Source organism: Eutrigla gurnardus (genome assembly GCF_963514095.1).
Source record: "Eutrigla gurnardus genome assembly, chromosome: 3".
Taxonomy (NCBI): domain Eukaryota; kingdom Metazoa; phylum Chordata; class Actinopteri; order Perciformes; family Triglidae; genus Eutrigla; species Eutrigla gurnardus.
Genome location: NC_139917.1, coordinates 7,969,307 through 8,034,591, shown reverse-complemented (window position 1 = coordinate 8,034,591; position 65,285 = coordinate 7,969,307). Strand labels below are relative to the sequence as shown.

Below are 65,285 nucleotides of genomic sequence, written 5' to 3'. Positions count from 1 at the left end.
ACCTTCGTACACTCACACCGTCCAGCCGATGCCGTTCAGTAACATCCAGCGTTTACATGTAATGTGGGTAATCTACTTGAGCCACCTTGAGTTGACCAAAGACCCAGGTATGCTGCTTTATGTGGCCAGAAGTTTGTGGACATCCAAGCGTTAATCCAGGCTCCCACAAGATCCTGTTAAGTGGCTAACTCAACCAAGGAAAGTCTGCAAACTACTGGCACAAAGTTGGAAACACACCATTGTCTGGGTGACCTGGAAGTTAAGATGCATGCCACATAACTAAATATAACATTAGAAATTCAATAAGGACCCCATAAGGCTCGGACAATATCATTGTTCAACACCATATTGGCCTTGATACCGCATTGTTGAAGCGTGTGGAAAAACAGTAGCAACATTCCAGCATGTGTATGATTTTGTGTTATGGTGGTCAAAACAGTTCCAGACCAAAAATACTGTGTACTATTCATGCAGTGTATTTATTGTGGTTTTGTGTGTGAGAGAGAGGTTGGGTTTTCTCACTCATCAAGACAAAATTAGAATCTATTACACACACACACACACACACACACACACACACACACACACACACACACACACACACACACACACACAGTGTGGAGAATGCTGCGTTTGTGGAAAGTACAAGGTCAGAACTTGACAAGAAATGTCGCTACATCACAGTCAAACATGTAACTGATCTTATTTGTGTAACATAAGAGAGACACCGAGAAACTCAAAATAAAATCCAGGACCATGAACCACATCATGAATCCAGATCACCAGGAGCTCTTTGTTGTGGTGCGGTGGCCAAGTGGTAAGGCGTTGGTCTTGTAAACCAGCGATCATGTGTTCAACCCCCCTTCATACCTGCCAAACACCAGCTTACTCATATGATTGTTAATTGGACATCCAGGTTTTATGTGAGTTTCTATAATCTGGGCAATTTGGGCAATGTGAATCTTGTAAAGTACTTCTGGTATATTTAAACTAACATGTTTATAGTAATTTGTACAACTTTGTTGTAGCAGAGCTCAAGTAGGCCTACTCGTACTTAATTACAAACTTTAGATGCAGGAACTCTATGGGTATTTAAATTTGATGCTACTTTACACTTCTCCTCCACTACATTCAGATGGAAATTGTGTACTTTTCCTGCACTATATTCATCTAACACAGTAATTTCTACTGCTTTGTTGTAGCAGAGCTCAAGTACTCGTACCTAAGTACAAACTGTAGGTACTACATGGTTATTTCTATTTTATGCTACTGTACACTTCAACTCCACTACATCGTGTACTTTAACTAAACACTTTAAATACAAGTACAAGGTGTGTGAAGGCGTGGTGGCCAAGTGGTAAGGCGTTGGTCTCGTAAACCAAAGATCATGGGTTCGACCCCCGTCCATGCCTACACTGTAAGGACCTTGTGATGTCATACTGTCTCTTGTCACTGAGGACATCATGAATGTATGGCAGCCATGCTTCCTTCAGTCTGCCACAGGGCAGCTGTGGCTGCTATTGTAGTTTACCACCACCGGTATGACTGTTTGTGAATACCTGGAACCCTGTCGGAGCGCTTTGAGTCTCCTGAAAAAAGCGCCATAGAAATCCAATCCATTATTATTATTATTATCTATATATACACTACTGTTGCTTTACCCATAATGCAACGCTTGGGTGCATCATGTGACCATGCTGAATGAGCGTTGGTGACACCGAGGACCACTGGCCAAGCTGCATTACTTGATCTTATTTGTGTAAAATGAGAGAGGAAGAGAGAGAGACACCAGGAGATTCCAGGACCACAAACCACATCATGAATCCAGTTCACCAGCAGATCCAGTAAGTAACACGTTGCAAGTTCCTTGTGTCCTTGTGGTGAGTGTGACGGCTCGATGACGCTCACTTGTTGCAGGTGAATAGAGACCGTTTGCCTTGCCTCTTTGTGTGTCATTGTGCAGCGTTCTGGAGCACCGGCGGGCCGTTTTCATGTGAATCTCTGCGATCTGTGTCTCAGGTCTCTCCTGTCTATTGTGCAGCAACCAGGGCAGGGTAGCTGATCTGCTTATTGTGGGACCAGTTTGCTTTTCTTTACACCCGGTGAAAAGGCATGTTTCTGTATGTTATGTGTGTGTAAACTAAAAGCTCATGAAACCACCGTTAAAGGATCATTTCATTATTTATTTCATTTTTAACTATCAAAGGAATTGTTCAAAATGTTGCGAAATATACTAATTTCTGTCTTTTATAGAGAGCCAGATGAGAAGGTTGATCACACTCTTGTACCGCTGTGGACTCAGGCTCGTGGACTCGGCCTTGTGGACTCTGTCTCGCCGTGGTTCTCTGTGGGTAGTTTGAATCAGACTCACAGTATGTAGTGATACCACATATAGCCAGTAGAGGAGCTAGTGGACCAGGAGACTAATGTTAAACACCATAGAACTAAATGGGCTTCCTGCCAAAGCCTTAGGCCACGTTCAGACTATACAGGTCCATTGACTGATCTCGTTATCCCTGTATATATACAGGCACTGAATTACTAAAACACATAGCAGGACTCTTCTGGTTATAACGGTATCCACTGCACTATAATAACAAAGAAACCGGAAGTAGCCTGAATTAGCCAGCTAGCAGGAAGCAATTTCAATGGCTGCTCGTCCATGAACCAGACAAGCCTTCCCTCGTCTGGCAAAGGTCCGTCAACGGAGAGTCTGTACGCGCCCTTAGCCTTGGTATGAGTGTAGGTTATGTATTTCAGCTACCTGGACAGACGACAAAAAGAAAACTTGATACATTCGACAAAGAGCCAAATCATTCAACTCAGTGAATTAACCCGGTTCAAAGAACTGGCTTTTTAGACGGACTGTACTGATCACATCTCCAAATACAAGTTCAGGTACGGTATGTGTGGTGTAATAGCCAAGTGTTAAGCCGTTGGTCTTGTAAACCAAAGAACAATGGTTCATCTCCCATCCATAGAGACGAACCAGCTTGATACTGGTATGATCCTTGTGATCCATGTGACCCCCCTCCTCCGTGACCTCCACTGGCTCCCTGTTGCAGCACGCATCCAATTCAAGACGATGACACTGGCCTTCAGGGCCATCAATGGAACGGCAGCCATCTATCTTCAAACACTGGTCAAACCATATGCCCCGAAGCGAGCACTTCGCTCCTCTACTGCAGCTGGCCGGCTGGTACCACCATCGCTGAAATCAAACAAATGTCGCTCAGCAAAGTCCAGACTCTTCTCTGTTCTGGCGCCTCAGTGGTGGAACGAACTCCTGACCAATGTCAGGACAGCAGAGTAATTTGCCATCTTCCAAAAAAGGCTCAAGACTCACCTGTTCAGACTTCACCTCGACTCTACATAGCATGACCCACTAACACCCCCCTCCCCCCCAAAAAACCTATAGCACTCTGATCGTAGCACTGTTAAGCTCTTAAGGTACTACTTTACTCAGATGAGGACCTAACACTTGTTCTATTTTTAGCTCTTACTTTATCGGCAATGATACGTTGTGGTTTCTTTGTTTCCTTCTTTTGACAAATGTACTTATTGTACGTCGCTTTGGACAAAAGCGTCTGCTAAATGACCTAAATGTAAATGTAAATGTAATCCTTAACTGGACATCCACGTTGTATGTGTGTGTTCATTTTCAGTTGGATTTAGGTGTTTTGCTAATTGGACTTGAAACTAACAACTAACAAGGTTGTAGAAATTTCTACTACTTTGTTGTCGCAGAGCTCAATACTTGTACTTAGCTAAAAACTTTAGATACTTCATCTCCACTCCAGCCAGAGGGACACTGTGTACTTTTACTGCACTACTTTCACTACTTTCTGACAACTTGAAATACAACGTGAAGACTTTTCTTGTGGTGTGGTGGCCAAGTGGTAAGGCGTTGGTCTCGTAAACCAAAGATCATGGGTTCAACCCCCATCCATACCTGCCAAACACTAGCTTGATCCTGCTGATTCTGTTAACTGTATATCCAAGATGTGTGGAAACCTCTCTCACATGGCTTTTCTGTACAGCTGGTTTTGGATCTTGTGATTGTTGCAAGTACCTTTTCTGATATGTAGACTAACAACATTGTAGTCTTTTCTACTACTTTGTTGTAGCAGAGCTAAAGTACTCATACTTAAGCACAAACTTAACATACTTTACATGGATATTTTTATTTTATGCTACTGTACACGTCTACTCCACTACATCGTGTACTTTAACTGAACACTTTAAATGCAAGTACAAGGCGTGGTGGCCAAGTGGAAAGGCGTTGGTCTCGTAAACCAAAGATCATGGGTTCGACCCCCATCCATGCCTACACTGTAAGGAGCTTGTGATGTCAATAGGAAGTCCTGTTTACTGAACAAAAGCACTTACAGAGGCAGAGACTTTATGTTAATGTGACTATTGATGCTAAAGATTCACCGTACGTCTGATCTGACAAAATGTCAATGTTTACTTTTTGTTTCACCTGGTACACTAACAACTGTTTGACAAGACTCCTGTGTTTGTTTGACCCAGCCACCTCCCTGGGTGGAGTATCTATCTATGGCCAAATCCCAATGTTCCCCTTGCCTTAAACCCTGAACCCTCAGGGATTTAACTGACGTCACCTGGTAGATGGGTGAGTGTGAGAGGCTTGAAATGGTAGAAATACAAATGGGACATCACTCAGCTCGTCTCTTTACTGAACGTCTTTCAGCATCTTATTATCCCAGACCAGACGTACCTGTCAAGTCATTTATTTACTTGTTTCAGTTCAAACGGCTTCAATAAGCTAAATTAAAATAACAGGTTGATGATTAAACCAGGTGCGTGATGTTTGTTCCATATTCAATCTTTAATGTTAATGTTTCTGTGTAAATGTAATATTCCACACATGCGCCGTCCTCTTTCTTTACCTTTTTTTTTATTCCTCCGGGCTTCCCCTGGTAACCCCGTGTTTCACGTCGCAACGCTATGAACTGTGGGTAATTCCCTCAGACAAAGTCAGCATCGTTGCTAGCTTACAGAAAGTGGGCATAAAGGGCTCAAAAAGTCCGCAAGCGAGTCCTCATACACCTGACGATGTGACCGCGGGACAGACCTGAACCCTCAGACACTTAACTGGAACGCCCATCAAAGTCTGTGAGTGTGTGAGGTGGGATTTGGCCTATATATACTACATGTGTTGCTATACCCATAATGCAGCGGGTGTCACATGAACACGTTGAATGAGTGTCGGAGTCAGATGCCAAGGTCCACTGGCCTGGCTGCATTACTAGGTTGAAAGTTTCTGCACCAGAAAGCTTATAAAACCACAACTTTCACTTCCCTGCTTCCTTTTGTGTTTGCATTCAATAAATGATGTACAACATATTTAAAGGCGCTCATTTAAACTTTTGGTCAGAGTATCTGCTAAGGTAAGCAAATCATCTGCGGGCTGCAGCTTCATACTAATGAGATTGGGTTCTCATCTTTCATAAGAATGTGAATAAGCTTGTTTCTCCAACCAACCATTTCTTTAATATCTTTATACTCACCAGAGTAATTGCTGCCAGCGGCAACATGGCTGACCATGGTGAGCAGAGAAGGCCAACGTAAAATGTATCAACCCAAACATCCATGAAAGGTTACAGAGAGACTTCGTGGTTAAACTTGGACCTCCGTACTGCTGTCACACAGTTTTTCTCTGCAATCAGGTGGGTAACATTCCAGGTGTGCTCACTTTTTCTGTTTTACCAACATATAAAGCGGATTAGATCATCTGGATTAGAGGATCATGAGGCCAGTTACTTTGGTGGGTACAATATTATCACAATGTATAAGAGCAATGGCCTCGACTAGAAAAATAGATGCAATAAACCAGAATTATTCACTTTATCTTGGATACGGATGCAACATAGGATTTCCCATATATATTATTTTATCATATCATATCATTTATTAACAGTATTATAGATTGTTTCATCGTTTTTAAGCTAAGATCATTATTGTTTTTGTTGTTTCCCTCCAACATGACCAAACAGGGATTTGTTGATATAGAAATATCAACACTTTTACCTCCTAGTGAGCTGGGTATCTTTACTGGTGACGGTGTGAGAAAAGGTTCAACCATTAAAAGAACCATAAACATTTGAACAATCCTGCCCCTCCCATAAAATAAAGCAACCTTTATCTCTACAACTGATATCCAACTGGTTTGTGAATGATCCCTCCCTGCATTGTTCCATGACCCAACATGTTGCTTCAACAACAGAAAACAGCATGGTTGGTTGATGCATCAAAATCAACTCAAAGACTCTGAAAAGAAAGTGAAAGCTGTGGACAAAGTACTTTAAACATCTGTGCAATGTCATATAAGTCATAAGTCTTCTTGCTGGTTCATTGAAAGGAAATCTAACTATGTAGTTTTGTCACCTCAACCTAACTATGTAGTTTTTAGCGTTTCTGTTTTGTTTCCTCTGTTAATCTCGGCCCGTTCGGTCTGAGTCCGTGCCGTGATGTCGTATGGGAATGTGATTTTGAAGGAGACGGGGTTGCCAAGACACATCTTACATTACTGTGTAAATGTTTTTATAGAACCATCGGACCAGATGTTAAAGGACCCCACGGGGGTTGATGTCATGTTGATAGTTCACACTGCTGGTAGGTGATGCCACAATCTTTGAGATGCTCCTATTCATTGCATGTCAAAGTTATTATCCTGTCAGTGGTAATTAAGTAGTTAACACGGATGACTTTGAACAGCCGGCTCTGTATAAACATGCAACACTAAAGTGTGTTACTGTCACGGCCTTCACTGCGATGCATTTACTTTAGGACTCTGCAGGTGGATTTTCATACTGAGAGAAAGTGATGATTTAAAAACCAGGAGTAATCTAAAACCATTAGGTCAACTTTACTGTCATCAGTAAATTAACTTAAATATACAAAAACAGCAAACAATGAAATGACTGAAGTTAAATGTAATTGGGTACAATGCAAAAGACAAAAAAAACTGTTGATGATGACTGAAAACCAATCATCCATTGCTTCCACCTGTGATAATAAGAAACGATCCGTGAAACTTTTCCGCAAGGTCAACTGTGAACCTTGCGGCCTACCTTTAGGAGCCCAGATCTGACAAGTTAACATATATGTTATACTATATCACTGTTATAAGGAGTGTTATGTAAGCATTAAAGTGAAACGTATTGAGCAACACGTCCAACGGCTCCGGCCTCCTCCAAGCCTGGAGCTCAGCCGCTGTGTTGAAACGTTATTTCTCTGTGTGAGCACGTCTGACTCAATCTCAGTTTCCTACACATACACACACACACACACACACACACACACACACACACACACACACACACACACACACACACACACACAGTAGGGAACTGTGTGTGTGTGTGTGCTGTTGTTACTCTAAACAGAAATCCTGCTTCCTCACTTCTCTCTTCTGTCCTCAGTCTGTCAGTTGGCTGACAACGGTTGTTACTGTTCAGTACAGCTCTCTCCCTCTCTCCCTCTCTCTCTCTCTCTCTCTCTCTCTCTGTCTCTCACTGTCCATGTTTCCATGACAACTGGCTGTCACGAAGAGGCCGCACTCGCCACGCACCTGAGATCAGGAAGGAGGAAGTGTCTGGTCCCGCCCACGCCAAATTCTACAAAGAATCCAGGTAGGCAAACATAGAAACACACACACACACACACACACACATGCACACACACACACACACACACAGACAATGAGAAGGAGAGCTGGAGGTCCGGTTGTGTTGAAACTGCTCTACGTGATCAAACAAGTACAACTGTTGTAAATGAAAGAGAATAGAGAGTGTGTGTACGGAGGAGGAGGATAAGATCCACCGGTCGAGCCAGTCGGTGATCTTCCTACTGTTTTACTTTCATTTCAAGTTTATATCCCGTCCATGTCGTCTTCATGCCGGTCAGGGTTAGGGTTTAGGGGTTAGGGTTAAGGTTAGGGTACGAAGATGCCCACAGTCGAACAGGAGGAGAGAGTCGCTATTACTGAAATTACAGAGGGATCTGTCTAAGTCAGGGGAGTGAACTTTCGGACATAAAGACAGTGTGTAATCATGACATCAGGGCTGCATGCGTTTGTGAATGAGCAAAGCGGTTGGTGTGTGTGTGTGTGTGTGTGTGTGTGTGTGTGTGTGTGTGTGTGTGTGTGTGTGTGTGTGTGATCATCAGTAATGAGCATGCGGTGGATGGGAAACGATCATGTGGCGTGAGGTTTTCAACTAGGTGTGCAGGAAACTCCTTTAGAGGAATGCTGCTCTGGCTGAAAGGATTCAGGTTTGCGCACACACACACACACACACACACACACACACACACACACACACATGAACACACAGATTGGCCAGAGCAACAGGAGGATAGCATTTCCCATCTGGAATGATAGAAGGGAGGGAGGGAGGGAGGGAGGTGTGTTGGGGGTTTGGACAGTCAGATTCAGGTTTGGTGAGTTTTAGGAGGAGGCTGTGTGTACACCATACACATGATTGAAAGGGAGAGAGAGGGACGGGCAGAGATAGTGAGATGAAAAGAGACGGAAGAGGAGACTTTTCGAGGAAGTCGTAGGTGACGGACAGCGAGCCACCCCAACATGCAACGTTGGACTTGAGCGACGCCTCAGCTGTGGTGTGCTGTGAGTGCAGATATATGGTTTGTTGTGTGGAGGGGCTTTTTCTCCGAGGATCATTAGCGTGTTGGTGTTTGTGTTCAGAACTTTTCCCTTTCTTTTCCTCCCTCCCTGGTCTCCCCCCGCGTCCTCGCTTATGAGGAATGTGGGGCTTATGTCAGTGAGAGTCAGGTACAGACTCACTAATTACCGCTGCCATTCCTCCCTCCCTCCATTCCTCCCTCCATCTCTCCCTCCCTCCCTCCCTCCCTCCCTGTTTCCTTCAACTCCGCCACCTTCAGCGCTCCCTCTCTCTCTCTGCCTCTCCTCCACTACGAGACCTTGTGCGCTCCCTCCCCTCTCTCGTCTCCTGCTGTTGCGTCTACGCCGTCGTGACTGGAGCAGAGGAGAGGGCAAACTGAGAGGATCTGAGTCAGAATCCAAAAAAACACCAAAAGGAGAAGAGAAACTCTGACTTGTCCTCTCTCGCTGTCTCTCAGTGTGTGTGCTCGTCAGATTTGTCTCTTCTGATTTGTGCCTTGTGGGGACCTGTCATCCACGACAGGAGGCGTCTCGGCGAGCAAAGAGAGGCCGGAGACGAGCTGACGGACAGCACAGCGGAGGAGAGGAAGAGGAAGGGAAGATGAGAAAGTGACAAGCTGGATCATTGCTGTTCAACATCGGAAGAAGAGCCTACGACGACACCGTGACTACACGTCCCATCATCCCACAGGTTGGCTGGGAACTCGTCATGTGTCCCTTTTTCTTTCCCTTTTCTCTCCCTCGTTTCAATCTTGAAACAGTTCGGCTGCTTAACTTAAGGGACCACGGTGTGTTTTCTCATCTGGAGGAGTCACACACACGCACACACACACACACACACACACACACACACACACACACACACACACACACACACACACACACACACACACACACACACACACACACACACACACACACACACACACACACAGTGGGTATCTGGAAGGACATTTCTTCAGCTGGTCCAGTGTTCACACTGACCCAGCTGACTGCTTTAACCTTCACTACAAGGTTATGGGACAGGGACTCACTGTTTATTTGTTTGGGGATATGTGTGTGTGTGTGTGGGCGATCAGTTGCTGTCTTGTCGTGTGTGTGGCGTGTGTGTGTTTCAGAAACTGGTTGAGCAGGGCGCCTGTTAGCCTTGGGTGTCCTGTTGTTGTACAAACGTGATTTAGTTGCGAGCGTATACGAGTGGGATCGCACGTGAAGAGCACATATACGGTGCATTTATACAGTGTGCACTTATAGTTTTTGTGTGTAAAAAAAAGCAGCCGTGTTGAGGCTGAAACAAGAACTGAGAAATAGAATATGAACACAATAATTCATATAATGTGTAATTTGCTGAGTGGGAAATTTTAGTAGATGATGCTCAGAGCTTGGAGCTGTGAGAGAAAAGTTCCACTTTCACTGTTTTTCTGCGAATCACCGTGGAGACGGAGGACAGGGAGGTGCAGAGTGACACATGTAATACACTCCATTGTGTGTGTGTGTGTGTGTGTGTGTGTGTGTGTGCGTCCTCCCTCTAAACGGACGACCGGCTTCCTTGTGACTACTGAACGCTGCCACATGTTTAAGGTGTGTGAAAGGTGTGTGTGTTGTTGAAGTGCTCGTCAGACCTGATGAAGTGATGACACACGGTTTCTTCAAACTGCCTCATGCAAAACTAAAATTAAAAATAGATACCAGTTACATGGTTAGTTTAAAGTTATTCAAATGGACCTGTCTGTCTGTCTGTCTGTCTGTCTGTCTGTCTGTCTGTCTGTTCCTTAACAAAAGGGTTCAAGAGGTGAACCATTTTTCAGAATGATACTAATCTCTTAACCGACTGTATCACATTCCACTATTGCAAAAAGGGCCACACAGTCACAAAAGACAGGAATTCATATCTACACTTTGTTTTCCCCGAGTGTGACCTTAGTGGTATCTTGTTCGGGCCCACTCTAGTTCAGGAAGACAAAAAGGAGAAACAACGGGAAACAGGAAGAGAAATAAAAGATCTCCTTTGTTTTTTTAAAGTGATTTTCAACGGAAAATTATTATTCAGCAAACCTCAAATATAAGGAAGAGAAAAGGCTTAAACGACTTAGCACGTACACACATAGTAGGCTATATATTCGTGTCACATGACTGTCACATGATCACATGATGGGGAAGCAAGAGATTCAGTTGTGTGTGTGACAAAGCCATAAGCCTAATCCAGCAACACTAAAGCAGAAATCTAAAGCTGCAGAGCAACGAGAGAGAGAGAGAGAGAGAGAGAGAGAGAGAGAGAGAGAGAGAGAGAGAGAGAGCCTGTTAATACCATTGTGTTGTTTATGAAACACCTGTAACAAGATCTGATCACCCTCTCTCTCCTCTCTCCCTCTGGCTTTCTGTTTGTCACAAACACACATACCTGGAAAGCACAATGGCCACATTCTTCCTCCTCCGTCTCCCTCTTTAGCTCCCCTCTGATCGGGCCAATCACTGGGCAGCAGCGAGACGAGGTGGAAGTCGAAACAGGTGGAAATTAGGGTGTCACATGCAGGTGGAAAAAGGAAGGTTCAACGCACTAAAAACCAGCAGAAACTCTGCTCTGCAAGTCATTTAATATGTGGTGCTTGCTCCTCGGCTCACTAAGTCCTGTAGACGAGCAGAGAGACGTAACCAGGGTTCAGGGCTAGATGGAAGGTCAACAATGGATGCCACATAGAATAATTTGAGATGCAGACCAACACTGTGTCAAGTTGTTCTCGTCAAGTTGTCTAATTAGAAATAAATATAAATTCATTGATGAAACGATGAATTTAAATCACTTGTGGAAGTGTAGAAGAGCTATGAACAGTACGATGGAGAATTTAATGCAATGCTTTATTTTGTCAAAGCGGTTTAGCAACTTCATTTTGGGGTTGATACCATTTGTCACACAGACTGAGTGCTAAACGTAACCATTTTTAGCATTCAAAATGATCAAACTGGTCAAACATGCTTTCATACAGTCGGGTTAATTTGGTCCAAACCAACACATAGTTCTGGTCCGGTTCCTGTTCACACTGACTTTTTACAAATGAACCAAGAGGAGTTAAGAGGAAGTTGATTGGAGCGTTTTGGTGATTGTCATTCTGTGTCATCAGGACCCGGCTGGGGAATCAGTTACATTCAAATCATTAAGGAATAACTGGTTATGAGCATTGTGAGTATCATTGGATTGTGAATTGGCAGCATGTCATGATAAATAATGATAAACTGTACTGTACAAAAGCCTCCCAGATGTAAACGCTGGGGAGTGCATGGACATGAGGCATCTTACTGTGGGATTTCTGGCAACACCAGTTTTCCTTCACTAAAATGATGCCAAACTTTGGAGCAGTATTCAGTCTGCTTACCAATCAATCAGCAGGAGCATTCTAGTACCTTCACTAGCTTTAAAGCTACAAAGACCTTCAAGGGTCAGTTCCCCTAATTGTGTACAGTCTCGATCTCCATCAACTAATCCTAATAACTAACTAACTAATGTTATAAACTACTGAATTACTTAATATGTCTGGTAAATTTTTGTGGCTATTATAGACTTTGTTGTTGCTTTCAAATGACAAACATGACAGTTTTAAATACCTGTTTATGTTTAATGCAGCGTTTTTAATCTATGGCTATGGACGCTTTGGTTGTGTCTGGTTACTATGATACCTGCAGAAGTAAAAATGGCAGCGGTTGGTCTTATGTTTTGGTATTTTTGGTATTTGTCAAAATAACTACTGTATGTACAATTAGGTTTAGGCTACCTAAATGACCGTTAGGTTCACTTTGGGATTCATGATCTTGAACACTGGTTGAAAGTCCTGTGTTTTTGGGCCCATCCACCACCACACCAGCCCACCATGAGTATTTATTACCTCATCAACCGCTCTGATTACTGTATGGTCACATGGAGGCGCTCAACCTGTGTTTCCACCACGGAAAACTAACCCGATTGACTTTCCATTGGCGTTGTTTTCGGTTTGAGCAACAAACGACACCAACGGATGTAATTTTGTGAATATTTTGTGACCTGCCTGAGACTGTATATCGCGGTTATTGTGACGACTAAAAACGTCAACGTGGTGAAGTTGACCCAAAGAATGGGTGTCAAACTCAGACACACTGTTAACCAACAGCGACCTCCTGTCTTAGAGGTCTTGGGTCAGTATGACGGCTGCGCTGCCTCCTGACAGACATTAATAACACACCACAAGACCATGAGAGGTCCTCCTTTGGTGAGCAATCATAGGACGTTCTGAAAAGATGACCAATGCTGTCGGTTTCTGGTGAGGACAGTCTCTAAGTTGTTCAGGTTTTTTGAATTATTCCTGTTTTAATGTAATTTCTGGGAGACGTAGGAGTGGACCGACCTCACTCCAAACTTTATCATCGGGACTATTTGTTCAGCTGAAAGCAGTTCCAATTAAAACTGCGATCATCCAGAGGTAGAAATCACAGACAGATATTTCAAGAGCTGGACAAATGAAACCAAATCTCTCTGTGTGGATTGATACCACCAGACCGAAGTAGGAAATCAGGATTTTCTTTTATGAACAAAGTGAGCCGATGAGTCGAGACATTGTGCAACTGTCTCTCTTTTGAGAACGTGGCAGGACCGACGTTGAGTGTGTAAACAGGTGACATCCACTCACTGTGAGGGCTCCTCCTCCTCCCCCTCCTCCCCACTTTCTCTCTAACTCCCCCCCTGTTCAACCTTTGACCCCTGTGTAACCCCTCCACCCCCTCCTGTGTGGTGACACTGTTGAACCCTCCATCCTCTCCTCCCTCCTTCCCTCCTCTCTCCTTCAACCTGCTCGTACGCTAATGCTGTTAACATGCTTCATTTCACTGCTCGTTTCTGCTTCTCCTCTTTGCCTTCTTCAGCTGGATAGAGGTTTGATGTGAGGGTTCAAGTTACATAGCACATTGAAGTTTGTCTCAACAATACTTATATGCATATATATGCATATATATTTAAAGCATCATTGATTGCTGTAATTAGCTGTGAAGAGAATCCTAAAGGACAGGTTCACTGTCATTGCTTCATGATGTCGGTATGGACAGTTACAGGTTACAATCTAACAATCACAGTAGCTAATAGCTGTATTACTGTCAGGCCACATTCTACAGTCCTGGAAGACAAAACTAATGTGCCTTAAAGTCGCATTCTCTCTGCTGGCCATCAGGGGGCGACTCCTCTGGTTGCAAAAAGTAGTCCAACTGCATGGAAGTCTATGAGAAAATGAGCCTACTTCTCACTATATTTATTATCTCAATAAACATCGTAAACATGAGTTTATGGTCTCAGTTTCAAATCTTCTTCAATCCAGCATGATGTTCATTTAGTCAATAAATAGACCAGAAAGCAGGGGAGAATTTAGGGCTGGGCTTCTTTGGGATTGGCAGGTTGCTACCACGCTACCAATACAATTAGCGATTTTAACACTAAGCTGTAAAGTTGACTGAATTATGAAGCTAACGTCGTTAGCAGCTTCACACCAGAAACCAGATGGATCCAGATCCAGTAAGGCTGCTGCTCAAGGTGCCGTGCTGCAAACCTGTACCTTTTTTTGCCCGCATACACAAACATGCACAGAGCATCCAGTTGCCTCTTCTCTGCATACCTGTTACCACTCACAATGGGCTGGTTGTCCGGACAGCAGGCAAGTGTGTATGTCTGTGTGTATGTCTGTGTGTGTGCGTGTGTGTGTGTGTGTGTGTGTGTGGAAGTGAGTAGGTTTTGGGGGACAAGAAACTACCGGTACAACACTGCATCTCGTGATAAGATCCAAACACACACACACATGCCCCCCCCCACGGCCAGAATGGAATGTTCCATGGGCCGTGACTAACTGTGAACCCATTCACAAAACGGACACACACACACACACACACACACACACACACACACACACACAGTTAACACATCTTCACTCTGTAATGTTTGGTGAGTGGTTTCAGCAGGTGAACAGGTGGATTACACTGTGTTTTAGTTTCTCAGGATGGCGTTTTTTTGTCTTGTCATGTAGCTCCTGTTTCCAGTGACACTGTCCAGGAGTTTAGCTATTGTGTGTTATGGGATCTGTATTTAAGGGGGCGTTAGCTGGAACTAGCCACCGCTGAATTCCACCAGCTTTTCATTCAGCTCTTATCTGCCTCTTTTACATTCCCTTCTCACTTTCCTCGTCTCTATATCTTTGTATGCGTGTGTTTCGAGAACAATTCACCTTTCCAGGAAACGAGTGATGGTGAAAATTGCAGGTTTAAGATTACCAGAAGATAAAATAGAAGATAAAATGTCTTCTCATTTAGAGTACACACTCTTGGGTGTTGATGAAGGTGATGTTACAATTACAGTGTCTGACCAACCCAGTCTCACGGCAGATCGTCAAACAGTGACGAAGTTTTCATGTCGAAGACAATGCCAATGGAAAGTCAATTAGGATCCATTCTTTTCAAGCTGGTGACAAAGAATAAATATAGAAAAAGACCAGTTATAGAGGTAGATGGATCAAACAAACCAGGATTTTCATCCATGAGACACTGTCCCAAAGTGTTGCTGTTAAGTGATGCTTTCATGATGTTTTCCCGAAACTGAAACTAAGTATTTTGTTGTCTAACATTCATACAAACATACTTAACTTAAGCCCAACCATGATGGTTTTCCAAAGGCACGAAAGATACTTTCAATTGAACAACTTTAGTTTGAAAGTTGTGCTGAGTGACGAACAAAATGGAAAATGTGTGTCTATGAAATAGTTGACTGCCAAGCATTTTGTTTAAAACGGACACATTTAGATCAGGAAATATGAGGGATTTGTTTTTTTTGTTATGTTCGAGTGACAAAAGCAACAAAAGGAGTCATCGAATGTAGAGCTTAGTCCCACTGACCAAGCTGCACTATTTGAAGCAGTGATGTGAAAATGTGTGGGTAAACTGCATGTAGTAATATTTTGATATTATGCAATATATTGATATTATATTATGATATGAGACTAGATATCTGTTATAGCATCGATATCATCTTGCCCTGGTTTTAAAGGCTGCAGTAGAGTGAAGTGATGTTATTTTTGTAACAGACAGTTGTAGCTGTTTTGCCCATTTTGTCGACATTAAATGTGGAAATAGTTGGTCAGAAATATTGTGATATATGATTTTCTTCATATCACCACTTAAAATACACAGTATGGGTAATAACTTCAATGTCTACCTTTCTTTTCCAAATACGGGATTTACATATCATGGCTGATGTGTGGATTGAACAGAGTCAGGCTGACTGGACTGTTGAGCTTGTGTTCACCGACACCACGTAAGCAAATGTAACCAAAACAAAACTGTCACGGTGGAAGAATGTGGACCCAAATGTGGCCAAGGAGGCACACAGGTCAAATGAATCGAAAAGCAAAAGCTGGTAGAGAATAAAAAACAAAAAAAAAACAAAATCAACTAGGAACAACAATGAGGGAGAAGGCTAAGAAATACAGAGACAGGCTAAAGTCAGTATTTGATGAGGAATATTAAACACAGACACCAGGAAGGAACATGGACACAGGACTAAAACAGACGACCTGACTCCAGACAACAGGACACATGAGGGCAGGCTGGAAACTGATTGGTTTCCAAGGGAACACAGCAGATGAAGCAGGATTTGGGGTTCGCGAGGTAACGTCAGATGTAACTGGGTTTTCAGTCCTACCACGTTGGTTCACTTCCTCACAAGAAAACAAAGAAAGGCTGCTTTTAATATTCTGATATGCGTGATTTACACTGCAGCTGAAAGAATAAGGCTTAAACAAATCAATATAAATCAAACACCATCAGTTCAAGGGGATGAATGAAAATATGTACTATTTTATAGGAATACAGCCTTGTAACACATTCATTTAACGGAATACACAAACTATAATGAGATCTATTGTGCTCCAAATGGGGAAGTGGTATATTATAATATTAAATATTATAATACATTAATTTGCACACAGTAGGTTATTTTAGCCAGCTGTCCTTCCCACATTTGGCAGTTGAAAGCATTTACTCTGGAATATTGGTTTATGTCTTGTATTATAGTTTGCTTTTCATTTATAAAACATGCGGCTCTGCTGAGAGGACACGTTTGTTATTGGTCAGATGCTGCAAACCCTTTAATGTGAAGGTGCTCACAGCCAGATTGAGGAACCCTGGGTTGATTTACCGAGTTGATAACCACCGTCGTTGGCCGCATTGTGGTTGTTATGTTGTGCTGATATGTTGAACCCACTTCGAGCTGACAAGACTACCACAACACAGAAAAAGTAGGGTGAAGGACAAAGACAGGATGTCAGAAGTGGGAAAATAAACCAAAGAAAAACCCAACGTCATGACAAAAACTCAAATTACAATCATCATCTCAGATCCACTCAGATTCTGTTATTTCAACTGCATGCTGGTTGCACTGCATCACATGATAGCATAGCCAGTGGTTTTCCGGTGTTTGGAGAGAGGACAGTCACACATGTTGACGTTACAATGGTTACTGACCAGTTAATATGTGGCTTCAGTGCGGTTAGAAGCCATGAGGACGACTCTGTTTCGAGTCTTCTAGCTCCTTCAAGTCTTCCCACTAGCTCCCCTTCCTCGTCTGCTTGACCTTGGCGGTGATTGTAACACCTAAACACACAATGCCCCGGCGCTGCCATTGGTTAGTGACAAGCCACGTGACTGGAGTGTCAGCTGACCAAATTCTAGGCAAAAGGGGAAACTTCTTTCATCAGGAAGGAAGAGGGAAAAAAATGTAGGACTTTAATGTCGGATCCTTTGTGTGTGTGTGTGTGTGTGTGTGTGTGTGTGTGTGTGTGTGTGTGTGTGTGTGTGGAGGGCAGAAAGGCTCTTGTTTTGTGCTGAGTCATTTTTGTTAATCATATGTGGGACTCTGGGATTGGTTGGCGGTTGGATGAGGTGACCCTTTGAATGAGGAAGTGTTAAAACAGAACGGAGCCAGACTTTTCCCTGCAGTCGTACCGTCGGAGGATTCATCAAGAGAACATTTTACAGTCAATCCCCCCCCCACACACACACACAGTTTTTAAAACATTTTTTTTTTTTACCAATTTTAATACTTATTCAGCGTGATACTGACCTGGAAATATATTAATGTTTTGTTTGATGTCAGTAAGAGGTGCTTGTAAAAATGCCATAAAAGAGCAGGGCATTAATTCATCATATTCATGAATACATTTTTATTTCTTATTTATTTAGTATTAAATGTTTGTTACAGTTCATTTCCAAGCTGCGTGAGCAGGTTTAGTTTCAATTTCTTTTTTGTGGAAATGAGCTTGTGTTTCATTTCGTTTCTGCCTTTACTCACCACATTGCAAGACAAACCCTGCTGACATTGTTTCATGTTGTATTGGTTTTCATTCAGTCTCACTACTCTGTTTTTAATCACTAGTAGTTTTATGATGTTACATTTACAATAATACAAGTGCAGTGGAAGGACATTGGCATTTCTATTGCTGTTAGTTAGTGAAGAAAATACTTTATCTTTCACCGGCGACATTGTTTCATTCAGTGTTTATCTGTTAAAATTTGCCCAGTGATGTTTTAATGTTTGACTCGTAAACCTCACACGTTGTAAAAATGTAATTAATAGTTTTAGTCTCGCAGGACACTTTGTTTGTTGACGTTAAAGCAGCACGTTTCAGTGACCCACATCTTAATCATTTTTAAACAGATGTATTAGTTTGAAAGGCCACTGATACAAAGTGGAAACTGACACACAATAAGGTAATAATATGAATGTGTGTGAGATGCCAATATCAATATGGAAACCTAGAAGAACAAACATTTTAGAGCTTTGTATCGGCCAATGTTATTCTTTTCTTGCTAAACCAAGCATTGTGTAATGAAGATATTTGAACATTTTTATGATGAGACTACAGAAAATATAAAACAACAGTTTCAAACATCAGTAAAAATGTAAATGATTAAACTGTAAAAATATATACACACTGTTGCCCATAAAGTTGGAATATTTTATTTTCAGACACAATCCTCTGTTTCTTCCTATTGAAATGCATCAGTAATCACTTCTGACCAGGTGATTACATGATGTGTCCCACTTACCCAGGTGGAATTAATTCATGCATAACATTTGTTTGCCACTGAAAAAGACAAGATATTTGCAAAATATTCCAACTTTATGGGCAGCCCAGTATATATAAAAGTAAAAGTAGCAGCAGACACAAACACAGCAGACTCTTGTTCAGACTCTTCTCACCCCCATCCGTCTCAGTGACCGTTGTAAAGCTGTTTGTGTGCAGCTTCTTATAGTTGTGTGTGCGTTCGGATCAGACCAGTCGGGTGAGTTCTCCCATGTCTCGCCGTCTGTCTCTAACACTGAGCTGATGGCTATCTTCCCCACAGTCTGCCATCTTCAGTGCATGACTCGTGACTTCATCGTAAACGTATTGTTCTCGTTATCAAAACGTCCTTTACATTCTACCAACTGTTTCGTCTTTGTTTAATTTTTTGTCTTGCAACTTAAACATGTTCAGCTGTCTGAGGAAGTGGATCTCTCTATAGCATGTATAATAACTTTAATTTAACAGTAATGGTTGATTCCACATGATGAAATCGCAGATTTAGGTGTTCGTTGATCTATTTGTCAGCAACTTTAACTCCTGCTGTGGAACCCTGTAACTGGACTAGACGTATAAAGAGAAAAATGAATGACAATACACAGTTTTAATCATTTAAAATATGACTTCATTGGAAAAGTTGGCATTGTTGACAAATTAATTGTACATTTAAGTCAAGCTGAAATGCCTTTTTCCCTTAAAGATCACATCAATGTAAATCTGAAAAATGGAAAACTGTTGTAAAGGCCTCGAGTCCAATTATAATGAGTAAGTACTAGATTTATTTAGTGATGTCGAGCTGAAATTAACAGTTTTAGATCACGTCCCTGGCCATATGGTGCACCTGTTTAACAATATATGCTCAATATATGCTTTTATAGAGCTAGACAAGGTTGTGTGCTGATCTTTTCAGCGATTAAATCAAATCCCAACGTTATGTCCCGCCTGCACCCAGAAATACGTCCCCATGGGGCGGATAGAAACTCTGACAATGCTGTTTTATTTAGTGAAATGTACTAATGGTTGCTAGGTTTCCTTTTTGTTTTTAACTTATAAAGATGTTTTTGCTTATGTGATGCTATACAAATAAATCGTCACTAGACTAGATATGTGTGTGTGCGTGAGAGTGTGTTTATATGATACAGTGTACCGACTATAAAATCATTTTGGTCTTCGAGTCACGCTCTCCTCCACTTTTAAAGTGGGTTTATGGCAGCTTGTGGCCTTCACTCCAACCTTATTACACCCTGCTGGGGCAGAGAATACATTTCTGTAAACTTTGAACTGGCTATCTACGTACACTGTGCGTGTGTGTGTGTGTGTGTGTGTGTGTGTGTGTGTGTGTGTGTGTGTGTGTGTGCGTGTGTGTGTGTGTGTGTGTGTGTGTGTGTATGTGTGTGTGTGTGTGTGTGTTGCCAAAAAGGCGAGAATCAGTGATTGTATGTCCTTCATTAACAGAGTCATTGGTTAATGTGTCACTGTACAATGGCAACGCACACACACACACACACACACACACACACACACACACACAAGCTGGAGAACGGCATCCCGTCTGATAAGAGTATACGGGCCTTGTTCTCCCCTTTAGAGTTGTTTAAGGTTACGTACACTTCCACACATTGTCAACGTGTCTCCTTCCTATTCTCTCGACCCTTCTCTGTGTTTCTGGCAAATATGTCTGGAATGTGACAGTTTTAGGCCGGTTTGTATTCTCTTTATCGCCATTGTGTTTATCAGCAAAGTGACTTTCAGTTGATGCAAATGCCTGAAAAGGAGCACTTGTCAGCTGAAACTAAATCATGATATAATTGCCCTTATGAGACCTGGACCAGAAGTATGTAAGGATGTGTGTTGGGATTTAAGTCAAAGAAACATTTGCTATTGTAACAGTTGTCTGCGTTGTGTTGTTTAGTTGCAAGAAGGACCGACACTCTCGTAGCTTCAGGACCGAACTTTTATTGCCTGAACAATGATACGGAAATGACAGCTCATGGTCAAGCACAGCACTCATTCGGCACAGCTTTATGGAGGAAAATTAGCAAGTTAGCTTAGCCTTCGAGCTAAGGTCGCTAGTTATAAACATTAAACAAAATAAACCCTCTGTAACACATTTAGTTACATGTAAAACTGTCGCCAGCTTCCTGAACATAATATCATGATAACTGAATTATCACATTACATTGTTTACACAGTATTAGTAGGCTATAACGCTGTGCTTCGTGTAACAAACCTACCATGGGCTCAATCCTCGCATACTGGCACTGTGTTTACGTCACAGCCCATATTTATTTGCTGAGGAGAGCCCTGCTAACCAGTGAGCGTCCGTGATACATGAATAAAGATAAATATGATTGTCACTGTGGAAGTGGAATCAACACCAAAACTCTGTTACACTACCGTGCTGATAAAATACTACGATTACTCACTGGAGCATTCAAAGCAGTGATCACAGAAAAAACTGTTAAATTCATACGTCAACATCCTAAAAGGCCTCAGGCAGAGATTAGTTAAAGTCATCGCCTGTGATTGACTGTACCTCTCTGTACTGGTTGAACTGTTTTGTCTATATTGATCTGCAAAGCTCTTTTTTTTCTAAAATGCTTGAAGATAAACAAAAAAAAGGATGTATTTGCTTTGTTGAAACAAGTCTATAAAAGTGATCTCGAGTAGCCAAATACTGACAGCCAAAGTGACGAATCATGTAACTCTGATGCACTTTTGTTCATCTATTTATAGTTTTACTTTTGTTTCAACTGGGATGAAGTGTTGCCGCTTGCTCACACGCTCAAGGGATGGCAATGTCGGGCGAAGGCATGGGACGATATAAAAACTTCATGTCAAGACTATCCTGGCCAAATAAATTGCAATAATCATCAAGATCTTCTTAACATGAATGAATGTAAACACACTGGAATCACTTTACATTTGTAAAGAAACATATTTTTATCGCCAGCCCTGTGATAGTCCTACATAGTCCTCTACATGGTCCTCTACATAGTCCTCTACATAGTCCTCTACATTGTCCTCTACATGGTCCTCTACAAAGACCTCTACATAGTCCTCTACATAGTCCTCTACATGGTCCTCTACATAGTCCTCTATATATTCCTCTACATGGTCCTCTACATAGTCCTCTACATAGTCCTCTACATTGTCCTCTACATAGTCCTCTACATTGTCCTCTACATGGTCCTCTACATTGTCCTCTACATAGTCCTCTACATGGTCCTCTACAAAGGCCTCTACATGGTCCTCTACATGGTCCTCTACATAGTCCTCTACATAGTCCTCTACATGGTCCTCTACATGGTCCTCTACATAGTCCTCTACATGGTCCTCTACATAGTCCTCTACATGGTCCTCTACATGGTCCTCTACATAGTCCTCTACATGGTCCTCTACATAGTCCTCTACATTGTCCTCTACATAGTCCTCTACATGGTCCTCTACATGGTCCTCTACATAGTCCTCTACATTGTCCTCTACATGGTCTTCTACAAAGGCCTTTACATGGTCCTCTACATGGTCCTCTACATAGTCCTCTACATGGTCCTCTACATAGTCCTCTACATTGTACTCTACATAGTCCTCTTCATGGTCCTCTACATGGTCCTCTACATAGTCCTCTACATGGTCCTCTACATGGTCCTCTACATAGTCCTCTACATGGTCCTCTACATAGTCCTCTACATGGTCCTCTACATAGTCCTCTACATGGTCCTCTACATAGTCCTCTACATGGTCCTCTACATAGTCCTCTACATGGTCCTCTACATAGTCCTCTACATTGTCCTCTACATAGTCCTCTACATGGTCCTCTACATGGTCCTCTACATAGTCCTCTACATTGTCCTCTACATGGTCCTCTACAAAGGCCTTTACATGGTCCTCTACATGGTCCTCTACATAGTCCTCTACATGGTCCTCTACATAGTCCTCTACATTGTACTCTACATAGTCCTCTTCATGGTCCTCTACATGGTCCTCTACATAGTCCTCTACATGGTCCTCTACATGGTCCTCTACATAGTCCTCTACATGGTCCTCTACATAGTCCTCTACATTGTCCTCTACATAGTCCTCTACATGGTCCTCTACATAGTCCTCTACATGGTCATCTACATAGTCCTCTACATAGTCCTCTACATAGGCCTCTACATAGTCCTCTACACAGTCCTCTACACAGGCCTCTACATAGTCATCTACATAGTCCTCTACAAAGGCCTCTATATAGGCCTCTACATAGTTGTCCTCTACATAGTCCTCTACACAGTCCTCTACATAGTCCTCTACATGGTCCTCTACATAGGCCTCTATAGTCCATTACATTGCAGTTGATGACTTTGAACACAGCCATAGACTGAAAGTCTTGTTTCATCCTTCAGTGTTTGAATTCTGACTCAGATTATTATTATTTCTGGGCTGGTCCACTTTATTTCTGTAAATACATCTCCACTACACAAACATAAGACTATTTCCTGATTGTCAACCATCACCCTTCGTCACACCCTCTGCCCTTTTATCCCTTTTGTCTTATTCCTTATCAGCTGAGGGAGAGATTGAAGGAGGGGGAAGAAAAGGTGGGGGTTACCTGTACTGAGTGGCCCCACCTCTCTCTTCTGGCCATTGAGAATGAGTAAACACTAAACCACCTTTGCTCACCTCCACACTCAGACACTCAGACGCAGGCAGGCAAGGAGGTGTCTTACTGTGTGACTGCAAAGTGACTCCCAAAAGCTAAACACAGAGGCGTCTGTATCTTCTCAACCTACTCGACGATATCTACTCGCCTCAGTTTGGGATACAGGTACTGTGTTAACGTCCAATCTCACGTATCTTTTGTCTTTTTCTTCTTTTTATTTAAATCTGAAATCCGTTTGGTATCATGGTGATAGATCATAGGGCAGTAACGTTTTTGTTTGACGTAATGATCAAACCAAACCCTACAGCCTTCCATCTGGCATCCTGCTTCATGTGGACAAAGTTGCCAGACTCGTTTTGTCGCTTTATCAGAGCCAAAATGAACAGTCAACAAAGGCACTTAAACCAATCAGTGATTTAAATGGAGATCAAGATGTCCTTGAAACCAGTGGAACCAGTGGAGTGGCATGGCAGTTTGTGTGTGTGTGTGTGTTCAGTGTGGCGGATAAAAAAAAATGGCTACATGGAGATGCTGGTATTATTATAGAACATAGACTTCCGGGTTCTCTGTCATATAATAGGTGGACTTTAATCCTAGTGAGGTGAGCTGTTTGTTTGCTTTTTCATGACTCAGTCCATCTTTTTTTGCAACAGATCTTTGCTGCAATTAAAACAAAATGACCGTGTTGCCAGATAGAAATGTTATTTATGTGGCATGTTTCTGCAGTGGTGCCATGTAGGAGTCTGACACACGTAACTGTGTTTGTTAACAGGGTGGGTTGTTGTTGTTAAAAGTGTGTGAGAAGGTTAGCTCCAGTGTAAATGAGTGAGATTGTTAACTGTGCCAAATATTACTGTAAATATGCCTGTTTTCTCATATGTATGCACACACACACATATAAGTGACCACCAAAGCCTTTATCACGAGTGTGTGACACTGTCAACGTCAGTAGTAATTGTCTGAAACAATGTCTGCCATGGCCTTCAGAGGGCTAGCTGATTAGCCTGAGGAATGTGTTTGCCTAAGGAAGCAAAGCTAGCGCTAAAGCTAAAGCAGCTCTTCTGATTAGCAATGAGTGTGCTGCGCTGTGCGAGGGACACTTGAACTTTCTATCCTGTCATGCTATCCTGCCCTTCTGTTTATAATTAGTTCAGACAACGTCAGTCCTTATTATTGTTGAATGAAATGCGGCCTTTTGTGACATCGCTGAAAATCATAGTTTGAGTAAAACTGGTGTTTCAAGGCGGGGGGGTTGCTCTCAGAGTAAATGAACTGGAATCATCCCACCGTGGTGAAGTTGCGGTGGGCTAAAGGAGGTCACTTACGCACTCCGCCTGACCTGACATTTTTTAGGCCAGTTTCACTTGAAAGGGCTTTCTAGCTCTGAGGGAGGCCCGAACATTTGGTCCCCTCCTCTCTGTTCGTTAGCCTCCCTGGCTGCTCTCCATCTGGTCTAGTCCCCCCCCCCCCCCCCCTCTAAACACTCTCCCCCTCCCCCTCCCCCCCTCACCCTTCTCCCTCTCAGCTTGCCCTCCTCTCTTTGAGCTTGAGTGAACTACAGGAATGAAGGTGACAGGTACATGGATGGGAGGAGAGAAGCCCGGTACCCGATGGTCGGTGTGTTCAACTGAAAAATGAACAAAATTTTCGCCTCGCTTTGCTGACGCGAGTTTGACTGCGGGATCATTTTGTGTTTATTTGTGTTTATTAGAATTGGAGGGAGGGACTTACTTACGAGTAGACAGTGACATTGTTTCATCCATCATGGCTGAAATAACCACTAGTGCTGCTTTGTACATGTTGTGAAGTTCATAACATCACCCCGAGGTGCTCAGTGATTTTCACTGAGCTGTATTCACTGTACCAAGCAAAACACACGTCAGCTGGTTTACTACAGCTGGAAGAACCCCCCCCAAATAAAAATCTATTTGGCTGTGATTTTATTGCAATAAATGGATGAAAAAGGAGGCAGAATATGCAAATTTCGGTAGCGACCTCAGTCAGTTTTATATCATTTGACATGGTTAAATGAATACCTCACCCACAAAGTGATCACTTGTGCATTTGTTGATTTTAAGTTGAAATTGTGAAGACATCTTTTTTTTGCATGCCTCCATGATGAATGAAATAACAGTAAACCTTTAGTGAAGCTGCATGTGTTTGTGTTGGTCGTGCCGGACTGTGTGTTTGTGGTACTTGTAGTTCAGTGAAAAGCGACGCATCATCTGCTTAAAAACGGTAACGGAGAGATATGTTGGGCACCCACGATAACGCAGCTTCCCTCAAGGTGACTTCATGCTTCATCTTGCTCCATCCTGTCGTCGTCAGCATGCTGGCGGTTAAACTGGGTGAACCCCGGCGTGTGGAAATCATGTGTCCTGAAGGGTCAGCCACAGTTCTCACTTCTCTGCTGTCAAGTTCGCTGTTCAGCTCGGTTGTGGTCATTTACTGCAGCACAGATAACAAAAAGCACAGCAGGAGGCTGTTTTTTGTTGTATTTTGTTGCTGCAGGAAAACACTGCACTCGTCCATGTCGTATCACTATATAGAAATAAACAGCAGGACCTCTGGTCTTGTGAGACGCTACTCATTTACTTATATGGATGACTCATAAGAGAAAACAGTCGCAGGCTCTTCAGTCGAGATACTGATTACCAGCGCTGCTTTAGTCCTGCTTATTCACGGTTTTTGTGGCAGATATGAAAATATCAGCCTTTAAACGTTGAACTCGTGACAGAAAAGCCGACGTGACGTCTTTTATCACAATAAAAACGATAGATGAGCTGCACAATTCATTGAGCTCATTCAATTGTTTTGATTTAATATATTTTCTGTTGTTGATTTCAAAGCACATTTAAACAAATGTAAACATAAAAATAATATCAAATTAGTTCAGTTATGAATAAAATCAGTTTTCTTTAATGAAAAATGGGTGTTATGAAGTAAAGCTGCCGCAGTTGTGAACGGCCGACAAATGATGTAGTGATCTTACAATGATTAAGGGACAGAGACAGTAAATGCTTTTCCTCCACTCTGTGGGTTTTACTTGTGGGGTTCAACGGTTAACCGCTGACCTGGTGGACTGTGCGGACACCAGAACACCTGAAGCCGTTCAGGCGTGTCTGAGTCCTGATTGGCTCTCACTAATGATTGACAGTTAATATTTGACTTCTGAGCTGACAGGAAGACCTGATCGCTGATCCTGCTCCCCAACAATCTGCACTTTTCAATTATAATATTGCATTTAATTAAGTTCCAATATGAGGCTACTCATAGTTATTAAGTTACTCTTGTAGATATGTAAAAATGTTTAGCATTATTAACTTGTTTTAAATTCTAAAACTAAACTTTAATACTTAATACCTGTTTTTTATTTATTTAAATATATTTTTTGCTTTCTCGCTCGGTGTTTTCGATTTGAACACCCGTTGGTTTGAGCACTTTGAGCTGCATTGTGTGTTCTGAATGGTGCTATAAATACAGTTGATCTTCATTATTATGATTAGGATTTTTGCACACATGCCAAAATGACGCGAAGCGCCATGAAAACACACACACACACACCCACACACACACACACACCGTCACGTACATATTTTTACACACACGCCTTTACGGACACGCCTCTTTGCTATAATTCATGTTTAATTCACTCTGTCCCATGTCCTGGTCAAGGCTTTGACAGTTTTATAGCTGGCCGTTGATTAAAGGTGTAACAGTCTCTATCATTTCTGCTTTAATCTCTTCTTTTTTTGTCTATCCATCATTCGGTGCTCTTTATGCTAAGTAGACTTTCTTCTTGCCTGTTTGCTCAGTCGTTAAGGAGTGGGGCTGGTTTCAATAGCAGCTGAAACCCAGCATACTGCTGACCACACACTGTGACTTTCATCTCTCTCCCCCTCTCACCCCATCTGCTCCCTCACTCCCTCTTTTCTTGCTCTTTCCAGAGCATCGAGGGGAGTTTTAGACAGAAACTGTCTGTGGCTGTTTTCCTCTGCGTCGTCTCTCTATCTGCTCTCTTGACTGCCCAGGAAGGTGTGCGTTGTTTGCTTAAGTTAAGCTGTGCTAGGAACATGTTCACCGTTGTTATGTACAAAAACACACACACACACACACACACACACACGTACACACACACACGTACACACAGTTGTAGTCTTGTGCTGACATTACATAAATAAATCACTCTCGTGGCAACGTGTCAGAATTTCCAAATGTCCTCTCGGAGCAAGACAACAACATGAGGAAGTATTCAAACACCGGTTTCAACGTTTCCTGACGGGTTTTTTTTCTCTCTGATTTCTGCAACTGTAAGCAAAAAACCCTTAAAAACTAAGTTTCCCATCAGCCCTCTCTCCTCCCACCAACATAAAAAATAAATATTGCTCGTGACTGATACTATGAGATTGTTAATCGGCGCATACATGGCATTTAACTGTTGGAGCAGGTTGACATAGAGTTAGATTCCTCCCACAAGCTAAATCTGAGGGCTCATGAGATGATTATAGGAAGACACACAAATCTGTAATAATCTTTGGATTTTCTTTCCGAAACATTAAAAATACAAAAATTAAACCATACAGAAGGAGAGTTCCTCTTTGGCGGAACTACTAATGACCAGACATCAGACACGTGACAAGAGGCCACCGCAAATCAGAAGATCAGCTGTTCGATCTCCGGTCCCCATGTCAGTGTGTTTGGGCGAGATACCGAACCCCGATGTGTGAATGTGTGAATAAGTATTAGTAGCTTGCATGGCAGCCTCTGTGTGAATGTAACATGTGAGCATGGTGTAAAGAGATTTGAGTGGCCCGAGGACTAGAAAGCCAGTTCCATTTACTATCCATTTAAGTAACACATTTTCAATAAGAGGTCACACACAGGCAGCAACCTCCAGTTCTGAAAAGTGCCTTAAACCTGTATTCTCTCTGCTGACCATCAGGGGGCGACTCCTCTTGTTGAAAAAAGATTACATGAAAGTCAATTATGAGATGACCACTTCTCTCTTAATTTATTATCTCCGTAAACATTGTAAACAGATCAGATCCAGCCAACGCTCCTCCACAGTCAGGTCACTTCTGGTCACAGGTTACAAAAATGTAAAATCCCAAAAGAAACTATATCTGTCAGATAAATGTAGTGGAATAAAAATTACAATATTTCCTAATTACAATATTAGGGATAAAGCAACATAAAATGGAAATGCTCAAAAATCAACGTGTTAAAAGTTACATTAGTTGAGCAAATGCACGTAGTTACTTTCAATCACCAGTATGTGTTTCTGTATTTTACACATGAAGACTAAATTCTACAAAACTCACACACTCACATCAAGTAGTGGTTTAGCTCCGCCCTCACCAGCCCAGTGTGTGTGTGTGCGTGTAGAGGAGGCTGGCCTCTGTGCTCAGTGCCCTGCTGTACCTGTCTCTCATGGAGGTGGACTAACCCTCCCAGAGCAGGCGGCCAGGCAGCACTGTGAAGCAACAGGGGTAGCTATATCCTCCCATCTGACCGCTCTCTGCTTCTCCTTCCTCTTCTCTCTTCGTGATATCCTCCTCAAGATTTCTGCTTCGTTTCAGTCTCACTTCCCTCTCTGACCCTCTTTGGTTTTATCATAACTTCACCTTAAATGACATGCTTTTTTAACTCTGTCAACACTTACACTCTATGATATTTCAGCTTTAAGGCTTGAATGGCACTGTGCATGTCATGTGTTTGCAAGCACTGATGCTTCATTGATCCTGTTGTCAGGGGCTGCTGGGTAGTCTTGTCCACGTGTACGTTTTCTGAGGCGCACTGGATCAGTGTCACTCAGGATAGAACAGCAAACTAAGAGGCGCATTGTTCCTTACTGTTGAACACACGCTTGGGGTTTCTTTGCTGCATAATCTGCAATAAATTGGGAGCCAAAGAGAGTTTTTTGTGGGCTTACAAACTTCTGCAGATTTAATGTCAGGTCAGTGACTGGAAAAACAACATCGTCTTCCTTTTTCTAGCTGCGAGGCACTTTAATAATGCCATGCCGGATTTGCTTATTCCACGAAAAAAAGATGGAATTTGCCAGCAGCAGTCAATCTGTGTTTATGGTATGATACAGAGGAAGCCAGTAAAAGCCCTTTGTCTGCTCATAAAGCAATCCAGTCTCCAGTAACATGCTGTTAATACGTAGAGAATCAGGTGCTCCTATCAATCATGAACACAATGTAATGGACAATCTCCGCAGCAATAAGTGGAACACTTTAACCCGGGAGCTCGGCGCTGTTGCCCAATCAAATCCTCGCTCTTTAACTTCCTTGCAGGCCAGCCAGCTCTTCCTCTGAGTTCATAACCTTTGACCAGCTGGTGTCTGCTAGGTGATGGTTTACCTAACGGCTGCTAGCTCTTCCTGCGCTGCAACAATCAGGGTAGAAGAATCACACAGACGCTGTCGGAATTTTCTAAAATCCTAGTTTCATAATAACGGAGACGACAACAGTGAATCTTTACTCTCTCTGTAAGTAAAGGCTGTGATTTGTGTTCGTCACGGTTAATCATCTACCTGCTGCTGCCTCAGTTTCCTTACTCTCTCTCTCTCTCTCTCTCTCTCTCTCTCTCTCTCTCTCTCTCTCTCTCTCTCTCTCTCTCGCACACACGTACACACACACACACACACACACATGATTACATACATTCATATACGTTTTTTTCTGGATTTCCTCTTGCATGTTGTATGACCTCCTTACTGCTTTTGCTGCATTTTTAAAATCTTTTTAATTATCAAAGTATAGCAGACTATATTGAAGTGTATTTGTTGAGCAGTACCAGTTTCCCTTAAAGCGTATTCATATGGTATAATAATAAATAAGTGTGATTATGAGTATGCTGGTAATCTAATATAAATTCATTGCTTGACTATTACTAGTATATTTCAAGTATGCTCAAAGTGAAATTATGGTGCTATTGCTATGCTGTTGTATTCATGAAATGTAGTTCAAATACATATACAGCATGTATGAAATACAGAAGTGTGTTTATAGTGTACCTAAGTGTACTAAAAATAGTCCCATTCTAGTGCAGTCAAGTACACTAAACACACTTATACCACTTTTGTACAACTAAAGTATAATAAGTGCAAAAGCTGTTCCATTTGAACAATCTTTAAGTATATGTACTAGTCTGCGTACTAGTACACTTAAGTGTGCTGTAGCATACGAAAGTGTAGGGTTAAGAAGCACATGCAGTCACCATAAATAGTCTTAAAGTTATACAGTGAGTGTTGACCTTACAGTGTCGCACGGCGTCTTTTTTTATCACCAAGCAGAACTCCCAAAGTGAATATTGTCCTGCCTTTGTCGTCGGACTGGCGAGATAAGGCAGAGATAAGAGATGGAGTCATGTTAGCACTTCACACGATAGAAAGAGCAGAGGGAGGGCACGTCGAGCTGCGGCCGCACACAGAAAGCAACGCGGACACAAGTAATAAAAAAGCTTTTAATAATAAGAACCGCGTCCGTGCAGAGCAGACTCTAAATGTGTCTCTACAAACTGGATGTCATAATAACGTAATGCCTTTATATAATCTAATGTCATCTTGACTTAAGTCACCGTGCAACAACCAACAACTGTCTCAAGACAGAAGGAGGAAGCAACATCCTGCCCTCCCCCGCTCTCGGTTTTATTTTCCTCTTTATTTCGATCTCATTGCATTCTGTGTATATATCAGTAAATGGATGAATTCAGAGCTTGCTTCAACCAGACATATATTAACATTGGTATCGTGTGTCAAGCTGAGATTTGCATCATTGTCGATCCTCTGTGGACGAGGTGTGCGCTACTCTGCAGGTAATTCTAAGCCCTCCAGCCTTGGGCGAGTTAACAAGTGTACAGGTGTGTATGTGGGGGAGAGTGGGAGAGTGGGTCAAGTCAAATGAGTGTGTGTGTGTGTGTGTGTTACCATGGTTGCTTGGCTTAGTAGCGTTTTCCTTTTGTTGACTGCCTCACCTATTTCCATCAAAGTGTGGGCAATCTTGTGACGCACGCACACACTACCTGCCTAACTAGCAAGAGGTTGTTTTTAAATTTGGCCTTCTTGCTTAATAGTTTGCTTTGTAGTCTGCTGTAATTGACTGCCTTAGTGTTGTATGCAGCATGGAGATTTGGGGATTTAAAATTCAGTGGATTTTTCCTTTCTGAATGCCGGCAGTGTTGGAAAATAAGAGAGTAAGAGGTTTATGCTTGGGAAGCCGATTTCTGATTGTTCTCTGTTCCTCTTGTAGGGCTGCAGCCCTTAATGAAGTGGCACACACACATAAACACACAGAGAAAAGAGCAGCACCCACACACTGTGTAGCACCCATGATAAAGAGGTTGAAAGTCCAACCCCCTCTTGTGGTGAGTGTGCAACAGGTTCATGTGTGAAATAGATTAATGTGCAGAGCTTTCTGTCACAGCACAAGATATTTACACAAAATTCCTCATATAGCTTAACTCCCACTTGTCTAATTTACTGCTGACACACACACACACACACACACACTGAGTGAGTGAGCATGTGATCCAGTTGTACTCAGTGAACCTTGAGCTGGAGGTTTCAGGGTTTACAGCCCTCCATACTCACTGATAGGGGTCAGAGGTCGGAAGGGATCTTAGGAACTCAACAAAACAAGGCTGTAAAAGCACTGATAGGGAAGGGTGCCCTGGGGATTTATAGATGCTGTATTTTAATCGTTCTGTCCAAGTCATAATGTGCCTAGGTTAGTTTGTTAGCTCAGTAATCTCACATAAGATTGTTCCTGCAATAATCATTTTGTTTCAACAAGCAGCCATGTCATGTTTTTCTTGTCGGTCTGAATAGACGCATTGTGGTGGCAGAAAAACAGCAGGAACAAGTTGAAAGTGTCGTGTTGTGCCGTAGAAAGTCTCAATAGGAATGCAGAAAAAGATGATGTTAATTTTCTGCATGAATGAATGAATGAATGCATGAATGTAATATAATACCTGTGATATGACCTGTGATATTTACTTTACACTATGAGAACATTGTCAGGACTTCGCTCCATTACACAGAATCATTTGACAAATCTCAGTACTGAATGTCCTGGACATGATGGCAAAGTACAACATTTTAAGCAACAAGAGATTTGCTTAGCTCCAGTTTAGCTCCACCCACAAAATATGTCATCTTTGTTTACAAGCACAAAAGAGGTCTTCGATGCCATGTTTTTCTTATTTGCCTTCCTTCTTGTGTTTCTTTTCCCTCTTGAAAAGCAGTTGTGGGTGATAACTCACTGTAATCTTACAATCCTCGTCTCTCTTTTTTGCACTTTTTTAGGGCCCAGATCTGATTCGATGGTCTTGTCAGAATGACAGCCGAAGATCCTGCTTCCTCCTCTACCATGAGCAACAACGCTGCCCCCACAAAACCCACCCAACCTGCTGGTGCCTCCCATCACTCTCTTCATGGACAGATCAACATCCCTGAGGGAGTTGCAGGTGCTCCCAACGAGGCTGCACTGGTATCCCTGATGGAGCGCACTGGCTATAGCATGGTCCAGGAAAATGGTCAGCGTAAATATGGCCCTCCTCCTGGTTGGAGTGCTGCATCTCCACCAAGGGGATGTGAAATATTTGTGGGCAAGATCCCACGGGACGTTTATGAGGATGAATTGGTCCCCGTGTTTGAGTCTGTCGGACGCATCTATGAGATGCGGCTGATGATGGACTTTGATGGGAAGAACAGAGGGTACGCATTTGTGATGTACACAGAGAAACATGAGGCCAAGCGGGCTGTACGTGAGCTCAACAACTATGAGGTGCGACCCGGGCGACTGCTGGGGGTCTGCTCCTCTGTGGACAACTGCCGTCTTTTCATTGGCGGCATCCCCAAGACCAAAAAGCGTGAGGAGATCCTGGAGGAAGTCTCCAAGGTGACAGAAGGGGTTCTAGATGTGATAGTTTATGCCAGTGCTGCTGACAAGATGAAGAACAGAGGCTTTGCCTTTGTCGAGTATGAGTCGCACCGTGCAGCCGCCATGGCTCGCAGGAAGTTGATGCCTGGACGGATTCAGCTTTGGGGCCACCAGATCGCAGTGGACTGGGCTGAGCCGGAGATTGATGTGGACGAAGACGTTATGGAGACAGTGAAGATCCTCTATGTCAGGAATCTTATGATGGAGACCAGCGAGGAAACAATCAGACAGGTGGGAATTGATGACTACTAGAGGTTTTAGAATGCATGCTTTTACTGGGTAAAACATACTTAACAGGAAGAGGCCATACTGTTCTTAACAAATCACCCAATTTTGCTGTCAATCAGGTGTTCAGCCAGTGGAATCCTGGATGTGTAGAACGTGTGAAGAAAATCCGTGACTATGCCTTCGTCCACTTTACGTCCCGGGACGATGCTGTCATGGCCATGGACCACCTCAACGGCACAGAGGTGGAAGGGTCCTGCATCGAGGTGACACTCGCCAAGCCAGTTGATAAAGAGCAGTACTCGCGCCAGAAGGCCTCCAAGGGAGCTTCTGCCCCTGCAGAGCCTACTCCCCAGAACTATGTCTACCAGTGTGATCCCTACACATTGGCCTACTATGGTTATCCCTATAACACCCTCATTGGACCCAACAGGGACTACTTCGTCAAAGGTTAGAATTCATTCTTTCTGCTTTTGTATGAGTGATGGTCAGTTGCAAAAGTCACAGTGTTTCCATGGAAGCCATGCCATGTCGCTGGCAGCAGAAGCTCAATGGGCCAATGCACTGCTAAGATCTCATAATGATATGCAAAAGATGCTGTTGTAGGAACAATGGCCCATCAATGATTTTGAAATGGTCATGATGACTAAGATGATAATGATTTAATCTTTGACGAAAGTTTTAAAATCTTAACTTGATGAGGGTTTGTGGCTTTTAAATCAGAGACTTGTTGTTAAAAGCAAAGACAAAAGGTGATGGACCAATGAATGCTAATCCCATTAACTTTATGATTGATGAAATATGGTCTCTGGGTGGTAACAGGAAAATCTATTTGACTTTCAACAATCATTGTGTTTTGGTTTTCTCTCCAAAGGATCCCCAATGATACAGAACAATGGTAATCTCTCACATCCTTATTCCTGCTTATTCCTTCAATGAACAATGAGCTTTCTTGCCATGTGACAAACTATACGTTTTCTAACACCATCCTTTTCCTGCTGTGCTGTCACCTCCCATTTCATGCTGGTTTATATGCAGAGATCACAACAAAGCTAAGAATGTCTAGAAATACCATTTCACACTGCCACGAACTTGCATAACTGCATCTAATTTAAGCAGAGCAGTGATCAGGGAAAAGGCCAAACTGGATCCAAAGGACTCCCAAATCCAAGAGGTCAAACAGACATTATTGAAAATTTCAAGTTGGAACAACACTTCGCAAGCAGATTTTGTCTTTGAATTGAGCTGAAGGACTCTCCTTGCTACCCCAGTCCTGATATCTTGGGAGGAACTTTCAAAGAAGTTCTAAACCCGTAATAAATCTTGCCTTACATGTTGCCCTTCCCCAATTTTAGTAAGCAACTATAATAAGTTGCCCCAACAACCCAAGTCCTAAACCACAACCCCTGTCATCATATTACTTTAATTGTATTTTAAGCAGGTACTGTGAGAGGTCGTGGTCGTGCTGCTGCAGGTAACCGTACCCCTGGACCGCGGGGGTCGTACCTGGGGGGTTATTCTGCTGGCCGTGGCATCTACAGCCGCTACCATGAAGGCAAGGCCAAGCAGCCCGAAAAGCCCTATGAGCTGATGCCCAGTCTGGAGCTTGCTGCCTCCGTCAACCCAGTTGGCATCAAACCTGGCACAAGTCAGTGAGATAGATATATCCATCCATCCATATCCTTGCCCATCTCAAAGGCCTTTATTTAACCTTCCAGCTCATAATTTTCTGACTCTCTCCTGTGTGGTTTGAGGAACCTTTTGTAAATCAAGATTATGGTCGTTGCTGGATGGTCAGGCACAAAAGGACTTCCGTTCTCTTTCCAGTAAAGAATCATGAGGCACAATATCTGTCCTTTCTAGCACGACCAGAAAGTAACTGCTATGATTTGTTCCTCATTCTGTCCTTTTTCCTCCCATTTCAGAATGTTTTCTTACCTGGTGTTCAGACCAAAAACAGCATTGCTTTAAAAGAACAGAAGCAGGGAAAAATTTTGGGGGGCTGTGCAGATTGCACAGTGGTTGGATTTTACAACTCATTGCATTTTTCCTCTGTCATGACAAAACCAGTCTCATGGCAGATCCTGAAACAGTCATGAGACGCAATCGATTTACAGTATAGTTTTGTGTGGGGGACCAGATTTTTTTTTTTTAACTCAACACAGAAACAATTGAATTGAATGTCAATAAGGATGCTTTTTCGTTGTGTACACATAAATAAGACACGTTCAGGTGAATTATGCAACGGCCAGAGCTAGTGACGTACTATTAAATATTGAGAAAGACAACTTATTGCGGGAAAGTGGATGACTTTCAACCATGAAAGATCATTGTTCAAAACCGTGCATCCAAGTGAACCTTACGTTGGTTTATGTTACCTAAACCTTAGTGTTAGTTTTGTAGCGTTAACCTAACTGTGCATATTATTGAGGAATTTTAGCTGTGTTTTGGTCCCCCCTAATGCAGTGGTTTTATCGTTTCTTCACGCAATGCTGTTGAGTGTCTGAACATAGCCGTCGTTATGTGGGGCCCAGTTCTCCTTTTACATGTGCACTCAACTCCAATTTTTACTGAAAGGTGGCTGACCATATCTTGAATGTGAAACAATGTACCTCACAATGATTTGCTTCAAAATATGAAGTTATTTTTTAATGTCAACCCAATTAAGCTGCTTTAGCTTTGTTAGCATGACAACACCTTCAGTTAAGAATGGAGATGAAATACAAACTAAACGGACAAACTAAAGACTTTCTTTCCTACTGTGTCTTCTCTGTTGTTTTAATAATTTAAAGGATAATACCAGTGTTACAGTATGTAGGGCTGCAGCACATCTGCTGATGTAGTGGAAACCATGAGATAAAACAGATACTAAAACAGAAAGAAGGCTTCATGTTTATTTCGGTGGATCACCCAAATTCTAAATTTCATACTATAGAATAATGAAAGGTAGAAACTTCAACGAAAGAAAAATAAGAACACTGGTATTATTCTTTCATCTTCAAGTATCACTAAACACAAACGTAACTAAATCTACCAGATTGTTTCTTCAACATAACTTTTAATATAGAACAAGTCGTCATTAATATTAATGTCATGTATTTGGTACATTTTTTTAAGTTCTTGATGCTCCTTCTAGAACGATTTGACCCCAATCTGGAGCTCGGTTTTAGTCCGTGTGGAATCACAGGATCACCAGCAGATTGAAAAGACTTTTGTCCATCTGAAACAATGACGTGTGTGTGTGTGTGTGTGTGTGTGTGTGTGTGTGTGTGTGTGTGTGTGTGTGTGTGTGTGTGTGTGTGTGTGTGTGTGTGTGTGTGTGTGTGTGTGCGTGTGTGTGTGTCTTGGAGCATTGAGGTTAATCCATAGTTGAGCATCATAATCCGAATCACAACGCCAACTTGTGTAACTTATTATTTTTCCCTTCTTCACTGACTTGTTTCCTCCAACTTTCAATGGTTTATTGTTCACTCTTTTCATAGTTCACCTTCAGATCTCAAGTATGCTTGTTTCTGTTTGAGAACGGGTGCATGTTGGTGTTATTATTTCTTCTATTGTGAATGCAAAATAGCTTTCTGCCATACCCTGTTGTCTGCAGGTGTCCCGCCTGTTATCCAAGCTCTCATTCTCGTGTCTCTTTATGCACAGTGGCGTTGCCGACTCTGGGTGGGCAGTACCCCATGTTCAGCACGGCTCCTGCAGCCAAGCTGATGGAGGAGGGGAAGGTGCATGCAGTGGAGCACCTTATCAACCCTCTGGCCATGCAACACCCTGAACACACCACTGCTACTGCTGCTGCCACCGTCCTACCTTCGGTTTCTACCCCCCCACCCTTTCAGGTGTGCATTGTTGTATGCTTCACAGAATGTGATTCATCCTGATAAAGATGTCATACATCCTTGACAACAAAATATAGTCCCGATCGGACGATGTTTGCTTTGTACTTTGTATGTGACAGCTGTAACAATAGAGCGAGGAGGACGACTTGTTGGAGAAAATGCATATGGTGATAAAAGCTCAAAACACCAGCAAATGGTCGATCTGCTCCCACGAGTGGGCTTTTCTGTCTTTGTTATGATAGTCTGTCTGACAGACACGGCGTAAACAAGCTTCTCAATGTTCTCAATTGTCTACAGTGACGTCACTGGGGATTTTCTGAGAAGTTCAGAGATTTCTAACTTGAAGTGTGTGCTGACGCACAAAAAAGTCACCAACATCTCTGATGCTTGGTAGATGAGTACAATTAATGGTTTTAATAGAGCCCTCCTGTCCTGGGCCATGAACAAACCATGCCAGTCAGGATGCTTTCTTTTGCTCATCTGTAAAAATTAACAATCATTTTTCCTGTCATTTTCCTCAAACGAAAATGCCTTTTTAATCCTTTATGGTCACATCCCGGGTCATGTTGTGCACCTATTTAACCCTATATGTAGAAAAAGAGAAGCTGATTACAGAAGTCTGATGATCTCACTTCTTTCTAATTCCACACACCCAGATTTCATGTGTCAAATAAATGTAGTGGAGTAAATAGTTATGTTCCATTAAGTATTTGCTCTCTCGGAACATCATGTCAGATTTTTCAAGAGAACTCACAATCGAATGTATTCATTCAATGAAAGCACAATAAATGTACTTCGTACTTTAGAAAACCTTTTATTCAATATTGCTCTCGCCTTTTTTCTGGATTCCCAGGGCCGTCCTATCACTCCTGTCTATGCCATGGCCCACAACGTACAGCGTATCCCAACAGCAGGCGGCCTGTATGGAGCTGGATATGTCCCCATCACAAACTACGCTGCCAACACGGCCGCTCTGGCCGCTCTGCAGAAGAACGCGGCGGTGGCTGCTGCAGCATACGGGGGATATGCTGGCTACGCAGTGCCACAGGCCTTCCCCGCCACAGCCTTCCAGCTGCCCATCCACGATGTCTACCAGACATACTGATCCAGAGGGTCAGACCACGTCAACGTTACCCTGCCTGTGACTGAACCATCACCACTACGTCTGTCCCATCATACAGAAGTGCCACTTGAACTTGTGAACATCCAAAATCTCTAATGTTGTTTGAAGCAAATGTTTAGAAAAGAAACAGAGAAGAGATGACATGTCATATCTGTCCCGCCTACTGGCTTCAGTATATGCTGGACACATGGCAACCATATGACAGGCTTAATTATGCAGCATCACTGCTTAACACACACTGAGGACAGTCCACCTACTGAGGAAACTGTACTGTAGCTGCATGTGGTAACAAACATCTCCCAACAAAAAGCATTAACTCATAAGAGCAACCATCTCTCTGACCCCTGCCACCGTTTTGCTATGGCAACAGAAACACTGAAGGTACATTCAAGTATTTATGAAGAGAAGATAACTATTTAAGGCTTTATTCTTTGTAGGTTTCTCTTATTAGTGGAGTGATATTTGTGCTCTGAAGCAGGAAAGATAGACCATACACTGTCTGTTTTTTTAAACTGTACAAACATGGGGGTTAAAAGAAAGAAAAAGTTAATTGAATGAGTAAACAAACAACAGGAACTACTGACATGAGAGGATACCACTGAAGGCAAGTGTTTATGGAATATATTAATGTTTTCTTTAATTCTTATATAGTGTTTTATCCAATTCTACATTCTGTAGGTGACGCGTCCGTCCATGTTGGTTGAATGTGTAAGCTTCAGACATGCCTGTTTGGTACTTTATTTTTGGTTTATTTAGTTTATTTGTGTTTTGCTTGTTTTAAAATGAAGGTTTCTGAGTGTTTTCTGCTTATAATTAGTTTGCTTGTTTCTCCTCTTTAACTTTTGGAAACGTATATCTTGGTTGGTTTGAAAAAAAAGTTGCCAGCTAAATATTATTGTTGTGTCAGATTCCTTAGGGAACAAATACTAGAGAAAGAGAACTGGAACGCTTTTTTTTCAAGATAATTTATCTAGAAGCCTGATAGGCAGTGACACCATGTACATGGAGATGTTTCCCATCCTCAGAAACTGCGCTGACAGGGGACTGAACAGATGTTTTTTTTTTCTTTCTCATTTACGTTCGTCTTTATTATTGTGTTTTTTAATTGTTTGACTCTTGAAAGGTGAACAAATATCAACAGGAATGAGAGACAATTTTCTATGTGGACAAGAACTCAGCCACTTAAAGCGCTCCTGCATTTGCCAATGCTAACCAAAAAAACTTAAGGCTATACAATCCATCATCTGCATACTGTATGTGCTACCTTGTGCTTTTCACTGTGCCTTCAAAAAAACACAAAGAGGAAAGACTCATATCTGTGCATAGCACTGGAGTTTTCTCCATTCATATATCATGTTCTGGTGAGACAAATAGGTCCCAGTCTCAATGTGCTACATTTTTACCTTTAGGGGTCCAATCAGGGGACAACCTCTGGTTCTGAAAAGTGAAGCCAAAACTGAAGTGCCTTAAGCTTGTATTATTTCTGCTGGCCATTAGGGGGCGAAAAAATAAGCCTGATTGCATGGAAGTCTATGAGAAAATGAGCCTACTTCTCACTTGATTTATTATCTCAGTAAACACTGTAAACATGAGTTTATGGTCTAAATTGCTTGTTTAACATCGTCTTTAATCCAGCATGATGTTCATTTAGTAAATTATGGTCCATCTAGAGTCAAATAGACCATGAAACATGATGCCACCAATGCAGATAGCTACTAAGATGACTTCAACACTTAGCTGTAAAGTTGACCTTGAATTATGAAGCTAAATTTGTTAACAGCTTCACACCAGAGTCCAGAAGGATCCAGATCCAGTAATATTTCTGCTCGAGGTGCTGCTTTGCTGCTTGTGTTTGTCAGATCCAACCGTAGCTCCTCTGCAGTCCAAATATGGTCACTTTCATGGTTGCAAAAAGTTCAAAATGGTGACTGCCCAAATCCAAGATGGCGACAACCAAAATGCCTATGACTATGTCCAATTCTTATAAACAGTCTGTGGGTCCAAAAGCTCGTCACTGGGGCAGTGTGACAATAATGGATCTCAGTACTCCAGGACTCAAATGTGCCCTTGGAAGTGGTACATGTTTGACCTTAACATGGAACTGCCCCAGTCTCAAGCACTTTGTACCTTGTGATGGAAAATTTGTACTCAACATAAGAAACAGCCAAAAATATTGTTTTGTCATCTGTATTAACCTAAAAATCCATTACATCACTAAGCAATGATATTTTTTTTTAACTTTTGAACATTTAAATGATACATTTCATGGCAGTATTGCATTAAATTGATATCAAAATATGACAAAAAAAAAACAAAATGTTCTATCAATACAGAAATTTGGAATCATTTTTCCAGAATAGTGTAAAATGTGTCAATGCAACACAATATGATACACTCCAGCACAACTTTGAATAACAGCTTTTTAGTCTCTTCTACGTAACACTCCGTATGTCTGCCTTCTTTATTTCCCGTCCTCCAAACTGTGCTTGACTGAGGTGCACTTAAATGTATTTATAAAAGGCAAGAGATTATGACTTTCAGGTTAAGAGATATTAAATATGAGCATGAATTTAATTGTGAAAAGAAAAACACATGGATATTTTCTCAATCACTGTATGCGCGACAGCTTTTCCTTTCAGGTAAAGCTTAAAAACAACCATTGTGAATGTTTAGCAGGCACTTTTTAAAACTGCAGTGTGTTGAACGCAAGTGTAATGTTGAACTGGGAATAACTGGAGTGGTACCTCACAAGTGGCCATGCGTGTATATGCTACAACCCACAAATATGTCACGGATGCAAGCTGCTGACCATGAAGTCACACTCCACAACAGCCATCTTTATATAAGAGAATGCAAAACATTTGTATAGTGGCTTGTAATTTTGTTTAACAAGAATATTTTATTTGCTAATTTTCCATCATCTCGGCCGATTTTTTATTTCATTTTACACAGAAAAAACCTGATGAGTTTGACACTGTGCACGGCCCGAATCAAGACTAACTTTTATGTACAAGACGTCAAAAACATTCTGATACTTCTCTCTCCTTTGAAACTGGATTTGATGTAGTAAACAACCTGCTGATAACTGCTTTTATTATTTTCTTGTATAATGACAATAAGTCAGGATATATTTAATATATTATGCATTACGTGTTTTGTCTATGAAGTAAGAAGAAAAGGTATAATATATTCCAAAACATGTTTCTTTTCTTTATTTACACCTTGTTTAGGGATAAAAAGTCAAGAGTAACAAAAGTAGAGAAACAACTTTTTTTTTTGCCAAAATGTCCAATAGTTTTAAACCATTCAAGGTTAATGTGTTTTTGTTATGCGTCACATTCTGTTTGCTATTTTGTACTGCATTTGGTATTATGAGTGGGAACACAAAGGCCTCCTGGTTTGGCTACTTTTCATCAGTTCACTGGTCTGTTGCAGTGTGACGACCCATCAGAGCTTTGAGCTGTTGGTGTTGCACCTCCGCAAGCCAGATTTTTTGATTTGATTTGATAACAGCCATCCAAACTGCATAAGTTAAGATGACAGAGATCCCAGGTCCCTCTGTTTCTGCCTCCCACTCAAAATGCCTGCTTTACTTTCTATTTCCTGCATTTGTCCCACACTATGGCAGCAGTGTTGTGGACCTACATATGCCTAGTTTAACTTAGGTGCTACCATTTAAACTCTTCCTAGTGTGTGCCTTATTGCCAAGATGTGCCCTTTGCTATACCTTTGTAGACTTATGCAGACTGTTTTCTATCTGAAGGTTTGTTTAAAAAAAAAAACCGCTTGTTCTTTATTGTTATATTTATAGTGATAAAAGTAGATAAATAAAGCATTTTCAAAAAGGATGCAATGCTGTCATTCATTTTTTGGTCTACATATCTCCCTTTGTTCAAAGGCACAGAACCATGTCTGCTAGTTTTTGATTAACTGCATAACAGGGAAGCTCCAGACGCTTCTTGAAAAGTCTGCATGCAGAGGACTTTGACTCTGATCTCTGTGAATGGAAACCCATCGCTGACCTTATACATCAGCTGCTATTAAGCAATGGTGGAGAGGATAGAGGGCACAGTGTTTGGAGAATGTTTCATAAACTCCTCTGGCGGGTCAACTTTACTCTAGAAACATGTTGTACCCAGGTGAGGAGTTCAGGGAGGCATTCAAGAACATTAGTAGCCTTCATCATGCAGTACAATGTGTGCAGGGGGGCAATCAGGTACATGGAGTGCCTTTCAGCCAGTTGTTTTATAGCAGTAAAATGTGGTGAAAGGTTACAAGAAAAAAACAAAACAACCTTCTGAACTGTTGATACAGTATCGACGCTACTAATCTTATTTTTAAAGCAGCAACAGTTGGATACCAAGAAATAGATAGGGCGTGCACTTAGCTTCTCTGCTGATGTGTGCAAAGATCAACTTGCTATTTCACCCAATAAACTGTGGTGTTAACCATTCATGACTTGTTATAACAAGCATGTGATTCGGTAATAATCAGAGAATAGTGAAATACTTAATGTTCACTCAGTGGTCATGAAAATATCTAACTCATAAAGCATGACACATGGTTACTCCTCCACATAACAGTGCAGTAGAATAAGAAGACATATTGTTATTGGTATAAATATGAATAATTATACTAGTATTTAATGGCATCTGAACCTAATTTTGTGGTTTTGTTCTCCCCGTTAGCAGAGCATTCATGATCAGTGTATGTTTAATAAAAACCCTTTAGACAAGAGGCAATATTATCTCAAACCTACTGCCTTGATAAACACATCAACAGTACCTACTATTTTATCACACTGGCCAATGCCCAGAGAAGGATTTTAAAGCGACTTAAAAAAAACTTTAGTGTCAGATTGAAGTTATACATTTAGGACAATATTGCCATCTGGTGGTAAACGCACCTCATCAGATCAGCCTGCAGCAGAGCTGTACAGAGCAGGTTTTCACCGGCAGCCATGTTAGCTCCACAGTCATCAATGCAGGATATTGTAGGAAACATATCACATTTAGTATTTCTTGCCGTTAAAGTATGAATTCAACATATGCAGGAGGAAGACATTAATCATACAGTATTAAGTCGAATTTTGTAATTTATTCATCTATTTAGTACAGAAATTGAATATGTGTATGGAATAATGTGTGTTAAATTGATTTTGAATCTCAATAGACTATCCTGGATACATAAAGGTTAAAAAAACATAGTATAAACATAGTATATGTATAATATTTGTTGCATTTAAATACATGTCTAATCATATGCAGGATATTATATACCTATTCTGTACCCTAAAGTGATAAAAAGCACAAAATGTATTACAAATATCAATGTGTGATCAAACTTATACTACAGTTCCCATGATGCGCCGGCAGACAGCCGTGTACGCGATGCTTTTGCACGCCTGCTGCTTTCTTTATAGATGTATAAACAATGCAGCTAGACTGACTGGGTGTACAACCGGCAGAGGGAAATCCAGATGATTTGTACAGCTGCTAAAATGCCGTGCCGCTCCTGAATGTAACCTCAGTTTATATTTGGCTTAAAGGAGACGCAACAAAGCGCACAAAATGGTTGTGCACCAGGCCCGGGCGAAGAAGTAGGTTTACTATAGCTTTAAGAACGCGAAAATAGTGTCTGCTTCTTTAAAATGATATTGGTTTATAGCAGAATAGATAATTAAGAAAAGTTTTCAATTCCTAATCAATAAATATATGCATTCAATTTGCGACGAATCCAAGGCATTGAGAGAAAATGTCCCAGGGTCGGATAAAGGCCGCTTGCCATCAAAACAAACGTCTTTAAACCAGATGTTGTTCGTTGTTGCGCAAATTGCGACTAAACCTGCTTGACTTGGAAGTAGGCTGAAGTGTCGTCGCGGTGATGGAACCGGCGGGCGACCGAACCGGGGGTGAAAATAAAGGTGAAGAGTCGGCGGAGGACAAGGCCGCAGACGAGACCCCGGTCACTAGTGCGACCGGTACACCGCGCAGGGGGCTCAGGGAGCGCGGAGCGTGCCGCCCGAGGTCCGGCGTCTCCGCTTCATCAACAGACGTTAACGGAGCAGCATCGAGCACACTTAGCTCAGGACGGGTTTTAAGAGACCGGTCGACGAGGGCAGTACCGGCGTGGCTGAAGGACACAAAGAGCGACGAAGACGAACCGAGCCCGGACGCCGGGGCCAGTAAGCGGAGGAAAGTTTGCAACTCGAGGCGGAAGAAAAATTCTGACTGTGCGGGTTCTGCCGAGGCTGGAGGGGGGGTCGCAGGTGACAGCCTTCAAGGGACAGAGTACGTTTGAACGCTCATAGCTGACAGACAACCACATTTGGTGTTATAATGAGCCTTTCCAGTCTTGAAACGTGTGTTTATGTCTGCGGGGTCAGTCCCTGTCAGAAGAAGCACGCCTTCAGCACAGCTCGTCCCCCTTTCTGCAGCTCTGCCTGGGGAGGGTGGAGTAAAACTTACCTGGCTCTACAAATTGGCAAACTTTTTTTTATTCAGTTCAAATACTTTAAAATGCACTGCTATATTAGAAATATGATCAATTGATGAAATGTCAGATCTCAGTGTTTCTTCTTCCTTGCAGCTCAGAGGACCCCAATAAACCTGCTACAGACCCCCAAGGTAATCAGAGACATGTTGGAATAAATCTACATTTGCATCACCATGCTAGTGGATTGCAAACAGCTGGCTTGTTTGTGTGGTTGTGCTGCATGGCATACAGTACATTTGATGGCATGCTTCTGTTCCCTCAATCCAGCTCTCCCCTCCAGACGCCCCCCAGCCCAGACTCGTGCCAAGCCCCCGTCTGGCAGGGCCATCCGCGGCTCTGCCAAGCCTGTGTGTAAGACCGAACCTGGAATAGAGAATCCAGCTGGTGAGCAACCTGTTGACAGCGAGCTACAGTGGTTCAATGTGTGGGCTTGTAATTCACAAATCAGATTATACAGATGCGCTGAAGCTATTAAGTTGATATGGAAGGGTTGTGATTATGGATATTCAGTGTAACTAACGGGATCAGTGCTGTCTTTTGAGTTACACATCTGGGTGCAGTCCTCTCTTTGTCCCTCCCTTCTACTTCCGATAAATTACATAAACCAGGTTCATGCTTTTGTCCCTGGCATGAGCCAAGAATTTCATGTATTTTGCACCACAGTTTTTGTATAAAAGGCCCTCACTGCAGACATGCATTTTCAGACTTGACTGCCACAAATACTGATAAAAGCAAATAACTTAGATTAAGAAGTATAATAATGAATTGATTTGTAATATTAATGTCTCAGGATTTCAGAAAAAGACGAGAGAGCTGAAAAATATACATTTGAGTATACAATCTATTGCCAATTATATTGTTTACAGGATATTCAACCCTCTGACTGGATTGTATTTAGGTAATAACGTTTATCTATTAATATTTGAGAAGGGAAATTAGTTTACGGTTATTATATAGGATTACCATGTTTGTCTATAGCGTTCTTTCAGGAACATGTTGACTTCTTGCTTCTTCATAGAGTAGTTTGTTTGTAACCAACAACACGTTGAGTGTAAACCTGCTTATCCCGCACCACTGCGTCTGGGAGTATGGGCAGTCTTTAAAAGTCAAAGTTAAAAGACATTTTCATGCCTTTTCCTATTTTGAGTCACTTGAGCAAATGTGTACATGTATGTACAATTGAAGGTTCAAGAGGCTAAAGTCCTTTTGTTGCCTTTCCCAACTGTGTGGTGTCTTTCTTTCTCTGTGTGTCATGAAGCAGTGGAAGGAGAGGGAAAAGATGAAGACAACTTTGAAATGTGAGTATTGTCATCCCACTGGTTAAACATAATAGTGCTGCAGGAAAGAGTAACCCAGAAATGCCTGAAATTAGATCTGGGGTTAACTCAAGAGATGTTGATGTTTTGCTCACTCTTGTGAGTTTTTAAGCTTTTTACGTGTCTTATAATATGGGGCTAAATTAGACAGCAAGCTGTCAACAGGCATCAACTAGTCCGCCTTGACAGCCTCGTTGTGTATGCTTACTCTCATATGGCTGTGCTGTAGTTTGTTTATAGCCCAATATTAGCTTTGTACTTCTGGTGATTGCGTTTATGCTTCAAAGATCATAAGAGAGGTGTTCATTTGTGAATAATATCTTGCTGTACAAAATGGGCAAGTATAACAAACTTATATAAAGAGCTTATTTTTTGCAATAATCCCATGGAAAACAACGACCGTATGATGTCAGAGACCTCATCCACAGAGAGACGGCGAGTCCTAACAGCAAGCGTTACGTCGTGTTAACAAACCAGGAACAGCTGTTGATCCAGTTCAGACTGGAGACAGAACTATTAACATATGGATGAGTAGGACTTTTAAACAGAAAACACAAAAGTTTTATATTGTGATATTTACTGGATATTAGGTACAATACAGCCAACAGGCAAGTAGCAGGTAAACTGTGTGGTATGTTGGTGTTTTGATGGCTGCTGTGTTTCACACTTTTTGTCATCTCAGTGAAAAGAAAGGGGAGGGCAGCGGGGATGTTGCTGAACCAGTCTTGGATGATGAAGACCCTCCATTTGGAGATGACCCAAACGAGCTCAGCTACCGGCCACAGAGTCGGAGGTACACTTGTCTCACAGCGCATTGACATGACCCTGTGGAGACGGAAATTGGGGGATTCTGTTTCGAGTGATTTGTTGTTTTGGTTTCAGTGGCGCAGAGGAAGAAGAAGGTCTCAGCAGTGAGGAAGATCTTCCTTTTACAGACGACCTTAATGACCAGAGCTACGACCCGAAGGCTGAACGGTGTGTATATCAGTCTGACAAAATGAGTCATAGGCATCAGATTTATTACATTTTTGTTCAATGACTGGACAGTTCTGTGTTTTGTTTTTTTATGTTTAGGGAAGCCCCTAAACCAAAGCGCAGAGCGCCTCTGAGGCAGAAGGAGAAGAAAGAGAAGGCACTGAAGAAAGAAAAGGAAATTGCTGAGATTAAGATAGAAGGTTCAGACAACTTGGAGAGTTTGGAGGAGGAAGTAAAGCCAGAGGAAGAAGTCGTGGAGGACCCGGACGGACCCAGGAAGTAAGTGCAATATCAGTGGATCTGTGTCCAGTTATCAATAGGACGGATTCACATGTATGTCTTATGAGTGTATTGCATGTTAAGCCAATGCAAAGATGAAAGGATGGAGTCCTCAGGCAGCGCAAAAAAGGCGTAAATGAGGCACTTTTTTTTTATCGCTCAAATTGAGTATTTCAACGGTATTTTAAGTGCTAATGTAGCAGCTACATTAGCATAGCCTAGCTCTGATCGAACCCAACGCAATTCAGAAAACAAGCATTTCAAAAGTTATTTGCGTTTCGTCTTGCAGACAGACTTAAAGATGGGGTATGTAATCCTGTTCAGAAGCACTTTTTGTTATACTGGGTGAAATGTCCCGTCTAATTTCAGAGGGATCAGTACATTACGTCATCAGGAAAAGGAACGGAAATAAAGAGCTCTGTGGCCGCCATGGGACTGAGAAAACAAACAACCAATCTGTGCCCCTTGCACCGAAGGGCGCGGATTGGTCGGAGTAAAAAACCAATCCGATGCCTTCATGTCTAGTTCTGCACCCGCCCTCCCCGCCTAAGCGTGAGTGCACAGCCTTCACGCCTCGCTGATGCCGGAAGAATCAGCTTGGACGGACTCACTGACGGGAGGGGGGGGGGGGGGGGGGGGGGACTTAGAGGAGGCAGGAGGTGCTATTTTCAAATCTTGCTAGCTCTCCTGCTAGCTTTCCAACATTACATACCCCAGCTTTAAAAAACCATGACTTCTGACAGTTTTCTAATCGTCGTCATTATGTCGTTACTTAGATGTCATTTTTGATCTGTTCATTGTAATTAAATGTACAACAAGGTTGTTTGGTTTGGGTGCATACTGCCGTAGTAAACCAGGCCATATGTGGCTTGCTATTCACAGTGAATACAGCTTCACTCTGGGTGACGTTATTTTCCTTCTGTGTTAGGAGGGGCCGACGGAAAAAAGACGATAAAACCCCACGGCTGCCAAAGAGAAGGTGAGTTTGACGTCTGTTTTAGGTCATCATAATCCAAACTTTATTGCGACTGAATCATCCAAAAATAAAATGTACAGTAGTGATTGAAGTTTGACATAGTGAGCAACGAATGTGGATATGTGAGATATCAATGAGGATTCTGAGATCCATTTCAATTCTGGGTAAACTAAAAAATATGTTTCTAAAGAAATTTAACGTGTTTGGGAATAATTGCTGTAAACATGTGAAAAGACGTTCAGGATTCTTATTATTAATATTATTATAATGACATTAATCACAGCTGCATGCCCCACATAAAAACGGCCCCCTGCGAAACCGACATAAGGGTGCGTACGCCCTCACCCTGGCCGTGACTAATAAAGTTGAATGCTGTGGAGCTTCGTTCATAACGTTAATATTTGAAATATTATTAAGAACATTGTGTGCAGTAGTTCACCTTGTATTCCTCGCTCTCAAAGACACACCATGAGCAAAGCGTAATTATCTCAGTCCAAAAGTATCGCAAAAAGATAGATGTGATAACTTCCATAATTCACATGATTTTATCTGATGAAGTATCTGCTTTAATCCATATTTGTTGACGTTTAGCCTTTAAAAGACATGAACACAATTTTGGTTCAGTGAATGTCAGTCAGCCTGTTGAAGGCAGGTTAGCAGCCGCTGTCCAATGAGGAGCTGCTGACAGACGGGCAGCTAGTCAGAACCCAGCGATTGCGTCGGGAATAGGCAATCTATAAGCATGTGATAGCATGATGCAAGTTTAGAGAAGATCACCCAACTCAAGTACAATAACATTTGGATCGTCTCCATCCCCATTTAAATTATTATGGGGCTTAACAGGAAGTTAGAGGACTGATGATCTGTCCATTGAGCAGATGTGTTCCCAGCATTTCAGAGACTGGAACACTTTTTAATATTCTTTCATGATTATGAAACATCGTTTTACATACTTGCACATTTTTTTTAATGATTCACATTTGACCGGGTTGTTAATAACACGTTTTTGTGAGAACACACATTTTCTGTTTGCTTTTCCCAGATGTGAATACTTTGTTTCATCACTATGACATTGCGTTGTGATATGCTTCCCTCACACAGGAAGAAGCCGCCAGTGCAGTATGTCCGCTGTGAAATGGAAGGATGTGGCACCGTCCTGGCTCATCCTCGCTACCTACAGGTCTGTTTCAGCAACCACACCATCCTACCGAGGCTCCGTCTCTTACAGCTGCTGCACTTTAAGTATAGCAAATCTTTGCTATAGACCCGTTTACAGCTGATGTCATGAAAAATATGTATTCTTGTTGGCAACGGACGTGGCGTTCTGCCTCAGCCATTCAGACGAGTCACAAGCTTTGAGCATTGAATTAAATCTGTTACCGACATCAAAATGTCTGATTGTTTGAATGTCGATCCAAACGTTCATATCCAACCAAACATTTAACAGACTCGACTTCTCCAGAATCAAGACAGGATCACGACCGTTTCAGAGCAACAGGTGTTTCAGTTCATCAAGTCGCCGTGTTGACTGGTGACTTTCAGCCGAATGTGTTGCTGGTTGCTCGTATTCACTTACGTAAATGGTTGCTCACAGAGCCTTTAAGAGGACACCGACAAGTTCTGTTAGTGTTTTCAACAGCTGACGTCCCTACAAGCAACCTGAGAGTCACCAGTTAACACGGTCACTGGTTAAACCCAAACACCGGCTGCATCTATAAAGGGACTGCTTGTAGCAGCCATTTTTAAACTCAATAAAGTCAAAGCTCTGAGTCTCCATCCTGGAGTCCGACAGAGATAACGGAGTTGATCATCTCGTGACCTCGACGTTCGTAATGTCTTGCTGGTGTAACGTTACACAACAAATACATGTAGATATGTGGCCACTAAATAGTGGGCTACGTATTCTACCAACTTACTAATACTACAGAGATCTGGAAAGTCAATTTGTTTAGTTGATCGTTGGTGGTTGATGTTCTTTCATTGCTTGACAAGCTTTTGCTCTCCGCCGTACTTCCGTTGCCAAACTGTGAACACACTAACGTACGTCATCTTTTAAACTTTAATAGGGTCTTTAAACCATTGACACTAACACTTAGGCTATAAAGTGGTACTTGCCCAAATGCTCATGTTCATTAATTTATAAGCGAGTCATCCTCCAATCAGAAGATCTGGGGTTCAATTCCCTGCTCCTCCATTCCGCATGCCGAAGTGTCCTTGGGCAAGATACTGAACCCACAACTCCTCTGCCATCAGTGTATCATTAGTGTGAATGGGTAAATGTAGACTGAATATGGTGTCAAGCCCTTGAGCAGTCGAAAAGACTAGAAATGCATTTTGATTTCGTCCCATGCCTACTTCCAGCTCCTCCATCCTCCTCTGAATGTTGATCTGTTTTAACATGTTTCTTTTTCTTCTGCTCACCAGCACCATATAAAGTACCAGCACTTACTCAAGAAGAAGTACGTCTGTCCTCACCCTTCTTGTGGGAGGCTTTTCCGACTACAGAAGCAGCTTCTGCGTCATGCAAAGCACCACACAGGTACACCTGCAGCATATTCATAAAACGGGTTTGATCTGTGCCGACCACTTCTTGTTCTAATTGATGATGGAAGTCTGTGAAGAACGCATCTATATGTGACTCTTACTGTTCTAGACCAGAGGGACTACATCTGTGAGTTCTGTGCTCGTGCCTTCAAGAGCTCCCACAACCTGGCCGTGCACCGCATGATTCACACCGGAGAGAAACCCCTGCAGTTAGTACTTCTCCATTCAGTCATCACTCATTTGCTTTCTTCCTTCATGCATTTATATTTTACAAAAGCATGTGTTTTCATGCATTTTCTCCCGATTGTTGCCCGTAGGTGTGAAATCTGTGGCTTCACGTGTCGTCAGAAGGCATCTCTCAACTGGCACATGAAGAAGCACGATGCTGACGCCACCTACCAGTTTGCCTGCTCCATTTGTGGCAAGAAGTTTGAGAAGAAGGACTGTGTGGTGGCCCATAAAGCTAAGAGTCACCCAGAGGTGCTAATTGCTGAGGCTCTGGCAGCCAATGCTGGTGCCCTCATCACAACCCCTGCCTCCCTGCTGGAGCTGCCAGGAAACCCCATGCAAGCAGAGGTCACCAGCCTGGATGTGAGCCAAATGGGGCAGGGCGGGCATGTGGACCAGCTGAGCCATGAGGGTCAAGTTGCTCAGGTGTCCCAGATGGGTCATGTGACCCAACAAGTGAGTCACCAGGTGGTTTTACTGGGACAAGACCAGAGCCTTCACACCATCCAGGTGCCAGTGACGATTGCCCTGTCCCCAATCGACCCTCCTTCGCCAGCTGACCACCAGCAGCAGACTCATCTCCAGCTCCAGATGCCAGTCCAGTTTGTGCAGGCTGCTCAGCAGCCACAGCAGCCCCAGATCCAACAACTGACCCTCCACTCTGGCTCAGTGGTGACCCAGCACCAACCCCAGCTGCATCCTCTTCAGTCCTACTCCTCCCAGCAACAGAGCCAGGGACAGACACAAATCCTTCAGATGACCTTCCAGCCAGTCAGCCAGTCTCAGACCCACATTCAGCAGATTCCCATTTTAGCGACCTCTCAGCAGCTCCAGACCCTGAGCTCTCCTCTCTTGTCCCCGTCCCAGCCCCAGTCCCAGGACCCAGCCTCTACCAATGGGGACAACTTTATTCTGGACAATCCAGTGCTGTCGTCTCCCTCTCCGTCAGCCAGCTCCCTTGTGCAGACAGAAGTCATGGGGGAGGACGATGTGGTGTGGGAGCAGACGGGACACAGGGACGTTCTGTCGGACAGCACTGACAGACATCTGCAGCAGACCCTCATGTAAAACAAAGGATAGAGCGCACAAAACAGAAAATAGGCAGATTGTCATCAGTGACCTGATATATTGCATTTTGAGGGTAAATGTAGGATCACCAATATATTAGGTACTATTCACTCATTGTCACATTTGGTAGCTTTTTAGAATATCTTTATCAGGGAAAGATATGTATGTTTCTGTATGTGTAAGTTGTTGCCTTTGTACATAAGTCCTGTAAACTTAACTAGCCTTTTATGTGAGTGTTAAATTATGAGGTTATGTTGCAAAGTTGTTGCTATTATTCAATAATATAGCATACCTCTTAGTAATATGCAGCATACACCTAGTGTGTGGCGTAAAGGTTCCTAATGGAATAAATCAGCTCTATTTATATTATAAAATAAGACAAAATGCACATTAGGAAGCTACAATTAGACCCCAATATGTATGGGATGAGTTAATTCTGTTTAAATGAATAGGCAGCTATTTTTATTTCATTTAGTGTCCAGGTCTACTGTAGAGTCTTTATTTGGTGAGGTTAAAAGAAAAAGAAAACAGGAAAACTATGTTAATTGACAAAGTCAAACTTTCAAAACCTGAAAATAAATGGACAAAAAAAAAAAAACATGTTTAACAGTCATGTAAAGTCACAAAATATGCAGATTTCAGGTATTTTGTCATTAAACCTGTTGTTGAGCTTGGCCGTTGGTAGATAATGAAGGAATAATGACCCATATAATGTATATAATACTCACAAAAGTCCTTGGCCATTATAGGCAGCCAAAAGGTGACCTGAACCCATAAAATAACAGCAAGCATTCACTGAATTTAACTGCTGCACTCAAGTTTTTGCCAATAACCTTTGAAGTGTAATTTAATTTCACAAGCAAAGTTATGTAGAAACCTTGGAGCAGATGTGGATACTAAACCTGCACCTCACTGATTTGTGATTTTGTTTGTGTGGTAGAGCAAACACAACAACTCTTTTCTTTCTTTCTTTTAATAAGATGAAAATAAATGTCTTAACATTTATGCAAAAGTGTATTCACTGACAGTAATTAACACAGATAACACAAACCCAAGCATATAGTTGAGTTGGTTTGATGGGGTCAACCAATGGTAAGGCTGGCGGTTCGATCCCCAGCTGCTCCTGTTCACATGTAACAACCTCCTTGACCAAGAACCACAAAATGGTTCATTGTGTGGAATAAAGATGCAAACTGCTTTGGACAAACCTGTCTGCCAGATGTAATGTACCTGTATGCTTGAGTCACTAACATGCACAGTGCACACTACAACATATACACACTGAGAGAAACTATTGCTTTGATGATGACTCAGAAAACATCCTTCAGGACATATTGATCTGTTCTCTGTCCCTCTGCGTGACAAACCGCTTCATAGCTCGTTTAGGAGGAATCAAGGTGTTGCTCAGTCCAACCTTCCTCTTCTTAAATTGCTGCCTTCCCGACTCTTCCTCTTTTGCCCCCTGGTGGAGGTTCTGCGATCCTGCACCTGCATGGGACTCGGCTTGGTCCGACACGGGTGTTTCTTCACCCGCGGTCGGATGACCCTCGGCGTCGGTCTGGAGGTCACTGTCGTGAGCAAACTTGCATTTGATCCCAAACCTGCACCGCCCGTCTTTCCTGTATGACACGCACATCTTTCTGCCTCCTATGTGGGAGGGTTTGGCCTGCATTGTGAGGGGGACATGTTTCTGCAGGGCGCTGAGCTTCTGGTCTGCCTGAGCCTTGAAAGGGTTGGCGAACACACTGCTGTCGAAACAGGCGTGCAGAGAAGGTGGAGGTAGTTTGTTGGAGGGTAGGGGACCCGGGGAGGGAGCAGGCAGGCTGGGCTGGCAGCTGGCAGAAGACACCAGTTTGTGGGGATGTGATGGTGATGAAGAGGGCTCAGGGTCCTCTTCCTCTGGTTCCGAGTCACTGGAAGTTGAACCAGACTCCAGCAGAAAGTTGCGGGTAGTTTTGACAGCTGGCGCCTCGCCACTCATCTCCTTAACAGAACTTGAAGATAGAAAATGTGCAGAGAGACGGGGGCATTAACAGTCCATGTAGGCTAGTCATATTATCGACAATCATCTGACAGTTTTGTGCTACAGGTGTTTAACTGAATGCTCACCCAACTCCACCGTTATTATCCTCTACATTTCCGTCGCTGTCGGACTCCGAGGACACTCCGTAGCCAACCAGAGAGTTCATGATTTTAAAATCAGCCTAAGCTAGCTCGGTTAGCTTGGTGTCTATCTTTCAAGCACGCCGAAACTGTTCATGCTCAGCTAGAATCTCAAAGTAAACGGTTACATTCAATAAAATAATACAACAGGTAAAGATTCTATATATATTAAAACAATAATTTAAGGTGTAACGTTAGCTGCTGCCATTTAGCCGTTGCTAGGTGTTTACATTGTGCTGCCTGCACTGACACCTGCAGCACCGGCGTGGGATTGCATCCATAAATCATTGCCAGCCCACAAACTTCGACAGATGAACTCATAGTACCGAAAACACAAAATATTTTCTATGTACAGGGATGAGTGTAGTATAATCTATAGTTTTTATAATGTATGTAGAATATATTACTGGCTAACAGTAAAAGTACAGACCTTTGTTCAAAAAGACTGGTAAAAGTACAAGTACTGATTCAACTTCTTTACTCAAGTTAAAAAGTACAGGCTCTGAAGTGTACTCGAAATATAAAGTAAAAATAATCCCTTTTTAGGTGTTTTTAATAAAACATATTTTCCAAAATCCAGATTTGGTTGTTACAAGGATGTTATGAGTTACTTTTATTAAATTTTACATATCAGCTGGCTTTATTTATTATTATTGTTTAAAATGACTTGTTTTTTTCTATTTAACACTTTTTACATTTTCAGAAACTGGTTTAAAATCTTCGACATTAACATGTAGCCTCGACAACACGTAGGATATTAAGTCGGTTTAATGAACCCATTCACATCTGTAATGTGGAGCTTTAATGTGGCCATAAATGTTCGATATTTGTTTTGACAAGTTTAAAATATTTATTTTAAAGGTATCTGAATAATGTGAACATAACAGAGCACAGAATGTTGTAATTGACAAATAATAACAAGGAATATTTATGTGCATTCCGTATTTACACAGGCAGGAGGAGATTGTGTACCATGAAAAGTTCAGAGCTGCTAAAATGTTGATGAATGCTGAAACACGTAAATCACGTTTCATGAATGAGACCTGATGTGTGTGCTGTGTAGTTAGTTTGAAACAGTAACTGGTGCATAGCATAGCAACGGTAACCATATCAAAAAATGAAATGCGAAATTCCAATGTGTCAATAAGGGGTGTGGCACTTGAAATTCAAATGGACGCCACGGGCAAACTGTTTGAGATATTGACCTGAAACTTCAGATTCCCTGTCAGCAGCTGACATCAAAATGTCCTCTACAGGGAAAGGAAGGACTGAGAAGCTATTCTGTGAACGTGTGGTTTAAATCTTTAACCTGAAGGCTTCAGTGTCGCGTTTGGATGACATATTTTAATGGACATCCCCTCTTCATAAATGCGGTTCATGTTGAGGAAATAGCTATCTATGTTTTCTCTCTACAGTCTGTTTTCTAAGGACCTGTTGACTTCCTTTGTGTGAACCGACACAGACAGATATCTATGAAAACCGTAGCAGCTTTTGCATTCACCTAAAATAACAGGCAGATACGGAGAAAATAATATGCTCCGAGGCAGGAATCATGATATAACCGATAGAACTGTTAGGTCGGGCTGCACGGTGGTATAGTGTGAGCACTCTTGCCTCACAGCAAGAGGGTCCCGGGTTCAATTTCCACAGTCCAAAGACATGCAGGATGGGGATAGGTTGAAGTGTAAGACCGGCGAAAATGGACCCCATAGTCTTTTTCGCCATGAAAAAACATAAAATAAGCCATCCAGACATTTTTCAGTGATCACCCATGTATCGAGAAAGCCTCGAAAGACACTAACAGCCCCATAGCGCTAACACTGATTAGATTGGGGCGATGAGCCTAACGCATCCACAACGGCATATTCTAACCACTAATATTGCTCAAAATAGCACCAGTAGCATGATAAGGGTCCTTACACATAAAACTAAGCACCAACTAACCCCCCCCCCCGACCCTGAATACAGGATAAGCGGTAGACAATGGATGGATGGATGGATGGAACTGTGAGGTCAGTGAAGGCACATGGATATTCTTTGCTCTTTGCTGTCATATCTCAGCTTAAATGTTTGTACCTTTTTGAAGTGATTTATTGATTCATCATGTTGATGTGATATATTTCGGTAACTAGCTAATAAAAAGTGAAATCCCCCATAAAAGTATTTTTGACCAGCCTGCTTTTTATTTGTTTAGTATTATTACCATGTATTTGTTGTTAGTATTTAGTCAGGTATTATAATTAGGCAGTATTTTTGTGTGGTTGTCTATGCTAGAAAATTGCTTATTCGGATTAAATATTTGATAGTATTTTCTTTGCTAGTTATTTTAGTTAATACTTCACCCATTTGCATTAAGATTTGTATCGTTAGAAACCTGGTAGTATTTTTGAATGGTCGTGCATCATTCCCTCATTTTCCAAAGACAGGGGAGATCTCCGTATTTCTATTCTGAAAAAGAGTTTCCGATGTGCATCAGTGTCATCCATCGTCTGTCCACCACAGCTTCTATCTTCTCTTGGTTCCTTCAAAACCTGTTCAACAAAGATGCCCATCAGTCTCTGGATGTTACTGTTCAGTAGTCGGGTCCCAATTCAACGTGTCAAATTTGCTGAAGCCAAATGCATAAACAGAGAACCTGAGACCAGAACAGAGTTCAAAAAGGGGTTTTATTTTTCTCACAAAAGAAGAGTATGGTGCGAGCAGAATCCAGGGCGGTGGTGAGTATGTAGGTCCAGAGAGGTTTTCCAGGAAACACCGGCAGCGGTGCGGAGGCAGGAGGTTGACCAGGAGTGTTAGAGGTGAGATAATCTGGTGGAGTGAGAGCAAAGCATTACCGAATAGCTCAACAGATACAGGTAAGTTTTAGGCACAAACAGACTAACTGTAGTAGTGTCAGAGATCTGGCGTCGAGGTGGATTTGGAGCCCGGTAGATATAGGTGTGATAATTGCAGTCCAGCTGCACCTGACGCTCCCATATATGGTGGCCCGACAAGACAACGACAAAAAGAAAACACAAACCCCAAAAGAAAAACACGATGACATTAAAGCTGGGGTATGTAATGTTGGAAAGCTAGCAAGAGAGCTAGCAAGATTTAGAAATAGCACCTCCTCCTGCCTCCTCTAAGTTCCCCCCCTCCCGTCAATGAGTCCGTCCAAGCTGATTCTTCCGGCATCAGCGAGACGTGAAGGCTGTGCACTCGCGCTTAGGCGGGGAGGGCGGGTGCAGAACTAGACATGAAGGCATCTGATTGTTTTTTTACTCCGACCAATCCGCGCCCTTCGGTGCGAGGGGCGCAGATTGGTTGTTTGTTTTCTCAGTCCCACGGCGGCCACAGAGCTCTGTTTAATTCCGTTCCTTTTCCTGATGACATAATGTACTGATCCCTCTGAAATTAGACGGGCCATTTCACCCAGTATAACAAAAAGTGCTTCTGAACAGGATTACATACCCCATCTTTAACAAAAACACAAGAACAAACCTGTTGTGTTGTAAGAATGAAAAAGAAGCTAGCAGGCTAGCAGGCAAGCTAATTAGAATAGAATAGAATGCCTTTATTTGTCACTATACAAGTACAATGAGATTAAAAGCATCTCCTTTCAGTGCATACAAACATAATACCTAATATAAAGAAGAACACATAGGCGAAAATCCCATTTCATAGTTTCGGAGATCAAGTCTTTATTGTACTGAAGGCCTATCTGGTGTACCACCAAAGAGCCACCAAAAGAAAAACACAACTGGGCAATTGCTCTGTCACTAGTTTAGCCACTTTTTTAGAGTTTAACGCGTTTTTAAACTCGTCGGTGATGCAAGAAGTCACGTGACGTCTTAATCTCCATTGCTGTGTCATATGAACCTGTGGTTTAATCTGCAGCTGCGTTTTACCTTGATCTCAATTGCTGTGTACTAAATTCACATCAGACACTAGAGGGCGTATTTTGTGCGTGTTAGTCTAATCTCGAAACTGACGTGGTTTTAGAGGAGACTAAACCAGTTTGCAGGATAAAACAAGGCTCTATCATAACCGACACACACACACAGAATTAGTTTTATGAATTATTATTATTAGTATTAATAATAACATTTACACTTATTACACCAGATAGGCCTTCAGTACAATAAAGGCTACAATACTTAAATAGGCAAGTGCCCAACCAAAACTCGACAAAGAACAGATTATTTGTATGTAAAAAAATAAATGAATGCAAAGAGGATCGTACTATTCAACAAAACATAAAAAATATAACTTTTGTTCCTCGTTGTAGTTCTTTATACTCAACATGTTCATCCTAACCACCCTCTCCTTCTGCAAAAATGTATAGGCGTGAAATTACCCTAATTACTCGCATATTAATTTGCCTTCAATTAATGAATTAATCACGTTTGCATGCACACTAAGAGAAAACAATGACAAGTAATTGATTGATTGATTTGGGGCAGATTCAGGGCAGATTCAGATTCCAGACCAGTAGCCTATCTATTTCATAATATATTTTAACATTATTTTCCAAGTTCACTTTACATTCCCATTACGTTTTTGTTGGTAATTATAGCACAAAATGCATCCACCTTTAAGTTAAGACTGCATCTGCTGGGGTATAACTAGAAATCAGAGTACTTCCGGTTTTCGAAGCATAACCCGAGTTTAACTAGGAATCAGCTGATCCTGTGTGAGTCATTACACAGCAATCACGTTCAACTTTGTGCGCAGCTGCGTGTTAAACTCCAAAACCTCTGTTTCAAGGAGTACGGTTTTAGTGTAGTAGTTAAGTGCAGCAGAGCTAGCGCAATGCTAACTGACAGAGCAATTGGCCGCACATTATTATTTGTTATTTGTGCGTTTGGTTGTTTTATGCTCCCAGGATTCCTTACAGATTACTAACTCATGCATTTGTTCCTGCGCTACATCAGTATTGTCACCTTGTGGAATCAATTAATAAACTGTCAAATTGTTTATTATGAATTTAATGACAAAATCCAAGTTGAGAATCCATGTTGGCATGTCATACACTGGTATTAATAGCCTGTGGTGGCGCTCTGGCATCAGGCATGCCCCTGCTCACTAACAGAACTTCCTGGCAGTCTACATGAAACAAACCCAGCAGTTTGCACCTGTTGCTTTTCTCAAAATGTCTACTATGAGCTGCTCTCTAATATGCACTTACTCGTAGGATAACTTTTGTTTTTTCAAATTAAAGGCCATTGAAGGCCTCTTGCCTTTGCTGTATTATCCTGACATGAACACTGACATTTATTTTGATGAAGAGAAGACATTGGTAAACTCCCCATTATGGTCATTTATTAGAACTTGTGGTTTCAAGCTTTTTTAATTAACGTAGTCAGAAATCACAACGTCATTCACCACGATTAACTTATTGCGTGTTTTTTAATGGATCTGCGATAAAACCTGATCTCGTCCTGTCCCTAATCAAACTCAGTCATTCAGACTGGCCCCTGGTACTGTTATTATAATACTATTATTGCTGCATGCATTCATATTCAGGCCTGGGCACCACTTTAGTGTTGAAGTTGCTCAACGGGCAGTTCATTGGAATTATTCAAGCTGAAAATCTTTACTGCATCAGGAGGAACCCAGGGCCCACAGGAGGACCCCAGGGCCCACCGTACCAAGAGAAACCCAGGGCCCACACAGGTCCCGATCGAGGACATCAGGCCGCCACCCTCATGGAATCTGTTTTTGACAGTTTGGTCAGTACCAGTAGCCTGTGGAAGGTCATTTGTAGGGCTCTGGCAGTGCTCCTCCTGTCCCTGCTGCTGGGTCGATGCCCTCCCACTGGCCTGTCCAGTTCTCCTCTTGTAAGTGATTGAGCTGATTTGTAAACTGATAGATACAAGATAGATGATTTGTGTGTAATTTAGTACAATTTATTATTGACGGAAGTGTCTGTGAACGGCACACTCCATATACTGTACATTTTCTGTTATAGGTGTATGGGAAGTGAATGGTTTACTAATTTCTCTATTTCAGGGTTGGAGGAATTTTCAATACAGTTTGGTAATGTGGTTAGTAATTGAACAGATGATGTAGATGTACACATTTGTTGAGACAAAAAGCCTTTTTTGTACTTATTTTATTTTAAATGACTTGTTTGTTGCATGTTGTGCTATTAAAGATGATAGGACGGTGTTAAAAGTGCCATCAATAACAAACATGAAAAAAAGAAGTACCTCCAAACTGTAGTAGGCCTGTGGTAGTTGAGCCAGTATTTCCAGTATGGGTCTACTAAAGTGCTATAGATACTTTTCTCTTGAAATAGTCCTTAAATGCAGACAAGTCACTACCAGTAAGTCAGATAAGCTCCTCATGAATAAGTTGATGAGCTCCTCCCTCCTCTCCTTTCCTTTCCTCTCCTCCCCTTTCATTTCCTTTCCTCCTCTCCTCCCCTCTCCTTTCCTTTCATCCCCCCCTCCACTCCCCTCCGCCCCCGCTCGTCCCGTTAAATTCCTCCAGCCTGTTGGCATCGGGTTCCCGGGCGGAGAGTTGGCTGCTAACTCCGTCTGTAACCGAAGTACCGAAGAGTGAGCGGACAAACCGGGAAACTCGTGTTACCGAAACCCACGAGACAAGAAGAGGAGCGGCTCTAATTAAGGGGGGACGGAAGGGCAGCGCCGACGTGAACCATGACCGGGAATCCGGTGTTGTCGGGATGAGGCGGGCGTACAATAGCGGTCTTGTTGCTCTCCTGCCACCAGTGCGGCTCGTTGTGTCCCAAACCCAGCTGGAGGTCTGATGGCAGCCAGGCGGACTCGAGGTGTGACCGGCTCGGATCTGAGCAGGACTACGGTGTCCCGGGCCACCGCTATCGCGGAGCAGCTGCGCTACGAGGTCTCCATCTTACTGGAACTTTATGTGAGTAGCTGGAAGTTTCCACTTGCTGCTACCTGCCAGCACATTAGTGCGCACGCGCGTGTGTGTGTGCGCGAGCACGCGTGTGTTTTACCTTTCACAAGGGGACATCTGATAACACCTTGCGGGACCTCGCGCCTGCATGCCCCCTTAACGTAAACCATTACATTTCAGAGTGAACTTAGGTGGAGGCAAAGGTTAAGGTTAGGGTTGGTCTCCAGGAAATGAATGTATGTCAATGTAGTGTCAAAAATCATGAAAACACGAACGTGTGTGTGTGTGTTTGTGTTGTGTGTGTGTGTGTGTGTGTGTGTGTGTGTGTGTGTGTGTGTGTGTGTGTGTACTGGCAGGTTGCGGGTGGGTTTCAGAGTGAGAACTAGGCCAAGGTCAAATGAAACATTAATAGATTTTCTGTGTGTGTGTGTGTGTGTGTGTGTGTGTGTGTGTGTGTGTGTGCGCGCATCATGGGTGTCATCCGTGCATGCACGTGACTGTGTGTTAGAAGAAGTGCATGGACACAGAGCAATGAAAGGGATGCGTGCAAAAGTAAGATAAGAGGGAGGGAGGGAATGTGTCTATGCACGTGTGTGTGTGAAACAGAAAGAGGTGATGTGTAGGACAGTAGGGGTAGGAATGCAGAGCCGAGGGGGGAATCTCAGTTGGAATGACAGAGGTGGGTGTTTTTGTGGCACAAACTCCTCGATGCCTGGCCTCCAAGCCTTCAAGCCTCTGAGCCTCGTCTCCTTTCCACTGGCCAAAGGTGTGAGAGCTACGGCTATTAAAACGTCTTGGTTTCCTGCCAGTTCGCTGCCTCATCCTTCCTTTCAAGTGTTCAGCTGGAAGCAAGGGAGCGGCCAGCCTGACATTTACTCCCAAGATTTGATTCTCCTTTTTTCCCTCAATCCTTTGTCTTCTTACATTTTTTATGCGTGTCTTTGGCTGGGAGGAATCGTTTTCTGAAATCGTTCAGCCTTTAGCACATAGATCCAATGCAGATTTTACTTTTCTGTCTCTTGCCCAATCATTTGGTGAGAAAACACTTGCATGCAACATCCGTTTGATATCTCTGAAATTGTTTTCATCACAATGATCCATGAGAATATTGCCTGTGGCTGCAGCATTGCATAACTGCCTGAATCACCTTCCCTGTGCAGTCTGAGAAGCGTACATTAACTCCCCTCCTGACTCTCAGAGCTTACAGGTCACATTAGGCCGCTCTGTCACGCAGGGTTCAATGTTAATGCCTCAGTGCAACGTCACAAGGAGGCCTCTCCACTTCACAACTCACTCAAGTACGAAAAGCTGATGCCAGCTGCAATCGGGCATGTGAAGAGGCCCGTCAGACAGATCATACTGTAGCTCTGAATGCAGCCACCGTCTTTGTGATGCATAGTTTAGCAATAGATGAACGGCATGGATTTTATATTCATGTGAAAGGAATAGCTCAGTATTTTGGGAAATAGAGAGGCTAAGTCCCGCCAATGTTCCCATTGGGAGCTAATTTAAAAAAATATATCTAAGGTAGTCAAATATATTTTTTTATCCCGTTTGAATTCTACTATGAAGTACACATATGATGCTTGTCATTATAAAAAATATTTTTTCAAGTCAAGAAAGTAACAGTTTGTCATATAATTTAGTTTTGTGTTAAACATTCGATTAGCTTAGCTTAGCATAAAGCCTGGAAACGGCTAGCTTGGCTGGCATCTGTTAAGCTCATCAAAGCTCACATCTAAAATGTCGTATCTCATTTGTTCAAGCCAAAATGTAAAAAAAAAACAAAAAGCAATACATGGTCAGTCAGGGTAGCTGTCTCCCAGTGTTTTCCTTCTTTATGCTAAGCTAAGCTAACGTATCTCTCAAACGTGACTTGTAGTGAATAGCAGTATTCCCCAAATTATTTTGTGTTTCGGATGTTGACTTTTACATGGAGGCCGTAATATTTTACACCACAACTTTTCCTATGGTATATATCTCTACTTGCTTCTGTGATCTTTTAACCTGCTCATTTCAACCATTTACTTGTTGACTTATAAATAAAAGCATACTGGAATCAGGCTGAACAGTAAAAAAAAAAAAGTTCCTGTCTTGAGTATATTTTAGTCTTTGGAGCGATATCAATGAGCCTGAACAAATTCCTTTTGCATTAGGAGGAAATCCCTGTTGCCTTATAGACAATCGTCTTCAGGAGAGTTCCACAAGCACTTTGCTTTCCAACTCCTCCTCTTCTTCCTTTCCCCAAATCTCCCTTCGGTTCTTTATTACCACCCTCTCTCTTTCCCCCTCAAGAGGAAGAAGGAGAGCTTCACGGTGGACGTCACGGGGACCGACAGTCGTCTGGTGTCCGTACCTCCTCCTTCCTCCCAGCTGGACACCAGGGACAAGCTCTGGCGTCTCCACTCCGCCCTGCTGCAGTGCCGCAGCTTGCTGGAGCGAGCCATCGCCAAAGAAGAAGAGGAGCTGGGCGATGGGAAGAAGGGTGATTATGAGACCCAGAGGAAGATGGTGAAGGACAGGCTGTCACTTCTCTTGATCAACACTGGAGAGCTCCTGAAAACTGCAGATGGTGCGGCGGTCCTGACTCCCAGCTCAGAGGGGTTAGAGGTAGGTGCTGCTGCCGACAAAGGTGTCATGATGATGGGGAAAGAGCGGCGGGCAGAGCTTTTTGATTTTCTCCCCTTGTTGTTGGCAGTTAGACGGTCCGACCCTTCTGTTCGAGTTGAAGCTTTGGGTGTACCGCATCTTTAAAGAGGTGGACTACTGGACCAAGACGGCCATTACCACCTTGCAGGCCCTGCCCTCGGTGACGGCCAAGGAGCGCGTGAGGACCATGCGAGCCCGGAGCACGAGGAGCGCCAGGAGATGAGATGTGTGTGCAGCGGTGAGGGCGAATGAGGAAGCGTTTGAGGGAAGGAAGCAAGGTGTTCAGCCAGCCAGAGACACAGATCCCTGCTGACAGCGGGAGACAAGCGGCTCTGGTTATTTTTAGAGCATGAACACAGGGAGCATGAGACAATAACCGTGTTTATCAGAGCCAATAACCTTTGAAACAGGTTTATTTTAGGCATATCGGAGTCTCATACATCTTTATATATTTATTGTTTACCTTGTGAGTTGGGATCTAACAGCGCATCTTGTTTCTGTTATATTTTGATACTTTTGGCAACTCAGAAAGCATGAAAAGTAAATGTGGTTTTCTAACGTTCATACATGAACTCCTTTGATAAAAGTTATAAAGTTATTATTTCAGATGTACTGCCGGGATCCACTGCAGCTGACAGAGGAATCAGTCACCACGGGCCGCATTCACATAAAAGGGAGAATGGAATTCTCCTTTTGACTACTGTGGCTGTAAATCATTCCACATAGGTTATTATCTGGGGATGTTCAGTGTATGAAGGGGAAAACACGTGTTACAGCTCCCTCTAGTGTTTATGATGCATTCCTTCTTTCTTTCTTGATTTTCCTCAGTAACGCTTATGTCAAATTATCCTTTTGTTCTCATAATTTTGTTACGTTTTGAGGCCACTTTATTAGCAATGAAATCATGTCACAGTGTTGAGGAAGCAACAAGTGTGGTGCTGCAGCATCAATATTCCAACTGGTGGACATGCAAATGGGCACATAAGAGTGGAAATCTGCAAACGTAAGTGATAAAAGCATGTTTTCATGAATATCTTAGTCTGCTTTCATTTATTTATTGATTTTATTTCAGATTTTATTTGTTTAAAATAACTGGAAACGTGCATTGTTACTTGAATTCATAGAGGGAAATGAAAAAAAATGCTGTTTATATATATATATAT

The 65,285-nt window shown here is 42.4% G+C and overlaps 4 protein-coding genes across 14 annotated transcripts in view; 3 read left to right on the top strand and 1 right to left on the bottom strand.

Moving 5' to 3' along the window:
* Positions 1-7,517: 7,517 nt before the first annotated feature.
* rbm47 (RNA binding motif protein 47) lies at positions 7,518-42,413 on the top strand. 9 transcript variants are annotated; one of them, XM_084005395.1, is made up of 8 exons: positions 7,518-7,658; positions 9,192-9,359; positions 32,742-33,609; positions 33,726-34,053; positions 34,478-34,501; positions 35,042-35,251; positions 37,252-37,442; positions 38,296-42,413. In XM_084005395.1, exons 3-8 carry the CDS (start codon positions 32,773-32,775, stop codon positions 38,545-38,547), a joined length of 1,842 nt encoding a protein of 613 aa, XP_083861521.1. In that variant the 5' UTR covers positions 7,518-7,658; positions 9,192-9,359; positions 32,742-32,772; the 3' UTR covers positions 38,548-42,413. The 9 variants fall into 9 exon arrangements, with proteins under 9 accessions (XP_083861521.1, XP_083861523.1, XP_083861519.1 ...); XM_084005397.1 differs by lacking the exon at positions 7,518-7,658 and adding an exon at positions 8,502-8,653 and having other exon boundaries at positions 35,045-35,251; XM_084005393.1 differs by lacking the exon at positions 7,518-7,658 and adding an exon at positions 8,502-8,653.
* Positions 42,414-44,039: 1,626 nt separating this feature from the next.
* On the top strand, positions 44,040-54,417 carry zfp91 (ZFP91 zinc finger protein, atypical E3 ubiquitin ligase). 3 transcript variants are annotated; one of them, XM_084006064.1, is made up of 12 exons: positions 44,040-44,855; positions 45,154-45,191; positions 45,328-45,444; positions 46,322-46,358; positions 47,059-47,169; positions 47,259-47,351; positions 47,451-47,630; positions 48,559-48,609; positions 49,708-49,786; positions 51,031-51,145; positions 51,260-51,359; positions 51,468-54,417. In XM_084006064.1, the coding sequence occupies exons 1-12, from the start codon at positions 44,449-44,451 to the stop codon at positions 52,444-52,446; spliced, it is 2,307 nt and encodes a 768-aa protein (XP_083862190.1). In that variant the 5' UTR covers positions 44,040-44,448; the 3' UTR covers positions 52,447-54,417. The 3 variants fall into 3 exon arrangements, with proteins under 3 accessions (XP_083862190.1, XP_083862189.1, XP_083862191.1); XM_084006063.1 differs by having other exon boundaries at positions 46,319-46,358; XM_084006065.1 differs by having other exon boundaries at positions 44,069-44,164; positions 46,319-46,358.
* Positions 53,771-54,833, bottom strand: LOC311011241 (uncharacterized protein; the record flags this gene model as incomplete). The annotated part of the gene is made up of 2 exons (XM_084006068.1): positions 54,556-54,833; positions 53,771-54,440 (listed from the first exon to the last, which is right to left on the bottom strand). The coding sequence occupies exons 1-2, from the start codon at positions 54,633-54,635 to the stop codon at positions 53,771-53,773; spliced, it is 750 nt and encodes a 249-aa protein (XP_083862194.1). The 5' UTR covers positions 54,636-54,833.
* Positions 54,834-61,050: 6,217 nt separating this feature from the next.
* The window catches only part of LOC311011467 (uncharacterized protein), a 7,904-nt gene continuing 3,669 nt past the window's right edge, over positions 61,051-65,285 (top strand). The window contains exons 1-3 of the mRNA XM_084006416.1: positions 61,051-61,482; positions 63,769-64,083; positions 64,172-65,285. The exon at positions 64,172-65,285 is cut by the window's right edge and continues 3,669 nt beyond it. Of these exons, the coding sequence (XP_083862542.1) occupies positions 61,363-61,482; positions 63,769-64,083; positions 64,172-64,345 (609 nt within the window). The 5' untranslated portion in view covers positions 61,051-61,362 and the 3' untranslated portion in view covers positions 64,346-65,285. The remainder of the gene's footprint in view (positions 61,483-63,768; positions 64,084-64,171) is intronic.

Excerpts from the sequence above, each read along its gene's own strand:
- rbm47 (XM_084005395.1), top strand. The coding sequence starts at position 32,773 with ATGACAGCCGAAGATCCTGCTTCCTCCTCTACCATGAGCAACAACGCT. Across the intron at positions 33,610-33,725 it reads GCGAGGAAACAATCAGACAG|GTGTTCAGCCAGTGGAATCC; the intron begins GTGGGAATTGAT and ends GCTGTCAATCAG. Across the intron at positions 34,502-35,041 it reads CCCAATGATACAGAACAATG|CAGGTACTGTGAGAGGTCGT; the intron begins GTAATCTCTCAC and ends TTGTATTTTAAG.
- zfp91 (XM_084006063.1), top strand. The coding sequence starts at position 44,449 with ATGGAACCGGCGGGCGACCGAACCGGGGGTGAAAATAAAGGTGAAGAG. Across the intron at positions 45,445-46,318 it reads TGGAATAGAGAATCCAGCTG|CAGTGGAAGGAGAGGGAAAA; the intron begins GTGAGCAACCTG and ends TGTGTCATGAAG. Across the intron at positions 49,787-51,030 it reads CTCATCCTCGCTACCTACAG|CACCATATAAAGTACCAGCA; the intron begins GTCTGTTTCAGC and ends TCTGCTCACCAG.